This window comes from Macaca fascicularis, chromosome 1, assembly GCF_037993035.2.
Source record: "Macaca fascicularis isolate 582-1 chromosome 1, T2T-MFA8v1.1".
Lineage (NCBI taxonomy): Eukaryota > Metazoa > Chordata > Mammalia > Primates > Cercopithecidae > Macaca > Macaca fascicularis.
Genome location: NC_088375.1, coordinates 28,888,834 through 28,954,922, shown reverse-complemented (window position 1 = coordinate 28,954,922; position 66,089 = coordinate 28,888,834). Strand labels below are relative to the sequence as shown.

The window sequence follows — 66,089 nt, the reverse complement described above, 5'->3', positions numbered from 1 at the left end:
ATCAAGTTCTTTCATGCTTGGAGTTCTCCGACCCCAGAAATGTGATTTTAAAGTTCAGGAATTAACAAGGAATTTAAGCTGTTTTATCCTTCAGATTGGATCAGCAGAGGGAGCTGGTGAAATGTGTTTGAGAAAGCATAAAGCTAATTTTAGATATTAACCTAGGGCACAAGAAAGGTAGTAATTATAGAAGCTGTGGCAGTAATAGAAAACTTAATTTTTTTCCTTCCACTGTGTGCTTGGAAGATAACATAACAGACCATCTTTAGTACTTGTGCTTAGGGATATTTTCCAACATGGTTCACTGAACAATTTCTAAACCACATTTGCTTGTGACTACACATGCAAATGCCTACAGGAGTGAGGAGGGTAACATACTTGAGGAAAGTGGGTCAGATATGATCTGACTGGAAAGTACTTTCTCTATCTATTCAATTCAGCTAAATGTTGCTATTTAATAAAATGAGCCCAGTATGGCAAAGCCTTAGGCTCTTTTCAGTAAAAGCTGCAAATGCAGATTTTCATATAAAATCTTCTGTTGGAAGCAAATATTTTCTTTTGAAAAAATATCATGGACTATTATGCAGCCATAAAAAGAAATGAGATCATGTCCTTTGCAGGGACATGGATGAAGCTGGAAGTCATCATCCTCAGCAAACTAACACATGAACAGAAAACCAAACACTACATGTTCTCACTCATAAGTGGGAGCTGAACAATGAGAACACATGGACACAGAGAGGGGAATGACACACATTAGGGCCTGTTGTAGGGTGGGAGGTGAGGAGACGGAACTCAGAGAACAGGTCAATAAGTGCAGCAAATCACCATGGCACACGTGTACCTATGCAACAAACCTGCATGTTCTGCACATGTATCCCATTTTTTTTTAGAAGAAATAAAGAAAAAATTTTAAAATGAAAAATATTGTGTCTGGAGTTAGTTCCTTCTGACAGGTTCGTGGTCTCACTGACTTCAAGAATGGAGCTGTGGACCTTCGCTGTGAGTGTTACAGCTCTTAAAGATGGCACGGACCCAGAGAGTGAGCAGCAGCAAGATTTATTGTGAAGAGTGAAAGAACAAAGCTTCCACAGCATGGAAGGGGACCTGAGCTGGTTGCAGCTGCTGGCTGGGGTGGCCAGCTTTTATTCCCTTATTTGTCCCCTCCCATGTCCTGTTTCTGTCTTATCAGAATGCCCTTTTCTCAATTCTCCTTGCAGTTGGTTACTTTTAGAATCCTGCTGGTTGGTCCATTTTAGGGAGCACTGATTGGTCCATTTTACAGAGTGCTGATTGGTCCATTTTACAGAGCTCTGATTGATCCATTTTACAGAGCTCTGATTGGGCCATTTTACAAACCTCTTGCTAGCTACAGAGCACGGATTGGTGCATTTTACAACCCTCTTGTAAGACAGAAAAGTTCTCCAAGTCCCTGCTGGACCCAGAAAGTACAGCTGGCTTCACCTCTCAATATAACCTTTAAGCAGGGCACCCCAGCTGCTGTTGGGAATTGGGCATTGACTGCTCTAGCTACTTCCTGCTGGATAGGGGTGAAGAAGGGGCCCTGCAGTTGTAATATCTCCAGAGGGGAACTTTGGAGGCATCAAAGGGCCGGCGGGTTGATCCAGGGGTCCTCAGTAGAAGTTGTGAGTTGAGCTCATTTGGGGTTTCATTTGCAAAACTATCTGTGTAGCCTGATGTCCTCCATCCTGGAGGAAACAAATTTGACAAGGAGTTTAAAAACACAGGGCCCAAAGGCAAATAATAGCAAGATGCTCTCATGAGATCTAGAAAGGGTAGAAGCCATGTCGCCCAACTCCAGAGGATGGTATAAGAATTTGAAAGGCATTGTCTGATTTCAGAAGACATTTCCTGTAAACGCTGGGTGGTGTCTCATACTAACCCTGACTGGTTAGTGTAAAAGCAACACTCGTCCTCTAAGAAGGTGCAAAGTCCTCCTTTCTCAGCAGTGAGGAGGCCTCAGTGGTTTTGGAGAGTCACAGCTGCCAAAGGGTCTATTTGGGATTGTAGAGTAAGGATAGATTTTATTTCTTGCAAACTGTCTGAGAAATCCTTTGAGAGCATGTGGTATTAAGATAAAGGAAGTGGATAAACCTACTATTCTGGTTCCTGTAGCAGTGGCCATTCCTAACCCTGTAAGTAGGAGTATTAGTTGTATGGCCCTGTGCTGATTGACTTGAACTTTGAGGGGCACTGATAGGGTCTGGGCCATGTTAATGTTGGGACTTAGGAAGACTAAGGTACAGGTGCTTGTCCAGTTGGTGGGGAGGCAGATATAGATTGACGTTCCACATAAGAAGAATATGCCTTGGCTGGGTAGACAGAACTGGATGTGTATGTTAAAAAGGTGTGTGAGTTTGTTGGTTTCATTTTCCCATACTCCTACAGTACTTGCCAAGGTGGCTCCGGTGAGTGGCTGGAAAGGGGTACTGGGAGCAAACTGAGTGGCTCCCCATGTTCTATTTTCCCATTGGGGAAAAAACCATTTTGTAACTACTAGGAACCATTCAAGAGATTAATTGAAAGAGGGGATGAGGAGGCATTCACTAGTGGTGTGGGTGCTGCTGCAGAGGGTCCGGGGGTGAATGGTCATGCAGGGAGTATGTTTGCCATTACAAAACCTGGACTGTTTGTTAAGCAGGGAGGAGGTGATGATTTTTGGAAGCCCTGAGAGGTGGACAAGCCATCTGAATGGAGCTGTTGGGGTGACTCGGAAGTTACTACAATCAGCTGTGGCTTGAAGTTGTAGCATGTAATTACACTGATGGGATAGTAGGTTCCCTGGGGGCAGGCCTGATAACAGGTTGCGTTGGATGCATAGAGGGGCTTGGAAAGTTAAGATGGTATTCATGGTTACAGGGATTTGCCTTCTCGACTTTGCTAAGGATTGTGGACTTCAGGCACAGTGGAAGTAATACGGTATCCCTAGTACCCTGGAAATTCCCTGTTACCATGGCTTTAAAAGTCGGACCATTGTCACTTTGTAAACTTTGGGAAAGCCCAAATCTAGGAATTATTTCATGAATTAGGACTTTAACCACTTCCTGAGTCTTCTCTGTCTTGCAGGGGAAGACTTCTATCCAATTTACAAAGGTATCAACACAGACCAATAAGTATTGAAATCACTTAGACTTAGGCACATGGGTGAAGTCTAACTACCAGTCCTCTCCAGGATAGTGCCCTATTATTTGTTCCCTAAGAGGGGCCCTATGATGGACCAAGGGATTATTCCTTTGGCATACCTCACAGGCTTTGACTGCTTGTTGGATGGTCTGGAGGAGATTTGGCCCTGTAAATAGGGATTTAGCCATTTGATGAGTGTTTTCAATACCCATATGAAAAGTTTGGTGGAGGGTCTTAAGTATTTTCCACCAGTTGGCTTTGGGTATGAGTGCCTTTCCCTCTTCTGTTGTGAACCACCCTGAGGGGAGAAAACTATGACCCTGTGAAAGTCCCCATGTTTCGGTTGGGAAATATTGGGGCTTAATCTCTTGGAGAGGGTTGTTCCATACCAAGGGACATTCTATAGGTATTTTTAATGGGAGGTTCTGCCTGGCAGCAATTTTGGACTCAGAATCTACCCAACAGTTTCCTTCTGCCTTTTCACCTTTTCTCCTTCACCTTTTTGATGGCTTTGGCAGTGTAAGACTGCCATCTCCTTGGGTTTTTGCACTGCATGCAATAACTTCATGATTTCCTTGTGGTATTTAATGGAGGTTCCCCCAGAGATTAGGAACTCCCTTACTTTCCATATTGCAGCATGGGCATGTAGGATTAGATAAGCATACTTGCTATCTGTATACACATTTGTTCTTTTTCCCTTTCCCAGTTCTAAGGCTCTGGTAAGTGCCACTAGTTCTGCTAACTGAGTGCTGGTCCCTGGGGGAAGATGCTTGCTTTCAAGTACTGTTACATCACTAACTATGGCATAACTTGCCCTTCATATCCCATTCTCCACAAATGAACTTCCATCGGTATATAAGTTAAGGTCAGAATTAGCTAAGGGGACTTCTAAGACATCCTCTTGGGCGACATAAGTCTGGGCTACAATTTGTTGGCAGTCATTCAGTCATTCTTGATTGGTTCCTCATCCTCTGGGAGAAAAACAGCAGGGCCAAGGGCCACACACATGTGTATTTGAAGCATTGGTCCCTCAAGGAGTAGCACCTGGTATCTAAGCAGGCGGTTGTCTGATAGCCATAAATTTCCTTTGGCACCTAGTATACCATTTACATCATGAGTAGTCCAGACAGTGAGATCCTTTCCTTGTATTATTTTGATAGCCTCTAATACAAAGATGGCCTCTGCCACAACTACCCGTAAACAGTGAGGCCAGCCTTTTGCTACCACATCACTTTCCTTACTTAGATATGCCACTGATTGTGGGGTTGTCTTCTGAGGGTGAGGATAAGCCAGTATAGGCACTATTCGTTCCTTGCTGAGGGCCCTGGTTTTTCTGCCTAAGATTAGACATAGCTATCTGACTTGTTGTAGGCAGAACTGGGCCTTGTACCCTGGATTAGCTAGAAAGTTCAAGATATCTAGAGTAGCGCATGAGGCTTCTGAACCGGTAGCCAAAATAAATCATCCACATATTGAAGGACCAGAGTACCTGGACTTGACAAGTGGCCTAGATCTTGGGCCAGTGCCTGACCAAACAGATGAGGGTTATCCCTAAACCCTTGGGGCGAGACCGTCCACGTAAGTTGGGATGTGTGGTCTGTGGGATCCTCAAAGGGAAAGAGAAACTGGGAGTCAGAGTGCAGGGGTATGCAGAAGAGGGCATCCTTAAGGTCCAGAACAGTGAACCATTCTGCTTCCTCTGGTATTTGAGAGAGCAGGGTATAGGGGTTTGATATAGAGGAGTTACTGACTCATTGATGAGTTTAAGATTTTGCATGAATCTCCACTGACCATTCAGTTTTTGTACTCCTAGAATTGGGGTGTTGCAGGGACTGTTGCATTTTCTTACTAAGCCTTGAGCTTTTAAATGTCTAACAATATCCTGTAATCCTTTATGAGATTCAGACCTTAAGGGATATTGCCTTTGATAAGGAAAAGTGGTGGGGTCCTTTATCCTGATTTGGACTGCACAGACATTTTTTGCACTTCTGAATTGTCCTTCCAATGCCCAGACTTCAGAGTTGATTTCCTCCTCAAGTAGGGGACAACAAAGGGGTAACTTGTTCCCCATATTCATATAGATAATAGCTCCAGCTTTGGCCAATATGTCCCTCACTAATAAGGGTGTGGGACTTTCAGGCATAACAATAAAGGCATGTGAAAAAAACAAAGTCTCCCAGTTCCAACTGAGGAGGTGGGAGAAATACCTGGTTACAGGCTGTCTCAGGATTCCTCAGATGGTAACAGACATTGAGGACAGTCATCTGGGGCAGGAGATTAACACTGAGAAGGCCATGCCAGTGTCCACAAGGAAGTCAATTTCTTGGCCCTCAATGGTTAATCTTACCTGGGGCTCAGTAAGGGTGATGACATGAGCTGGCGCTTGCCCCGGGCACCCTCGGTCCTGTTGTTGGATCACCTGGTTGGGGGCTTCTGGCTCAGAGAACCTTTGTCCGCTGGGTCAGTCAGCCTTCCAGTGATTGCCATAGCATAGTGGACATGGGTGAGGGGGTGGCTTGTTTCTCGTTGGACAGTCTTTTTTAAAGTATCCTTGCAAACCACACTGATAATAAACCATACCAGGTGATTGACCTGCTTAATTTTCTGCCCTCTCTGAACCACCAAGGTTAGTTTGTCTGAGGGCCATGACTAAGGCTGCAGCCTTTCTCTGATCTCACTTTTCCTTTTTGGCCTGTTCCTCTTGGTCCCTATTATAGAACACCGAGGTTGCCAGGTTTAATAATGCATCCAGATTTTGTTCAGGGCCCAGGGCTCACTTTTGTAGCTTTCTCCTGATGTCTGCGGCTGATTGGGTAATAAACTTATCTTTTAGGATCAATTGATCCTCCAGGGAGTCAGGTGACAAGGGAGTATATTTTCTTAAGGCCTTCTGTAGTCACTCAAGGAAGGCGGAAGGATTTTCTTACTTTCCCTGAGTTATGGTGGACATCACTGAATAATTTCTGGGTTTTTTCCTATTCTCCTTAGTCCTTCTAGAACACAGGTCAATAGAAGTTTGCGACTCCAGTCCCCATGATCTGAGTTGAGGTCCCAGTGGGGATCCATACTGGGGATAGCTTGCTGACCGATAGGGAATTTGACCGTTTCTTCAGCTGTCATTCTATCATTTATTGAGTAAGATACCAGGTATCTCCAAACTCTCAGGCTGCAACTAAAGCCACATTCTTTTCATTAAAGGCTGGGGTTTGATCTAACAATAGTGTGACATCTCTCCAAGTGAGGTCAAATGTTTGCCCTAGACCCTGTAGGACATCAGGATCATCTGAAAACTTCCCCATGTCTACCTTGATCTGCTTTAAATCAGAGAGGGAGAAGGGGGCATGTACCTGGGTTGGGCCAAATTCCCCTCCCCCTACAGCTTGAAGGGAGCATAACTGATAGCCTGGGGGTTTTTGTGGTCCCTTGGAGATTTCTTTGCTTGTTTCCTTCTGGGTGGGGGAGATTAGAGGAGACTTATCATTAATAGAAAGGAGAGCTATAGGAAGGCTAGGATATGGAGGTAAGCTGAGAGGTCCTCCTGTGGAATATAAATTGCAAACTTTGCATAGTTGTAGATTATCCTTCAATGAAAAGAAAGCTTGGACATAAGGTATTTCACTCCATTTGCCTTCTGTCTTACAGAAAGGGTCAAGCTGCAGGATAGTATTGTAATTTATACTTCCCTCAGGTGGCCATTTTTCCCCACCAGAGAGAGAATACTGGGGCCAGGCCATAGTGCAGAAAAAAAATAAGCTGTTTCTTTTTCAGAGTTTGTGGATCAAATTGGTCTCACTGGCTTAGGATGCATTTCAAGGGTGAGCCTGTTGATACCTGAGTGTTTCTCATTTGAAAGAAAGAAACACCCATGATTTTGGTTTGTTTGTTCCCCCCACCCCTGCCCCGCTGCAAGAACCTGCAATGGTCCCTGGTCCCTGCTGATTGGAATAGTTGCACTCACCGAAGCAGCAGTGGAAACACTAGTTTTCCTCATAGACCACAAAGATGATCAAAGAAGGTCAGATTTAGTGGCCCTTGTTGATGCACTCTCGAAAACCTGCACCCTTGCCTTTCTTCTTAGACCACAGAGGACTGAGAAAAATTGGATTTAGTGGCCCTTACCGATGCATTCTTGAAAACCTGTTAGAGTCCTAAGCGTTTTTTCTTGTTAGTATTGAGACCTTACCCTTGTTCTATAAAGATAATATTCCTCAAAATGGAGGGGAGAGCCATATCTTGAGGGAGGGAAAAGATCTCTAGGGTTGGAAGAGTGATGCCTTTTGTCCTCACTTCCGAGGACATAGGAAGGATATAATTTCTGAAGCTCCCCATATCCTAGCTTTGGGAATAGCTTTTGTTAGGCCTGCTAGTCTGAGGAGGGATCCTAAAATTCCAGATAGTCCCCCAACTCTGATGGGGCTTTGGCAAAAATTATGTCTTTCTGATTGGTGATGATGGGTTCCTAAAGAAGGGAACAGAGTCCTGAAATTTATACTAGAAAGCATTCTTATAGGAGAACCTAGAAAAGCACCAGAGACAGGGAGTGGTTTTTAGAAGCAGGACTAGCCTCAGAGAAGAGAGGCGGGAGAAAGTTTGTCTGACAGCCGTTAGGACCCAGGAGGCAATCAGGATAGATAGGATAGTTGGGTGAGTCTTGCTTGGGCAATGTGACTTTGAGAGTTCTGCTCATGGCTGCAGGGTCGACCAACTTTCTGTCAGGACCCCAGAGCTGAATGGCTTTCCTCTCTATCGACCCTTGGCTCAGCCCAGAAGTACAGGAAAAGTGGAAGCTGGTTCCAGGCAAACCAACACTCCCAACTCCGAAGAGTTGGGGGTTGTTAGAGAGCCCTTTCCTAGAAAGCCTGACACCTGTGTCTTTAGTCTGGCAGCCACACTAGTAGCTTTTAACTGGCTGACAGGTGCCCAGTGTTTAGCCCCCAAATTCTAAGGAAAAATAGGACAGAATAGCAAAGTGGTCCAATGGTACTCATTGTGTGGTGAAATCCCGGACAAGCCCTCAGGTTGTGTCTGGAGTTAGTTTCTTCTGGTGGGTTCTTGGTCTTGCTGACTTCAAGAATGGAGTTACGGAACTTTGTGGTGAGTGTTACAGCTCTTAAAGATGGTACAGATGCAAAGAGTGAGCAGCAGCAAGATTTATTGTGAAGAGTGAAAGAACAAAGCTTCCACAGCGTGGAAGGGAACCCGAAATGGTCACTGCTGCTGACTGGGGTGGCTAGCTTTTATTCCCTTATTTGTCCCCTCCCATGTCTTGTTTCTGTCCTATCAGAATGCCATTTTCTCAATCCTCCACGTGATTGGTTACTTTTAGAATCTGGCTGATTGGTCCATTTTACAGAGTGCTGATTGGTGCATTTTACAAACCTCTTGCTACCTACAGAGCACTGATTGGTGTGTTTTTACAGAGCACTGATTGGTGTATTTTACAAACCTCTTGGTAGCTACAGAGTGCTGACTGGTGCGTTTTGCAATCCTCCTGTAAGACAGAAAAGTTCTCCAAGTCCCCACTCGACCCAGGAAGTCCAGCTGGCTTCACCTCTCAATATCAAGCCCACAGAAAGGACAAAAGAACAGTTTTCATTAATAAACACCAATATATCCTTCTCCTCCTCCTCATCCTCATCCTTCTTCTACTCCTCCTCCTCTTCTTCTTTCTTCTTCTTTTCTCTTTCTTCTTTCTCTTTCTTCTTTCTTCCTTCTTTCTTTCTTCTTTCCTCTCTTCTCTTCCTCCTCCTCCTTTTTCTTCTTCTTCTTCTCCTTCTCCTCCTCCTCCTCCTCCTCCTTCTTCTTCTTCTTCTTCTTCTTCTTCTTCTTCTTCTTCTTCTTCTTCTTCTTCTTCTTCTTCTTCTTCTTCTTCTTCTTCTTCTTCTTCTTCTTCTTCTTCTTCTCTTCTTCTTCCTCTTCTTCTTCTTCTTCCTCCTTCTTCTTCTTTTCTCTTTCTTCTTTCTTCCTTCTTTCCTCTCTTCTCTCTCCTTCTCTCCTCCTCCTCCTCCTCCTCCTCCTCCTCCTCCTCCTCCTCCTCCTCCTCCTCCTCCTCCTCCTCCTCCTCCTCCTCCTTCTTCTTCTTCTTCTTCTTCTTCTTCTTCTTCTTCTTCTTCTTCTTCTTCTTCTTCTTCTTCTTCTTCTTCTTCTTCTTCTTCTTCTTCTCTTCTTCTTCCTCTTCTTCTTCTTCTTCCTCCTTCTTCTTCTTTTCTCTTTCTTCTTTCTTCCTTCTTTCCTCTCTTCTCTCTCCTTCTCTCCTCCTTCTCCTCCTCCTCCTCCTCCTCCTCCTCCTCCTCCTCCTCCTCCTCCTCCTCCTCCTTCTTCTTCTTCTTCTTCTTCTTCTTCTTCTTCTTCTTCTTCTTCTTCTTCTTCTTCTTCTTCTTCTTCTTCTTCTTCTTCTTCTTCTTCTTCTTCTTCTTCCTCTTCTTCTTCCTCTTCTTCTTCTTCTTCTTCTTGACAGTGTCTCACTCTATTGCCCAGGCTGGAGTGCAGTGTCTAGGTCATGGCTTCACTGCAACTTTCACCACCTGGGCTGAAGTGATCCTTCCACCTCAACCTCCTAAGTGGCTGGAACCACAGGCACAAACCACCATGCATAGCTAATTTTCAAAATTTTTTGTAGAGATGAGGTCTCACTATGTTGCTCAGACTAGTCTTGAGCATCTGAGCTCAAGCAATCCTCCTGCTTGGCTTCCCAAAGTGTTGACATTACAGGCATGAGTCACTGTGCCTGGCCTGTGGTTTTTGTTGTTATGATTTTTGTTTATTGGATATTAGCATCTCATCAGATACATGGTTTGCAAATCTTTTCTCCCATCCAATAGGTTGTCTCTTCACTCTGTTGATTGTTTCCTTTGCTGTGCAGCTTTTTAGTTTAATATAGTCCCATTTGTCTATTTCTATTACAGTTGTCTGTGCTTTTGAGGTTTTAGCCATGAAATCTTTGCCTAGACTGATGTCCTGAAGTGTTTTACCTGTTTTATTTTCTAGTAGTTTTATAGTTTTGGGTTTTATGTTTAAGTCTTTCTTTCTTTCTTTCTTTCTTTCTTTCTTTCTTTCTTTCTTTCTTTCTTTCTTTCTTTCTTTCTTTCTTTCTTTCTTTCTTTCTCTTTCTTTCCTTCTTTCTTTCTCTCTCTCTTTCTCTTTCTTTCTTTGTCTTCTCTTTCTTTCTTTCTTTCTTTCTTTCTTTCTTTCTTTCTTTCTTTCTTTCTTTCTTTCTTTCTTTCTTTCTTTCTTTCTTTCCTTCCTTCCTTCCTTCCTTCCTTCCTTCCTTCTTTCTTTCTTTCTTTCTTTCTTTCTTTCTTTCTTTCTTTCTTTCTTTCTTTCTTTCTTTCTTTCTTTCTTTCTTTCTTTCTTTCTTTCTTTCTTTCTTTCTTTCTTTCTTTCTTTCTTTCTTTCCTTCCTTCCTTCCTTCCTTCCTTCTTTCCTTCCTTCCTTCCTTCCTTCCTTCCTTCCTTCTTTCCTTCCTTCCTTCTCTTTCTCTTTTTCTCTTTCTCTCTCTCTCTTCTTTCTTTCTTTCTTTCTTTCTTTCTTTCTTTCTTTCTTTCTTTCTTTCTTTCTTTCTTTCTTTCTTTCTTTCTTTTCTTTTCTTTTCTTTTCTTTTCATGGCATGATCTCAGCTCACTGCAACCTCAAGTTATTTTCCTGCCTCAGCCTCCCGAGTAGTTGGGATTACAGGCATGTGCCACAATGCCCAGCTAATTTTTGTATTTTTAGTAGAGACAGGGTTTCACCATGTTGGCCAGGATGGTCTCGATCTCGACTTCATGATCCACCTGCCTCGGCCTCCCAAAGTGCTGGAATTACAGGCATGAGCCACTGCGCCTAGTCTTATGTTTAAGTCTTTAATTCACTTTGTGCTAATTTTTGTATATGAGAAGAGATAGGGATCCAGTTTCATTCTTCTACATATGGATATCCAATTTTCCTAGCACCATTTATTGAAGATGGTGTCCTTTCTCCAGTGCATGTTCTTGGTGCCTTTATTGAAAATCATTTGGCTTAAGCACACGGATTTATTTCTGGACTTACCATTCTAGTCCGTTGATCATGTCTGTCTGTTTTTATATCAATATTATGCTGTTTTGGTTAATGTAGTCATATATATATATAAATTTTTTCATATATATATATACACATATATATATGTGTGTGTGTTTTTTTTTTTTTTTTTTGAGACAGTCTAACTCTGTCACCCAGGCTGAAGCACAGTGGCGTGATCTCGGCTCACTGCAAGCTCTGCCTCCTGCCATTCTCCTGCCTCAGCCTCTTGAGTAGTTGGGACTACAGGCGCCCACCACTATGCCTGGCTAATTTTTTATATTTTTAGTAGAAACGGGGTTTCACCTGCGTTAGCCAGGATGATCTCGATCTCCTGACCTCGTGATCCACTCATCTCAGCCTCCCAAAGTGCTGGGATTACAGGCGTGAGCTACTGTGCCCGGCCCTTGTGATATATTTTAAAGTCAGGTAGTCTGATGCCTCCAGTTTTGTTCTTTTTGCACAGGACTGCGTTGGCTCTTTTGACTCTTTTTTGATTCCATATAAATTTTAGGATTGTTTTTTGAAATCTGTGAAAAATGACATTGTCCTTTTGATAGTGTTTGCATTGAATCTGTAGATTTCTTTGGGCAGTATGATCATTTTAATGATATTAATTCTTCTGACCCAAGAGCGTGAGATATCTTTCCATTTATTTGTGTCCTCTTCAATTTCTTTCATTAGCATTTTGTAGTTTTTCTTGAGGATATCTTTTACTTTCTTGATTAAATTTACTCCTAAGTGTTTTATTTATTTATTTATTTATTTTTGGCTATTGTAAATGGGATTGCTTTCTTGATTTCTTTCTCAGCTGGTTCATTATTGACGAATGGAAATGTTACTGATTTTTGTATGTTGATTTTCTATCCTGCAATTTAACTTAATTTGTTTACCAGTTATAAGAGTTTTCTGATGGAATATTTAGGGTTTTCTCGATGTAAGATCGTGTCATCAGTAAGGAGGGACAATTTGACATTCTGTTTTACAGTTTGGATGTCTTCTTTTGCTTTCTCTTGTCTAGTTGCTCTGGCTAGGACTTCCAGTACTATGTTGAATAGGAGTGGTGAAAATGGGCATCCTTGTCTTGTTCCAGATCTTAGAGGAAAGGTTTTCAGCTTGTCCCCATTCAATATGATGTTAGCTGTGGGTTTTCATATAAGGCCTTTATTATATTGAGGGATGTTCCTTCTATTCCGAGTTTATTGCTAGTTTTTAATCATGAAAGGATGTTGACTTTTATCAAAAGCTTTTTATCTATCTATTGAGATGATCATGTGGTTTTGTCCTTCATTCCGCATTTTAGATTTATTTTCATTATAGTTAATTTTTTACCAAGTGGCTCTTACAGAGACAGCTTCATTTTGTGGATGTGATGTATCATGTTTATTGATTGGTGTATGTTGAACCATTCTTGCATCCCTGTATAAATCTCCCTTGGTCATGATGTGCTATCTTTTTGATGCACTTTTGGTTTCAATTTGCTAGTATTTTGCTGAGGACCAGGGCTGTTACTAGTAGTTTTATTTTTGTGTTTTGTCCTCTGATTTTGGCATCAGGATAAATGCTAGACTCATAGAATGAGTTACAGAGAGTTCTTTCCTCTTCATTTTTTTCAATAGTTTCAGGAGGATTCATATTAGTCCTTCTTTATATATTTGGTAGAATTCAGCTGTGAATTTATCCAGCCCTGGATTTTTCTTTGTTGGGAGACTTTTTATTACTGATTCAGTCTCACTACTCGTTATTAGTCTGTTCAGCTTTCAAATGTATTTTGTATTCATTCAATAAATTTTTACTTCTAAAATTTCTTTTTGTTCTTTAAAAAATATCTATCTCTTGGCAAATTTCTCTTTCATATCTTGAATTGTTTTCCTGATTTCTCTGTTTTTTTTTTTTCAGTACAGAGAAACCTGTATTTGCAGCATTCTCTTGTATCACACTGAGCTGCTTTAAATTCAGTATTTTGAATTCTTTATCCAGGATTTCATGAATTTCTTTTTGCTTGGGATCTGTTGCTGGAAAATTATTGTGTTCCTTTGGGGGAGTCATATTTCCTTGTTCTTGTTTCCTTGTTCACATTTTCTCTTCCCTTATATTGATATCTCTGCATCTGGTATAACAATAACTTCTCCCAATTTCTTGAAGTTGCTTTTGCTGGGGAGGATTTTCCCTGAAGATGTATATACATTTTTGGTTGCATGGGGTGCTTTTACTTTGATTTTGGGTGCATGCAGGAGTGTAGACACCAAATAATTTCTTCAGCTGTAAACAGTATCCATAGTATCTATGATTTCCTCAGTGGCTTAGGGTGTGGTTGTTAGTAGAGTCTAACTCTCCTCTTCCTAGGCAGCAGGTTTGATGTGAGCAATGGCAGTAGCAATGGTGGAGCAACCCTCTGGAGCCCACGCAGTCTGTGCTAGTTTTAGTGTTGGTTGTGACAGGTTGTGTAGGCCAGTCCCCTGGCCTACTGGTAGTGCATGTGAGTGGGTGCTTGCTGTGGTGGTATCAGTAGGTTGGGTCAGCCTGTTTAGGTGCCAGTGAAGGTAACTAGATTTGGCAATCTCCAGGCCTCTGGATACTGTGTTTGAGTTCTAGAGGGATGGGACTGGACTGGCTGTATTGACCTTGCCATGACTATGACTGCTTGCAGAAAAGAGAAAGTGAGAAGTTTAGAGTAAAAAATTTCCTTTTTTAAGTAAATGAGGGAGAAATTGCACACATTATCGCTATTCATATTCTATGTCAAGAACTTCGTCACATGGCCACACAAACTGCAAGGAAGACTGGGAAATGTACTTGCCAGAGAAGTGACAATGTGACCAGGATAAAGGGAGAAACAGACTTTTTGGGTACAAGCAGCTGCCTGTCAGATTCTCCTTCTGGAAGGCTCCTGGAATTACTTCCCCCTCTTTTTCTGCAGATTGTGGTCTGAAATTTTGGTCCTATCTACTTACTACCCTGAGAATGAAGCTGGCCCACGGAGAAGGGCAGATCCAAGGGAAACGTGGAGAATTCCCATTCTAAGGGAATGTCACAAAAGCTACTGGATTAAGTCAACCCAGAAGTCCTCCCTATTGCTGGACTCCCAATTATGTGAGCCACCAACTGTTTCTTGTCATGCTGGTTAACTTTGAAATTTCTGTTTCTTGACGTATGATGTTTCATAAATTAACCATACAAACACAGGAGTTATTAAGAAATTATTTTTAGACGACTAGAAAGGGTAAAAGAGTTCTCAGTGAAATTTTCCTTCAATAAAAAGCAGCCCCCAAACCATTTCTTCCCTAACAGAAAGCAGCCTGAAAAGTCAAGCTGCAAGCATAAATATGCAAGCTATAAGCTTTTATATGTAAATGCCAGCAGTTGTACCTGGAAGTCAGGTATGTTCAATATGGCGTTTTGTGCTCTCTTTTCCTTGTCACCACCTGTGCAGGTGTCATAGTGACCGCCAGGTAGAAGCCACATTTGCATAATAAAAAATTAGGGTGGAAGGGCCAGTCTTTTCATGGCTATTTAAATAGCACACCCGGTCAAACCAATTTTCTGGGTCCAAGGTAAATCAATCACTGTCTCCTCAAGCCTCTGTGCAAAATTGATTGTGTTCCACCCCAAACCTGGAGACCTTCTCTTGGGCAATCTGCTTTCTCAGCATGAGAAAGCTTTCTTTCTCTTCTTTGTCTATTGAACTTTCCACTTCTAAACTCAATCCTTGTGTGTCCATGTCCTGAATTCTTTCTTCGAGCAAGATAAAGAACCACGGGTATATCCTCAGACAACGGAGCCATTTCCATACCACTACTGAGAGACACTGTTATTTACACTGAGAAAGGAAATTAATTTGGGGACCCCAAACACATTTAGCCAAAGGGAAAAGTCAAGCTGGGAACTGGGTCATGAAAATCTGCCTTCCCCTTTTAGTTCCTAAATAAGATGGCTACAAGATGAAGAGCTACACACTTCCCCCATATTTTGCCCACAAGGAAATTACTAGTGAATTGTTAAAACTTCACCACGGCAGTGCAAATTGATAGCTTATCTTTATAAGGTGCAGTTACCTCAGCTCACCAGACCTAAATGCATATCTGCTTGTTCCCCTACCTCATGTTGTCTGTGTTATCTTATGTAAAATGCAGATTCCTGCATTTTTCCTCCGCTCCTTTTATGTTATCTTACATAAAAAAATTCACTTACCTGAAAACTGTGTGCTTCTCAATATCCTGCCCTTTCCACTTTAAATTTGGACCCCTCAAAACCACCTTTGGAGAAAGGCATAGATCTGTCTCCTGGGTTAGTCCTTAACTTTGGCAAATAAATCTCATAAAATGATTGAGACTTGTCTCATCATTTTTCTTGATTGACATCTGGTAACCACAAAGGGATCCTGAGTGAAAGATACCTGGCTTGCTGCAGTTTGCCTCTTGGTGCTTGGTACTAGCTTGGGCACCTCAGAGCCCAAACCAATAGGATGATTTGCCAAAGTCTGGGACTTCTTTCCTCCAGGGAATCTTCCAAAGTTTTTCAGTTGGGGATCTGAAGTTTGAATGCTGTTAAAAAAAAAGTCTTTATTGTGGGAGTTTTTCCACTCGCTTCCATCAAGGAAGGCAAGCTCATCTGCTTCTGTGTCAATGGAGAGTGGTCTTCAGCTCGGGCCCCCATCACTAGGTAAGAGACTGGTTTGGGGTTCTGTCTTGCAAGTTCTTTTAAATGACTAACAATAGCATTAACAACAAGCTGGTGTTAATTTCTTGCTTACACTTAGAACACTCAGAAATCATATAATTTGTGTGATCATTGTGAGTTTTGCTTAACTGTTTTGTTTATGTTTTTGTGTATGTGTATGTTTCGATCCTTTCCCCTGTTGGATTTGACCAATACCAAAACCCTCTAGCTCATTAGTGTGGAATCTTCCACTCTGAAGAAATAGAACACCTTGCTCCCCTTAGCCTTTCTAGGCATTCTCAGGTGACTGAGAATCACGTGAGGGTGTCTGGGAGAAATGCTTCCTAAGATGTGCAGTGGCTCTAAATAAGTTTCCCCCTTAGAAGAACATACTTAGGTTCTAATCTCAGTTGGCAGGTGCATATAAGGAACTGACCCCTCCTGCACCTTGAGCCCCAACACATTGCGCCTGGTAGCTGCAATATGTGTGGACCAAACAAGTTCAGCATGTAATGGCCCCGAAAAGCTAGGTTTCCAAGCAGCACATTTTGGATGTTCCACATGTCCTGACTTAGTCAAATCCAAAGAGGAACTCTAAATTATGGAGAATGAGGCCTCTAAGACCTCAGCAGCTGCGGAAGATAAACTTCCCCCTTTAGAAACTCTGGCTGGGTATATGCAAAATACTTAATGGTGAATCATCACGCAAATATTTAACCAAGTGGACCACTATAACTAAAGCAGTTTCTAAATTACAATGGCTTAAATGGGGATCTTTTGAGATGCCCAAATTAGTGTACCTGCAAACCAAGATGGAAAACGGAGGGACAAAAACTAAACAACCAGAATGGGAGAGCCATTTTTAGTCGTATCTGGAAAGTAGCAAAAGTGGGAAAGACCATCTCATCTCCCTGCAGGAGATGAACAAACAAGTTAGAAATGCTAGTCAAGAATTCTCTAATCTTTTAACTCCCTTAAAGATAATCCTTGGGGTCTCTTGCTTCCCCCGAGGCATCTCCCTCACCTCCACCTCCACTCCCACTCTACTCTGACCTCTCTGAAATTCCTGGACCAGATCTGTCCCCTACTTCTCCTGCATGTTTAACACTTGCTTAACACAAGGCAGGTGGGAATCTGACTTCAAAGACCCCACCCGCTGACGATTACCTGACAGCCCCAGTGCAGCATCTCATTTGGAAGATGTGGAAAAGGGGACTCCTCCGGGACTTCCCTCATGATAACCCCATTTTGGGACCAACCAATAACAGGTAGGGGAAGCCCATTGGTTGTCTGCCAACCCTGGTCAAAGGCCAGATTGCTAGGCATAAAGAATTTCCTGACCCTCATAAATATCCAATTGGGTTTGCCTGAGAATTTGAGCTCATTATCAGAAGCTATGACCCAGGTCATTCAGACCTTTATCAGCTAGTCCACATGTTGATCTCAGAAGTTGAAGCTAAGGAATGGCTGGAAAAAGCATAATGGTCAGATCCTATAGTAGATTTGACCCCTGAAGGCCCCATAGCATGGCAAGAACCAGCCCCACCGAATTCAGAAGACAGGCGTAATAACATGCAGGAACGAGTCACTGCTCTTTTAAATAGCATTCCTTCAGTGTTCCAAAGGGTTATGGATTGGAATAAAATCCAACAATGCTGCTAGAACCCAAATGAATCAGTTTTAGATTATTTCACACATTCTGATAAAACTTTAAGACAGCGTTGCAGTATGTCAGCTAATTGCTTTAAAAACAATAAAAATGATACATTATTATATGCAAATTTCTTTATTAATTTTTTTTTTTTGAGACGGAGTCTCGCTGTGTCAGCCAGGCTGGAGTGCAGTGGTGTGATCTCTGATCACTGTAACCTCTGACTCCCTGGTTCAGGCAATTCTCCTGCCTCAGCCTCCTAAGTAGCTGGGATTACAGTCACGTACCACCATGCCTAGCTAATTTTTGTACTTTTAGTAGAGACAAGATTTCACCGTGTTGGCCAGGATGGTCTCGATTTCCTTACCTCGTGATCCGCCTGCCTTGGCCTCCCAAAGTGCTGGAATTACAGGCACGAGCCACTGCGCCCAGACAAAAAATTTCTCAATTACATGAACTAGATGATGATTTAGCCACCCTTGTAAAACACCACATGACAAATTGGGCCATAGCCAGAACTAATGAACCAGTTAACCTAGCTGACCAATTAGCCCACACTATGATAAAAAAGGAAAAACAGAAGATTGCCTGAGTTATGCATTTACAGCTAAAACAATTAACTTCTCAAACCTCTTGGCCGCAGGAAGATTCTAAGCTTCCTCAGTCTGAGAACTCTTCACTCCCAGTCTGTTACTACTATAAAGACTGGGACACCTTAAGAGGAATTGCCTTAGGCTGAAAGAAAAGGCAGGAAAATGCAACTCTGGAAGACGAGGGATGCTCCAAGGAAATGCAGGGGTTTCATCTCTTCAAATATTCTACCCTGACAGACAAATTGGGAGAGACTAATAAAATAAACCATAAGCTTACAACTGCCTTAATTGACGCAGGTGTGACTATATTTCTGCTAACTCCCATCTTAATTAGAACCCCTTTGTTGGAGTAATGAAAGAATTTTCATGGCGGGTGTGTCTAATAAAACAATCTTTTGTTTGAAGTCCAAACCTGTACCTTACCGGTTCATCAGGTTCAGCTCCTCCACTGAAGGCTCTAAGTGTGACATGCTCAGTAGGTCCCATATGTTTCTTATATGCCCTGGGTCCCCTGTCAATCTTTTGGGCTGTGATCTCCTCAACATCCATAATGCCCATATCTCTTGTTATGCCCAGACCGTTTGTTCCCCCAAAGAAGACCACCAGAGTCCAGAGTCAAAGCCAAGCGGCAAGGATCTTTACTACAAGTTCGAACTTGGTCCCTCCATTCCACAGCATACAGGAGGGCCTGGAACAATGCGAATGCTTGCTTTTTATAGCCCGATGTAAACAGGATATGTAAAGTTATAGGGAACAAGGTAATCCTCTCGGTTACAGCATTACAATTGGTTAACATTCTACATTTAGCATTCCTTATCAGAGATCTCTCAGGTGATGTTTTTCTGAAGTTTGAAAGAAATATGGAGGAATGTGTTTGTGCTGGGCTCAGGAAGTTGGGAGATATATGGGGGATGTGCCTCATTCCTTTCACTCTTTTTCATAAAAAGGTGAACTTTTTTTTAGAATTGGAGCCAGGGTACCAAAAATACCAAATTAAAAAATGTCCTGACAATGTACCACAATTTACTACTAGTAATGTTAAAACATCAGCTTGTGACTGGGAAAATGAAATGGAGACAGAGGAGGAAATATTGGGGGGAAGAGAAAACATTGGAATAAAAAGCAGGAAACATTACAACTCTTTCTAGCTTCCCCAATCTTCCTTTTAACGCCAGAAGCAGAGCACTTACTCAAGGATGTCGCCTCCCATTTATGGTCTCAGTCAAATACAGATATAGGAAAAATATTCTCAGCCACTCCAATAAAGGTAGAGATGAACCCAAAGAGAACCCTGCCCAATCTTAAACAATATTTTCTATGACAGGAAGCCATAGATGGAACTGTCCCTATCATACAAGATTATCTGATAAAGGGGCCTCATTATTCCCTGCACGAGCCCCTGCAACAGCCCTGTGTTCCCTGTAAAGAAACCAAGCGGGAGAGAACAGAGAGTTGTGCAGGACTTGAGGGCAACAAACAATACTGTAATACCCAGGTATCCAGTAGTCCAAACCCACATACCCTTCTATCAGCTAAACCCACTACCAGCCAGTATTTCTTAGTTGCGGATCTCTGTAGTGCCTTCTTTAGTATTCCTGTAGATCCAGACAGTCAGTATTTGTTTGCTTTTGCTTGGAAAGAACAGCAATATATTGGACTGCAATGTCCCAAAGGATATACAGAAAGTCCCACTTACTTTTCCCAAATATTAAAAGGTGATTTAGATTTAATTTTTCCCCAGGGCTCAACACTTATTCAGTATGTGGATGACTTTCTCCTTTGTCCAGACACACTATCTATCCTTTCAGGAAGATAGTCTATATTTACTCAAACAGCCACCAAGGGACACAAAATGTCCAAAGACAAACTTCTGCTATGATTACTGCAAGCTAAGTGTTTGGGGCATATTATCTTGGTCAAAAGACTGAGTATTAACCATGACAGAGTGAGAGGAATTTTAGCTTTCCCAATGCCCATCGCTAAAAAAAAACTTAGAGGATTTTTAGGCCTGGGAGGCTATTGTAGAAACTGGATACCATATTTCTCCCTTATGTCTCAACCTCTGTATGCATACCTAAAAAATAAACAACCTGATCCCCTCGGGTGGACTCCAGAGGTACAATCAACTCTACAACAAATAAAGGAAATTCTAACTAATGCCCCAGCTTAAGGCATCCAAATTGCCTTTCTCCCTTTTCGTACATGAAACTGGAGGTACTGCACCCAGGGTACTGACCCAGAGACATGGTGATCATCAGAGACCTATAAGCTGTTATAGCCAACACCTGTACCCTGTGGTGCAAGGGCTGCTTCCTTGTGTGAATATCAGTCATGACCCTTCTGTACAAGTCTGTTGAAGATATAATTATGGGTTCCCCTCTTACCATTTTTGTGCCACATTCTTTTGAGGCCCTTCTAAACTCTCATCATACTCAACATCTGTCTGTCAACTAGTTAGCCTCTTATGAAATTTTGCTTTTATCATCTCCTACTGTTACAATTTCCTGCTGTAATAATCTTAATCCAGCCACTCTCTTGCCAGGCCCTTCCAACGAAACCCCCCATGACTGTGTTCTGATGACTGACCGACTTCTCTCCCCCAAGACAAACCTACAGGAGATGCCACTGGATAATGATGAATGGTATACAGATGGATCTTATTTAAGAGGAGAGGATGAAAATTTTAGAGCAGGATATGCTATGGTTTCCTTACTAGAGGCAATTAAAGTCAGTCCTCGTCCCCAGACCAGATCAGCTGAAGAGGACAAATTGATTGCCCTGACCCGAGCTTGTCAACTGGCAAAAAGACAAGGCTGCAAACATTTACACTGACAGCTGCTACACTTTTGGGGTTGCTCATGACTTTGTTATGTTATGGAAAGAGAGAGGATATTTAACCTCCTTGGGGCAACCCATTAAAAAATGGACAAAAAGTATCAGAGCTGTTAGAAGTTATTCTAAAACCAAAATGTGTGGCAACTGTAAAAATCCCAGGTTATTCAAAATTAGACACCAAAGAAAGTTAGGGTAACCTACTGGCTGATGCTACAGCTGAAAGGGCAGCATCTGAGCCACCAGTCCCAATTTGGGAAATGGCCATAAAACCCTAAATACTTAAAAACATGTTGAAAGAAACCCAGAGCATAGCTCCTACAGAGGAGAAATCTACTTGGAAATAGGCAGGGGGATACTTTTCCCTTGAAAGTGAAATATGATGTGGACCTAATAATAAACCCATTATTCCAAAGGGATGTCAGGTGTCCCTTATGGAATATGTTCATAATCTAACCCATTGGAATCTAGATAAAATAATACCCTGTTGTAAACTATATTACTGGAAACCATCCTTCACAGTGGCACAAAAAGGTTACTCTCGATGTGCTATTTGTCCCAAATATAACTTAGGAAAGGTCCTCCATGGGGCCCAGGGTCATTTTTTACTTCTGGCTGGACCTTTTGAGGTATGGCAGCTTGATTTTCTCTGGCTGCCATCATCTCAAGGTTGGAAATATGTTTTTGTAATGGTCTGCATGTTTGCCCATTGGGTTGAAGCTTTTCCCTGCAGGCAAACAGCAGCCATGGCAGTTGGAAAATTCTACTAGAAAAAATTATCCCACTGTGGGGAGTCCCCTGTGAACTTCACAGTGACGGGGAGCTCACTTTACTGGCCAGGTTATTCAAAATGTTTGTGAAATTTGACCCACATTTCAACATTTCCATTGTGCCTACCATCCCCAGTCCTCAGGCCTGGCAGACAGGACCAATGCAATAATTAAAACACAATTGGGTAAGTTCATAGAGGCATTTCACCCCCCTGGCCCAAAGCTGCTTACACTGTGATCCACCCCTTTTGGAAAACGTTAACTTTTCCCTTATGAAATTATAAGAGGAAGGCCCATGCGTATGGGAATGAACATAACCAATCCAACTCTTCTCAAGGGAGATATATAGCAATATTGTGAGGGACTCATTTATTATCTTAAAAAAAATTAAGATTTGGACCAGGTGCGGTGGCTCATGTCTGTAATCCCAGCACTTTTGGAGGCCGAGGCAGGTGGATCATGAGGTCAGGAATTCAAGACCAGCCTGGTCAATATGCTGAAAACTGTCCCTACTAAAAATACAAAAATTAGCTGGATGTGGTGGCATGCACCTGTAGTTCCAGCTACTTGGGAGGGTGAGGCAGAAGAATCCCTTGAACCTGGGAGGCAGAGGTTGCAGTGTGCTGAGATCCCTTGAACCCAGGAGGCGGAGGTTGCAGTGTGCTGAGATCATGTCACTGCACTCCAGCCTGGGTGACAGAGTGAGACTCCGTCTTAAAAAAAAAAAAAAAAAAAGAAATCAAGATTTGGTAAATAATGCTTTTCACACTGTGCTCCCTGAAGATAAGGTGCCTGGTCATGGTCTGCAACTCAGAAATTTTGTCTGCTGGAAAGGACATCTAATAAAGGATTTCCTTCAACCCCAGTGGAAGGGGTACCGTACCAGGTATTATTGACTAATCCATATGCCACAAAATTAGAGGGTATAGACTCATGGATTCACATCTCTCATGTTAAAAAGGCACAACCTCCTGAGTGGACTGTAACTCCCACCAAAGACCTTTGCCTCCAGTTCACTAAACACCAACCTTTAACACAGGATTAGAAGCAGATGATAGCTGTTGTGGACTGCTTAAACTCAAGACATAGAACCAGACCTGTATACAAAGGAATGCTGATATTTATTGTATAATAACCATTACCATTATTATCCTAGATATGCTGGCAACTGCCGTCTTATAAAGAACAGAGCATTTACCATGTCTGATTTAACACCCTTTAGTAACTAAATAAATTTCACAACCTTGAAATGAGACTTGTCTCATCATTTTCCTCCATTGACAACACTTTTTTGTTTTTACAAACAATATGACAATGAACATCGTTGTATAAATATCTTTGTATACATGACAATTTCTATAGAATAGACTCTGAGATACATAATTGTGTCAAAGGATACATGTATTTAAAATTATGGACAATATTGCCAAATCACCCCTAAATACATTTAGTATCATTTTGATTCCACAATGACCACTTTCCTCCCCTAATGGCCTGGAATATCTCCCTTTGAGTCCTTTTATGTCTTGATTTTATAGTATGGCTTTTGCAGAGGAGCATTTTGTTAACATGGATTCTCCTTTGCTGCCGGCATTTAAGATCAGCTCCTATTTCTAACCTCATATTGCACTCGCTCCTTCTCTGTTTACTAATCTGGCTATAACTCTAATAAGAAGCATACTCTTTATAAAGGCTGCTTATACTTCCACAAAAATGAATGTCTGAAATTAAAAATAATGCATAAATAGTATAAGTTTTACTCTGTAGGAAAATTTGCTCAATAATAGAGGCTGATCTCATATTTTTCCTTTTGGCTTAAAATATTTAGGTCCACTTTAAAATGTCTAACCAAGTTTTCTTTTTTCAGAGGAAGAATTAAATGCAGTCTTCATTCATTTTTAATCAAAGTGCTCTCAAGTTAGAGTATGTTAAAAAATGTATTCTGTCTCATGAGGGACAGGACAACCCTAAACGTTGTTGTTTTTCTCAGTTGTTTACAGCCCCCATGTGAAACTTCCTAAATTGGGAAGCAGTGATTGAGACAGGGACACTGAGGTCAGGAGAACCTAGGAAGCTCTTTATTTTTATCTCCTCTTACTATGACTGCTTCTGAGAATGGCATCACCCACAAATTATTCTGGGGGAAGCAGGGAGACAGGAGTAGATGGACTAAATGTTAGCAAGAGGACAGGGAAGCCAGGTAGCACTAACCTAGGCAAGAAATTAAATGGGCCTAAACTACCCAGTGAGGAAGGAGGGAGGGTAAGGGAGAGATAAGTCTGTGAGATATTAATAGTTAACCTTTAGGTGAGCACTGACCACATGCCAGGCACTGGGCTTAACGCTTTACATGTATTATCTTCATTAATTATCCGTTATAGCAATGCTAAAGTGTTACTTCAATATTTTACAGATAAAGGCGTTGAAGCTAGAAGACACTAAATAACTAGCCCAAGGTTGTGCAGCAAAGTAGGATTCAACCTGGGCCATCTGACTCTACAGCCCATGTATTTGCACTCGGTACCACAGTGGTCTTTGCTCTGTGTTAGAGACACACTTGATAAGGCTCATAGACTGTTGGATATGAGGCATGAGGGTCAGAGTCTCAAAGGTGATGTCTTTCAGTGGAAACATAACTATTAGTAAATGGTATTGCTATTCCTTGGAAGAGGTGTTAAAAGATAATTTTCAAAGAAAGTAGAATGGTGATTCATACAAATATAAGATAGACTCATGTTAGAGATTTTATTTCACTTACTATTAAAAAGGAAATTGGTAAGACATTACAATCAGTTCAAAAGAAAATTTAAAGATAAAATGCACATGTATAAATCAGGAATGTTGAAATGAATGTGCAAATGGAGGCAAAACTAGTTATCCGCACCGTGGGGAAGGGACGCCAATTAGACTTCTACTGGACATTATCTACATGTCTATAGACAAGAATTATTTTGCATTGCTATTAGTTATCTACAATTTACTGAGTTATAAAATAGTTACCATAGAATAAAAATCAGATAACCTCATTATTGTCCTTAGTCAATGTGTAATTATTCATGGAAATTATTCATTTCCCTACAGAGGATAAGGATGATGACATCAATAGTTAAGTAAGGACTGTTGGGGAAATAAGGACTGTTGGGAAATGAGGTTAATTTTGGGCATATTGCATTTGAGAGGCCTGTGACGTACTGTGGTGTCAATGCCCTATGAGAAACTAACTAGGTCTATGGCCTAGAAAAAATAAATCAGGTGATAAAACATACATCTTGCTTAGGTAACATAGTAATAATAGCTGTCATTTATTGAACACATACCTTGTACAGTATTTATGCTAAGTACTTTATGTGGATCATGCTATTTAATCCTCATAACACCCTTGTGAGGCAAAATAAGTGTTCAGAAGATAACTTCTATGTTATAGAAGGGAAAATTGTGGCTTAGGAAAAGTAAGTGACTTGCTCAAGGTCACACAGCTAGTAAGTGGCAGGGCCCTTGCTCCTAAGCACTGGGCTTATTCTCCAAGCATCTCCAAGTGACAGGATGTGGAAAGACCCAGAGCATTGGTACCTGAGAAGATAGGTAATTTTACTTAAGACTGATCTAGCAGGGGGTACTATTAATAGACATTAAAAATAATTTCAGAAAACGTAAAATTATTCTTGGTGATGAAATGCCTCAGAAGCTCTTCTGATTTAAATCGTGTGCAAGAAACAGAGTAATGTCAAAATGTTTTACATATTTCTTATTTTGCTAGGTTTATGAGAATTCACTCTTTTATTTTCTGAACAGAAAAAAATGATACTTTTTTCAGTAGTGTGCATGGAATAATTTCTAGACTAGAAATGAGAAACCTTTCTTTCTTTTGAGTCTGTTCTATAATATAGTCCTAGAGTAGTCCTAGCACAGCCATAGTCAGGAAAAAAAAAAAGGGAGGAATAAGCAGGGAAAAAGATGCATGTGGAGATTCAAACCCATGGATTCAGAAATGAAAGGTATATATAAAGGGAAAGATATGAAATTCTAGGCACGGCATGAACTATTGACAATTGACAGGCAGACAGGTCCACACACACTCATAGGGAGAGTGAGAAAGGGAGAGAGACCTACAGATACTTTTATGGAGTAACATTCTTGTAATACGGCTTTTGCGATATCACTACTAAGGCTTCTGGAGTCATTTGGACATTGGAGACTGTGGGCTTAAATGGTAAAGAGCCTATGATGTATGTTCTGGAGTCTCGTGTTCTGACTCAGCCATATTTTACCTGTTACCTGGGACAAATCAATTGACATCTCCTTGTCTGAGTTTTCTTACTTGTCAAATTGTGTATGTAGTACAGTCGTCTTCCCAATCACATAATTATTGTGAGGATTAAGTGAGATAACAGTTGGCATTTTATTAATTTTAAAGTAGTATAAAATGTGCAGCATTATAATTACTGCTGTAGTCTTTACATAATATGTGTTTTGTTTTTGCTGGCACCACCACTAATGTTTGGCATAGATTCAAAGGCAGCAGCGGAGGTTTGGCATGTGTGTGTGTTTGTGTTTATAGTGAAAGAAAGGGAAGGCTTCAGGTACTCTCATTGGTGGTTGTTGGCATGGGGAAGGTGGAGGTGGGTTAACTAGATGTAAGAGATCACATGGGACTGGTTTGGGAAGCTTATTTGGCTTTCTTTGGTCACTCCTGAGTTAGAAGCAGGGGCAACAAGTAGAGAAGCTGGCACTCATTAACCAAGTCCTGACTGTTCTGAGCTGATTGCTGCAGGGGTTGTGGGTTAGAAATCTATTGCTGTAAACGATCTGGTCATTGTCCATAAGTATATTCAGTTTCCCAGTGCACTAGATATGATCAGGTTCAGGTGGCCGCTTGTGTCATGATTTGCCACTGTGGCCTGGGGAGTTTATCCTTCTCTGTTTCACCTTGGGCGCTAAACTTCCCCCCCAGTCAGCTTCATGAGGAAAGTTAAAATATCAGCTTTGTTTCAATGGAGGGAAAAGCATTTCTAGGAGTAATCTAGATTGTATGCAGTGGGGGTAATTCTTCATCATGAGTTTCTGTGGTAAGAGTGAAATAGGTCACGAGGAAAAGTAAGAAATGGAACAATACTGAAGAGTTGGCAGAGCCAACCAAAGTTGGGGAGAAGTGATCTGTATCTATACAGGCCCCATAGAGCTCACTCTTTCCTGACTCCACAGTTTTTGAATCTTGTCCCTGCATCCAAACTGTGGACCTCTCTGTGAGGTGAGGTTTACCCACAGGGTTTTCCATATAAGCCACGAGGTGAAGTGAAGCAAAGCGTTTCCTGGTTATGAGTCATATCTTCATCAGATGTAACTGTGAGATAGGCTGGGTCTAGTTTGGTTGAAAACTGCTGCTTTTGACATGATGTTTGCTTTCGTTCCTCTTTTTCTTTCCCTTTTTTCCTCTCCCTGCTTTCTCTCTGTTAAAAGCTTCTTGGCTGTGCTCTTTATCTAATGAATTCCAGTTGAATTTGGTTGGTTCTCACTGACTCTTTCAAAGGAGGCAGCTCAATTTGCCTCTTACAGCAGGGTAGTCTAAGGAGGATCTAAGCAGGCGGAATTTTTCCTTCGGCTGCTGGAGGCTTGCTCTAAGAGCCCATGGAGGTGGTGGTTTTCTGTGGAATCTGACTGAGGTCTTTGGGAGGCCAGCTGGAGTACCAGATTTGTTATAAAGAGTGTTCTGGAGGAATGAACAGTCTCAGGCAGGTACAGTCCTTTGGGAAACTCTCAAGGTAACTCATTGAACCCCCTATCCTTTTACAGGCTTTATTCATAGAATTCTCATCTTTTTCTCTGTTTTCTGAACCTTTAATAAGAGAACAAAAGATCACTTGAAACAATCAATTTCTAGGTTTTTTTTTTACTTTTAATAAGCCAATACTCTAAGAAGAGCACCATTTCAGCACAACACAATCATTTGTGAAGTAAGGGGTTTTAGTTTAGATCTGTGAAAATAGTTTACATGGGAAAGAGGTATGATGGCTCAGAGTGCTGTCAAGAACAGCTTTCTTTCTAAAATGAACCTGTAACTTTCCAACAACCTTCAAATGAACAGAAATCTTAGTTATCATTCTCTAGCGTTAGACACAGTGGAGCTGGGAGAGTCTCAGGAATACCAGTGGTAGCCCTGGGGCCAGCCAGGGAAGCAAGAGGGTGCCCTTTATTAGTGAATATGGTTTATAACTGTGAAGGCAATATTGCTGTAAGAGAGGAATTGGAGCATTGTAAATCTACTCTGTGCATCTGCCATTTAGGAAATCTTCCACTTATAGCACAATCAGAAAAATAGCCACAAGCAAAGCCAGAAAGCTAAAGAGTTTAAGAAAACTTTCAAAGGGAGATGGAGACTCTTGTACAACTCGACCTTTGGTGACCTTGAATGTTCGGTCCCACTGGGTCATGATGGCATTTCTGGCTCCTTCCCATTTTCCTGGGCCAGACAAGCGGAACTGGTATGGTGAGCATGGGCCAAAGAAGACGGTCAGAGCCAGGTGTGGATCCGTTAGGAGCATAGAGAACAGCTTGGGTTTTGCATTGATATAGGTCAGGAGTTCATCTATGTATGTGATATAATCTGATTGTAAAGCCTTGCAGTAGCACAAGCCAAACCTTTATAAAAGGAAAATTGGGGGAAAAGGTGAAGACAAAAAAATTAATAATGATAATCTTAGAACCAGTACAAGTGCCCAAAGCAAACAAATACTGCTGCAGAATTTGGGGTGGTTTCTGCATTTTCCCCTTTGTTTCCCTAGCTATCTAATGGTCGCCTTCTGTTTCTTAAATCAAGATGAGTCCCTTCAAAAGATACTTTAGACATATGGCTTTTAATGGGTGCTCTGAATGCTCATAATACATCTTAGTTCTTTTGTGAAATAATTAGCAATTTCTAGAGGAAAATACATTTTAAAATTTCTAAATCTTTATAAAATTCCATTATTCAGTAATAACAAATCCAGTGATTTGTATAATGTGAAAAGCCACAAAAATCCATAGGGTAAAATTCCCTGAAATGCTCGTATCAGGCTTTAATTAATTAATTAATTCTTCTTTTTCTTTCTTTCTTTCTTTCTTTTTTTTTTTTTTTTTGAGACAAGGTCTTGCTCTGTCACCTAAGCTGGATTGCAGTGGCATGACCATAGCTCACTGCAACCTTGAACTCCTCAGCTCAAGCGATCCTCCTGGCTCAGCCTCCTGGGACTACAAGCATAAGCCACCATGCCTAACTAACTTTTATTTTGTTGGGATGGGGGCTTGCTCTGTTGTCCCGGCTGGTCTCAAAGTCCTGAGCTCAAATGATCCTCCTACATTAGCCTCCCAAAGTGCTGGGATTACAGGCATGAGCCACTGTACCTGGACCCTAAAATTGTTTGCTGACATGCGTGACAAGATTTTCATTGTATAGCAGTTCTAATTAGTTATCTATTACACTGGAGTTCCATAATGAAGATCAGATCATATCCCAGGTTGATAAAGAAGAGACATCTAAAATGCTATTATTGTTTTGGAATTTGGTACTTTGACAAGGATAGATCAACCCTTGAAGTTTGGGAATATATATGAATAAGAGAGTGATAGTAAGTTCCTTAGATGCAATGATTTTAAAACTTGTTTTTTTTTTTTTTTTTTTTTTTTTTTTTTTTTTTTTTGCCACAGAACCTTTATTTCAAGTGAAAATGTATACCAAATACAGAAACAGATGAACAGATAAAACAAAATGGGTACAATCAGAAATGTTTTGGTTGGATTGAGAGTGAGAGGGGAGGGCAAAGACTCTACTTTGCTGGCCATCAGCCTTTCATTTCACTCCAGCTTTGTGTGGTAGCCACAGAGCACAGCACAAGCGAAAACCTTTCCCACAGAGAAGTGGTCAATAAACTTTATTCTGAAAAAGGCCAGACAGTAAATGCTTCAGGCTTTGAGAACCACATTACAGTTTCTATCTCAACTGCTAAATAACTTTGGTACTGTAACACAAAAACAGCCATTGACAATATGTACGTTAATAAACATGGCTGTGTTCCAATAAAATCTTATTTACGGCCAACATGATTTCCATTTCATGTGATTTTCCACATATCACAAAATTTTATTTTTCTTTTTCCTTTTTTCCAGCCAATTAAAAATGGAAAGCAAAAGCAACAATAGAGCAGATAAAGACTTGTTCAATGAATGAATGAATGAGCAGACACTTCTAGTGTCAGAGTAAATAGGTACAACTGCTTGCCTGCTGATTATGGATAAGGCATGGAATAATGTACCTGGTAGATTAGGGTTAATTATGTAGTACTTGGCTTGGAATCCAAACTCTATGTGATGCTAGAAAACTATGGGCTGAAGTGATGACTTTGGGGACATTAAAAATTCTAAATTCCCCCTTCCCTTCTCTCTTCTTAAATAGGCTCTCCTAGTATTTTTCTTCTAAGTCTCAGATGCTTTTTTTTTTCTCCAATGTAACTTTCATCTCTCTTCTACTTTTTTTTTTCTTTTTTACCAATTTCAGTTATAGTTTAAAAAGGGTCCATAAGTAGCTAACTTACCAACTGGGCTTGTTTTCTCTCCTTGCATTAATTTCCTCTATCATGACACTCGGTGGTGGTAACTTATTTACACCTGTAGGATTAAAATGAAAACCCAAAATGCAACTTAAGTTTAGGTCTAGCTGTTGACTTATGGATAAAGATGCTTTACTATGGCTCTCCTTTCATGTCCAGTACCAGCTACTCATTGATCCTTCTGGCAAAAATGTTAGCAGCCTGAGCTGACTTGTTGGGACTCCTGGTAATAATGCCATCAGCTGAAAAGATAAGCATCTGGTCATCTCACTAGTTATTTGACATAGCAGAATCTCACAACTAGTTTGGCTGAATTTTGTCATTCAGTTGCTTGAGTTTAAAAATTTTAATTGAGCCAGTTGATTCAGTCAACTGACAAAACTGTTACCTGTCATTTTGTTTTATTCAAAATAACAGGTAGCTGGGCGCAGTGTGCATGTCGGTAGTCTCAGATACTCAGAAGGCTGAGGCAGGAGGATTGCTTGAGACTAGGACTTTGATGGTGCAGTAATCTATGATCATGCCTATGAATAGCCACTGCACACTAGTCTGGACAAGATAGTGAGGCTCTGTCTCTTAAAAATAAAAAAGAAAAAATATAACAGTAGACTTAGACACAGCCTATATTTTTGACCCTGATATACCATTTATGCTGGTAATGGAACACATCATTATGATGGTATAATTCAGCAAACAATAGAATGCATCCTGCTTTTAAAGATTCTGTTATTTTAAATAGAAGCCGGATAATAGTCTCAACATTTCCAGTATCCAGAATCACATGACAAACAAAAACACATGCCCTGCTATTTCTTCCACTTACCTTTCAGGACTCGAACAGCCCAACGAGCTTGTGTTTCTCCTGTAGGTATCATGGAACCCAAGGGTTTGATGAGGCCAATAATGGCCAGTGTTGGCTTTTGCAGATGTGCAGGGAAGATATACTTGTACAGTGAGGCCTGGCCATCTTCAACTTTCACTACAGACTCATCAAGAAAGGGGAAAGCAAATGTGTATCCAGTGGCAAAGACAATGATATCGATAGGCTCTTCCTTTGAAGTGTTGTTAAATATGACAGAGTTTTCCTTTACCTCTTTTATGCTTGGCCTGATGAACACTTTCCCAGTGATGATGCGGCCTGGGAGCTCATCATTTAGTACAAACTCTTTCAGCTGAGTCCTAAACAAAAACATGGACAGGGAGGAGACCTGTCAGTGAACAATGCAGCCAGCTCTCCCTTCTCTTTACCTTCCTCTCTCATTCTGGGGCTCTCTCCTTGGTTGGACGAGGATTGCTGCAAGTCTTGGGAGATGTTACTTCAGTGGAAGGGGATTCATGAATGTTCAAGAAGGATTATAAAATATGCTTGCCATTTACTAGAGTTTGCAAGCCTGAGGAGGAAGCCAGCACCTTTTCTAACTTCTGTTTCTCTTGTTGATTTTCAGCATTCATCTATCACTGTCATTCTAGAGAGGGTTAAGAGCTGAAGGGCTACAAGGGAAACCAGGGACTTCTAGATTAGATGAGAACTTCTGAAAGCTCTAGTGTCTTCCTAGGAAGCAGCTGTATAAGGGAAACATGCATGTATTTAAAGGAACAAGGGCAGAATTATCTTTCTCTGGCTATACCTTTGGAATCACAAGACAAACACTTTGTGAGTTGATCTTGTATAAGCTGAACCATTTTGGGGGCCAAGGTCAATCTTGACAAAGGGAAGAAGGCTCTACCATTAGAGAGATGGTGAGGGGCAACTGTGGGATTCGGTTTTTCCCACACAGTGAAACTAGGCAAGTGTGTTTCTTTTGTCAACAAAGTCATAGACAAATCATTCTCTTTTTGCTACAGCTGAGGCTCAAGTAACTTGCAAGGTCACAGAGTTCACTTACTACTCAGCGAGCTTGGGTAAATGGCTAAATTTTGCTGTTTCAGTTTCTCCATAATAAAAGGATTATTATAATAATACTTAAAGTGTTGCTGACAAGGTGAAATACATAATTTCACTTTCTGAGCACTTAAGAACAGTTAGCTGTTATTATCGAGCAACTTTGTATCAAGTGTTCCAACACATTCAGTCATGTTGCTATGGTACTGCCCGGCTTGTAAAGACTGCTGGAAAGGCCGAGGCTTTTACCTCTCTTCTGGTATTTACCTGTCTTCTGGTATTAAGCCGTAATTTGCATGATTGAGCCAGTTGTTTATCTTTCGCACCATCAACCAAGTCACAATTGGAGTTGGGAGAGAATTTCTCAACATGTTCTGAAATCGTGTCATGAACACCATGTCCCATGGGTAGCCTGAGTCAAAGATTCGGCTGATCACCCATCCCCCTCCGGTGGTGCTGAGGAACACCTGGAAGCAATCAAAGACATTCCTTCATTTGACACTGTGAAAAGGGCTGGCTGGTTCTGCCAGAGATTCAAGAAGTGCCATGAATGGAAAGGCGCTGAAAAGTCTGCCACTCTGAAAATACATCCCTGACAAGATAGTCTTGGTTCTTCTAACTTATATTTTAAAGTCAATCCTTTTGAGATTAGAATTCAGAGCATCTAGAGTGTTAAAATGCCTTAAGATATATTATTGAATACTTATTATCTGCCAGCCTTTAGCAAACCATAGGGACCTACAGTCTATCTAAGGAAACAATGAACAAGTGATTGCTACTTAGTGTGCTCACTATAATTGTAGGCAGTAAGAACAGGGCATGGCAGTATCAGAGTTGTCTACAGAGTTTCAGTGCAAACCATTGGCTTAACTGATAAATTCTGTACTACTATTACTTTTGGTATTTGTTCTTTATAACATTGGCCGTTTGAGTTTACCAGTTGACGGAGTTCATGAAGCTAATAGTTTTAGTACTTGCACAATAAGGAGTTTCCTGTACAATTGCTTACAAAGAAAATAGTTAAGCAAGCTGTTACTTTGCTGATACAAAACAGCTAATTTAACAGATTGTCCGCCGCCCCCCCCCCCCCCCCCCGCCGCCAAACTGGGGCATGATGGCCACAGCTCCAGCATCCGTGTTTGTGTTTGTGTTATGTATTTTCTTTGGCCTCATAATGGAGCTGGAAAGACAACACTGGAAATGAGGTGGCAAGAACTACAGATACATCAGTGGTTCTGACATGAGGCGTTTGCACTAAACCTGCCTCTCTGTGTCTTGATGCAGAATTGGATACAACATTTTGCTAAATGTGAATGATCTTCTAAGCTACAGGGAGTTTCTTTGTTAATAGATAAATGATAAGATGTATGTCAAAGCATGTTTTCTGATTGAAGACATTTCTGAACAATTAGAGAAACAGAAATAATGATATGCACGTGTGATGGTCACAGTGGATGGGCCTATGTTAATATTTGTTTCAGGGCCTCCTTTCTCTTCCTTTAGGATAATGCCAACCAAATTGCTAAGTTTCTACAAATCAATCAACCCATCAGTCAATGGGCCAGGCACAATGGCTCACATCTGTAATCCTAGCACTTTGGGAGGCTAAGGTGAGTGGATCACTTGAGGTCAGGAGTTCAAGACTAGCCTGGCCAATGTGGCGAAAACCCATCTCTATAACAAAACAAAACAAAACAAAACAAAACAAAAAAACAACAAAATACAATCTTTCAATGAATGAATCAATCATCGAGCCTTGTTTTGAAAGTCCGGATATCAATGTTACAGGCTCCCAACCTTTTTTCTTGACAGCTGTTTTCACTTCTGAAATTATTGGTCTAATTATTTACACTTGTTTATTTGGCATCTGTTTTTCCCACAACTATAAGCTCCATGACAGTGGGTGTCTTGATTTTGTTGGTTGTGTTTGCCAGTGTATCTCCAGAGCCTGGCACAATGTTTGGCACATGAGATGCCAGCATCTAGTACATATTAGTCAGCTGAATGGCCCTCAGTGAGTTTACAGCATAGTTGAAAAGAAGATATATATGATAAAAGGTAATTTGCAATATTAAGAATTTAAAAGTGAAAACTGAGGGGTGCAAATTACAATATTACATAAATTCTGAATAGGGAGAGATCACTTCATGTTGGAGTGAGATATCTGGGAATGTAAAGGTAGATTATAATAGAAAAGAAAGGGGCTCTGCAGAAAAGAGAGGGGTGGCGTGATCAAAGCGGAACTAAAGACAGGAACTGGAAAGCGCTACAGTTGATCATCATGCAGGAAACAGAAGTTAAAATTAAAATGGCAGATTTGGTCCAGATTATAGAAAACTCTCTGATGCAGAGCCACTACGTCTGTAATTTATTTTTTTCAGGTAAAGAGAATAATTAGAGGTTTTTCAGCATGAGAGTGCTATAATAAGATCAGGCTTTTCTGAGGATTTGTTTGTTGGTAGTTGGGGTCTAGATGGCTTGTGCTGGGTGGCAGTGACCTGTGAGTAGTGGTACAAGGCAAAAATGAAATGCAGGGCAAAACCCTTGAGATGCCTGAAGGTAGCAGGTAGAAGAGGATAGTTAGGAACGTAGGCTTTGAGTCAAAGAGACTTGGGTTTGAGAACTGGCTCTGCCACATGCTGGTGATAAGATTTTCGGCAGGTTCTTTAACTTCTTTAAGCGTTGGTTTCCTCATGTGCAGTCAAGGATACTAACAGTACCTACTTCAATGCCTTGTTTTGATGATTGGTTAAAGTAGTGCAGTGAAAACACATTTACTGCAGTGCCGGCCACAGAATAATCCTAACAAATATTAACTATTTCTACAATTATTATTGGGGGGACAATGCAATATCCTCAGTGTGAGGTGGTATGGACTCGATGAGGGTGTTGGTAATTAATAAGGAGAGGAAGGGGCAAATGGGAGATAGTAGCAGGAAAAAGTTGGTAGAATGTTCTGACCTATGGGACTGAGTAGGGAAAAAATATGTCCTGTAGCTCTTGTTGGATGGCTGGGAAAATGATGGGGAAAAAAAAAAAAAAAGTAAAAAGGAGTCAGAGAAGTTGGTTTTGGAGCAAAGATGACAACTGTGATTCGTAGAAAAATTTGTGAACATTCAGTAAAAATTAAATTCTTTAGTAATCTGTTGTGTGTGTGTGAGGCATTTTATTCCTTTAACATTTATCATGGTGTCAAACACCATTTGCTTGAGGCATGCATCTTAAGATAAAGCTCTTCACCCAGTAACATCAGGAATGGTACCTTTTCCGCCAGGTGGCTGGCCTCCACAGCAATGTCTGTGCCAGAATTTCCCATTCCAATTACAAGGACTCTCTTGTCCTTAAATATATCTGGATGCTTATATTGCCGGCTATGAAAGTACTGGCCTTTAAAGGCATTAATACCTATAGAAAATAAAAGAGAAGTCACATAGAGAATTTACAGGATCAGTGAATGAAACATAAATATTTTTCAGTTGATAATATTCTTTTGACAGATGATTTTGGTCATTTTTACTAGTTTTCTCAAGGCTGAGAAAATATGAAATATGAATACATGACTTTACAAGACATTGGCAGGTAATTATTTAATGGAGGTTATTACTCCATCTCACTAGATAGGCCTCCAGTTTTACTTACTAGATAATTAACTACTGAGTTGAAATATTGTGGCATAAAGACATATTAAGCAAAAGTATAAGGAGTTATTATCATTTTAAAGGTTGATAAAAGTCAACAGGACAATAATATTCTATTGATTAACACTTGATTTATATAAGATTTTCATAAGCAAGGAGCAAGGACAAGGAAGCTTAAGGGAATTGTGAGTCAGTGTCTCTTTTCAGAAAACTTTTTGACCTCTGCTATATGCCTGGTACTGTGCCAGATGGTATGGGGGGAATAAGATAAATAAAATGTTGTCCCTATTCACAAAGTTTCACATTAGTTGGGGAAGTTCACTTGGTGACTGACTGTAACTCAGGCTAAGTTTGCTGGGTGGGCCAGAGTTGGCTCAGAGAAAAAGGAAGTATGTCAGTTACACCAGGATTCAATCTACTGGGCTAACTTGATAGGATACCTTAGGCTGTGATGCTGAATCTTATTGAAACATCACACGAATGGAGAATGTTTGAAAATACTCCTTTTTTTAACAGCAATAATTTAAGCAGAAAATATTCTTAAGACAATATTACATAATCAGAAGTAATCTGTACTAAAGAAAGAACTTCTTTTTTCCTAAAAAAAGTAATAAGACCTCTAGATTATCAGGGGAAAAATGTATATACTTGTGGGGAGTGACCTTACAAGGCCTGCTGGCTCTTTAGCTCACCTTGAATTAGTAGAAATCTAACATGAATCCAAATTAAAACCTAACCACAACACAGAGCATTTGGAATTCAGCAAGGATGTAACAAAGTTCGAATATTTACTCAGCACAGGAACCCAATATGGATCAGAGAACTGTTGAGAAGAAAGAGCTGGAAAAGTCTAAACAGAAACATAGAATTATCCCTGAATCTCATGTTATTTTAGATTCTCTTTGGATGGGCTTTTTTGGGGGGGGTCACAAATGGACAAAAATGAGACTCTGTAGCTGTCTCTTAACAGACTAATATTTTCTCTTATCTCACAGGAAGACAGAGTAAGAACTTACACTAGGTAAATGTGGCTGTGTTAGTAAGTAGCAGAATATCCTATCTAAGAAAAAACAATTGTATATAAAAAAGAAAAAAGGTAAATAGCAGAATGTATATATGTGAATGATAAAAGTAGTCATCTTGGGAAATCATACGTTTATTCTAACTGTGATACCTATTATTTTTTCTAAGACTTTTTAGCACAACTTCTTTGGAATTGCTTCTAGAGCTTGTGATACATATTTTTAAACATCTTTAGTGAATTTGAATTTTTATGACAGTTAACAACCATCGCAAGGAGTATGTGCCATCTAAGCCAAGTCTGCTGTAAGTCAGGAGATAGAGAGGTTGGGAGAACTCCTCTTCAAGTCTAAAAATCACAGAATTTCAGAGCTCAAAGGCTCCTTAATCATTTAGCCAGGGATTTTAAATTGGTAGTGGTGGATAAGATGGGTTTTAAGAAAGACTGCAAGTCTTGTAGAGCTCTTCTTGCTTGATTTGTGATGTATACTGTTGGTTAAAGTAATCCAAGCTCTTCAATTTGTGGGTGAATTTGAGGCTTAGAAAGGTTAAGTGGGAGACTCAAGACTAACAGCTAGGTGGTTGTATACGCCAGAATTCATACCTGCTGGGTCCCTATCTCTTGTACTCAAACTGAGCACATTGGCTCAGTTGCTTTCAGGTGTTCTTTATTATTTTAATCTGATGTAAACTTGTGTGACTTTGGGGGAAAAATCCAGGACCATGAGAGGTGTATGTTTATGGTATTGGAATCACTACAGGTCATATGTAGACTGTGATTTCTTCACTGACTCCATAAAACTTAATTCTTTCCTCCAATACAGGTTACGTGTTGCTTTATTCATCTCTACATTCTTAGCACCTAGTGCAATATACTGTAAGTGCTGAATGAATGTAGTTTACTCCCTATGCCATGGAACTTTCTGGATTCTTGTGGTGACTAGGTACTCCTTTCTGGAATTTTGGAGTGGATGGCTGCTCAGAGCCTTGCCCTGCAGGCAAGAATGACAAAAAATTGGGTTGTCTTCTGTGATGATGAGAGTCCATTATTGAATGGGTTCAAGAAGAGGCTATGGAACCTCTCTCAAAACTACTGAAAAATAATTTCCTGCATTGGGAAGAAGACTTAACTTGCTTCTTTCCAAGTCAATGATTCTACTCTCTGGCAATTTTCAGGATATGCTTTATCCTAATCTAACGTGATCTGACTGACCTCTGGGGGCAGATCCAGAATCATAGCATGTTTATAAATTTATTGTGGTAAGATGAGTCTTGGGATCATTCTAGGCAATCATTAGATGATTTGGAGAAAAGTTTCTTGAAGTTTTAACTTTTTGAATGCTTGTTACAGATGAAATAAACCAGACCGTTACATTTTCTGTTCCATTGAGTTAAAATCCAGTTAAAATTTGGCATAGATTAACATGACCATGGTTGCAAAAGGCAGATAAGGAAACTGAGACCCAAAGATGTCTTAACTTGTCTCCCAAGACTAATCTCCCTGTTGACTATTGACCAGTGCCGTAAACCTCTAATCTAATTGCTATCACTCACATAAAAGAAACAAATAGAAAAAATCACTTTTTTCTTTATTCACAGATTGACTTTTGTGGTCTCTAAACTCAACTTTGGCAATGTGTACCTGCTGCTGAGGTTAACAACTTGTATAAGCATCCCACGTCTTAGGAGACTTTCTGAGTGCTACCAGTCACTTGAGGGACACTGAATCTTGGTAAAGCATAAAACTGCTTATAAAGTTATCCATTTTGCTCTTATGTATTCATAGATTGTTTGGAACAAATGAAAACCAAAAACTGGCCAGAAAATGCTGGCTAGAAAAAAAGAAAACAAAACAAAAAAACAAAAAAAAACCTCCTGTTACCTCCCAACTTTAACTATTTAATGGAACAGCCATAGGAATTCATTCCCAGACCAATCAAGCATCAGAATGGCTCCCATGAGAAAACTTAAAGTTAGTTACAGAAAATGCTGTACCTGGAAAGGAGTCCAGTGGCAAATAAGGGTTAGTAAGAAAGCCAGTGCAGACCATGACAGCATCAAAGATGGCTGACTCTTGCTTCTCTTCATGCATAGTGACCACCTCCCACTGGCCAGAGACAGTAAAATCTGAACATTTTGTTACACTGCAGACTTTGGTCTGAAAAAGGAATCACAGATATGATTAGCAGTTGTCAATTAAGCACTTGCCAGTTGATGTACCAATGACATTTTAAAAGTTCTAGAACACAGAATAAACATAGTTAATAAGTATAACCCTAGAAACCTAATCAGGTTACCAGACTAATCGTGATTCCCTAGATGGAAGTAGTCTAAGCTTGGAGAGATATCTAAGACAAGTGGTGGCATCCAAAAATTTTAAGTGATTTGCTCAAATTCTCACTGATAGAATCAGAATTAGAACCTAAGTTTCTGATGCCTTTTTCATTATTCTTTCTGTTATGCAACCTTATTTCTCATAGGGCTGTCTAACAGTAATTCCTTTGACAGATACATGGGTAAGATATAATTGAAAACACGAATTTGGTCCTGGTTATATTAGCTTATGAGGTTTTATAGAATATGTTGCTGAAATATAGAATATTTTCCAGAACTAGAAAGCAATTGAAAAGTGCTAACATTATGGCCTGAATTTTTTTGGGAGTAGTCCTCATTTCAAAGAATCTATTTTTTGCGCTTAGTGAGTACATACATGTACATGATTACTGGGCTTTAGTTCAGGAAATATATGTACAATAAATCTCAGACAAGTCAAATTTAAAAGGATAAATTATTCACTGACCAAAAGGCTTCGTATCTTTCTTTCTTTTTAAAGTTTTAAATAATATAGGCTTCTTAAGTCCCTCTTAATGGGTTCACTGTTTGGTTTATACTATTTGAAGTGCTTATTGTGTTTCTACATTTGTATTGCAACTGTTTTTTCTAAAACTAAATTTTCAGTTAGTTTAAAATCCTTCAAAATATATTTATTTTTAATCATAAAAATAATAAATGTGTAGCCTAGGCAACATGGCAGAACCACATCCTTACAAAAAAATACAAAAAAATTAGCCAGGTGTGGTGGCCCATGCCTGTAGTCTCAGCTACTCAGGAGGCTGATAAGGGAGAATCACCTGTGCTTGGGAAGTCAAGGCTTCAGTGAGCCATGATAGTGTCATTGCACTCCAGCCTGGGCAACAGAGTGAGACCCTGTCCCCCACCCCAAAAAAGTTTGTCATTAAAAATTTAGAATATATAGAAAGGAATGAGAAGCAAAACCAAACAAAATCAACTACAGATCACATTTGAGTAATAACTATTTGTGTTTACTTTTTTTATTTTTTGAGATGGAGTCTTGCTCTGTCACCCAGGTTGGAGTGCAGTGGTGCAATCTCGGCTCACTGCAACCTCCGCTTCCCTGTTCAAGTGATTCTCCTGCCTCCGTCTCCTGAGTAGCTGGGACTACAGGCACGTGCTACCATGCCTGGCTAATTCTTTGTATTTTTAGTAGAGATGGGGTTTCACCGTGTTAGCCAGGATGGTCTTGATCTCCTGACCTCGTGATCCACCCACCTTGACCCCCCAAAGTGCTGGGATTACAGGAGTGAGCCACCACACCTGGCCTTGTGTTTACTTGTTAAAACATTGGCGAACATCTAGCTTTTTAAAAATTGTTCTAAAATGGCTTAGTGCCTGGCACAGTGATTCATGCCTATAATCCCCACCCTTTGGGAGGCCAAGGCAGGAGAATAGGTTGAGCTCAGGAGTTCAAGACCGCCCTGGGCAGCATAGTGAGACCTTATCTCTACTAAAAGTTAAAAAAAAAATTAGCTGGGCATGGTAGTATGTGCCTGTAGTCCCAGCTATTAATACTTGGGAGGCTGAGGTGGGAGGATTTCTTGAGCCTAGGAGGCAGAGGCTGCAGTGAGACAAGATCCTGCCACTGTACTCCAGCCTGGGTGACAGAGTGAGACTTTGTTTCAAACAACAACAACAAAATAAAAAAGGTCTTGGGCAGCATGTAGTAAAGGAAGTGCTTCAAATTCAGAAATTCTGATGCATTAAAAAGAAGATTTTTATATGTTGCATATATTCATTATGATAATGCTTTATTTTTACTGTATCCATTGCAAAATAAGGAAGTGGAATAAAATACTCTTTGGAAATCTGTTTAGGAGGATGTACTAGTCCATTTTCACAATGCTGATAAAGACAGACTAGAGACCGGGCAATTTACAGAGGAAAAAGGTTTAATGGAGAACTCACAGTTTCATGTGGCTGGGGAAGCCTCACAATCACCGCAGGAGCAAAGAGGAGCAAATCACATCTTACATGGATTATGTCAGGCAAAGAGAGAGCTTGTGCAGGGAAACTCTGCCTTATAAAGCCATCAGATCTTGTGAGACTTATTCACTATCATGAGAACAGCATGGGAAAGACCTACCCTTATGATTCAGTTATCTCCCCCTGGGCCCCTCTCCCAACATGTGAGAATTCAAGATGACATTTGGGTGGGGACACAGCCCAGCCATATTACTTTGCCCCTGGCCCATCCCAAATCTCATGTCCTCACATTTCAAAAGCAATTATGCCTTCCCAACAGTCACAGTCCCCACCAAAGTCTTAACTCATTTCAGCATTAACTCAAAAATCCACAGTCCAAAGTCTCAACTGAGACATGGCAAGTCCCTTCCACCTATGAGCCTGTAAAATCAAAAGTTGGTTAGTTACTTCCTAGATACAGTGGGGGTACAGGCATTGGGTAAATATAGCCATTCCAAATGGGAGAAATTGGTCAAAACAAAGGGCCTACAGGCCCCATGCAGGTCTGAAATCCAGCAGGCCAGTCAAATCTTAAAGCTCCAAAATGATCTCCTTTGACTCCATGTCTCACATCCAGGTCACGCTGATGCAAGAGTTGGGTTCCCATGGTCTTGGGCAGCTCTGCTCCTGTGGCTTTGCAGGGTACAGCTTCCCTCCTGGCTGCTTTCACAGGCTGTCATTGCGTGTCTGCAGCTTTTCCAAGCACATGGATCTGACATTCTGGGGTCTGAAGGGCGGTTGCCCTCTTCTCACAGCTCCACTAGGTAGTGCCCCAGTAGAGACTCTGTGTGGGGGCTCTGACCCCACATTCCCTTCTGCACTGCCCTAGCAGAGGTTTTCCATGAGATCCCTGCCCCTGTAGCAAACTTCTGCCTGCACATCCAGGCATTTCCATACATCCTCTGAAATCTAGGTGGAGGTTCTCAAACCTCAGTTCTTGACTTCTGTGCACTTGCAGGCTCAACACAAGGTGGAAGCTGCCAGGTCTTCAGGCTTGCACCCTCTGAAGTCACTGCCTGAGCTCTATGTTGGCCCCTTTTAGCCACAGCTGGAGCAGCTGGGATTCAGGCACCAAGTCCCTTGGCTGCACACAGCATGGGGACTCTGGGCCTGGTCCATGAAACCACTTTTTCCTCCTAGGCCCGCAGGCCTGTGATGGGAGGGGCTGTGGTGAAGACCTCTGACATGCCCTGGAGACATTTTCCCCATTGCTTTGGGGATTAACATTGGGCTCCTGGTTATTTATGCAAATTTCTGCAGTTGGCTTGGATTTCTTCTCAGAAAATAAGATTTTTTTTTTCTATTGCGTTGTCAGGTTGCAGGTTTTCTGAACTTTTATGCTCTGATTCCCTTTTAAAACAGAATGCCTTCAACAGCACCCAAGTCACCTCTTGATTGTTTTGCTGCTTAGAAATGTCTTCTGCCAGATACCCTAAATCATCTCTCTCAAGTTCAAAGTTCCACAAATCTCTAGGGCAGGAGCAAAATGCCACCAGTCTCATTGCTAGAACATAAGAAGAGGCAGTACAATGAGCTCCACAGAGACAGTGCTGGGGCAAGTGAGAGCTGGATGGGCACTGGGCAACTCTGTACCTTGCTAAGGAAAAATAACTAAACATGGGCAAAGAAGATCCTAAGAAGCCCAGAGGCAAAATGTCATCATATGCATTTTTTGTGCAAACTTGTAGGGAGGAGCATAAGAAGAAGCATCCAGATGCTTCAGTCAATTTCTCAGAGCTTTCTAAGAAGTGCCCAGAGTGGTGGAAGACCATGTCTCCTAAAGAGAAAGGAAACTTTGAAGATATGGCAAAGGCGGACAAGGCCTGTTATGAAAGAGAAATGAAAACCTATCGACAGGAAAGGAGTTCAAAGATCTCAATGCACCCGAGAGGCCTCCTTCAGCCTTTTTCCTGTTCTGCTCTGAGTATCACCCAAATATGGAAGGAGAACATCCTGGCCTGCCCATTGGTGATGTTGTGAAGAAACTGGGAGAGATGTGGAATAACACTGCTGCAGATGACAAGCAGCCTTGTGAAAAGAAGGCTGTGAAGCTGAAGGAAAAATACAAAAAGGTTATTGCTGCATATTGAGCTAAAGGAAGGCCTGATGCAGCAAAAAAGGGATTTGTCAAGGCTGAAAAAAGCAAGAAAAAGAAGGATGAGGAGGAAGATAAGGAAGATGAAGAGGATGATGAGGAGGAGGAAGATGAAGAAGATGAAGATGAAGATGAAGAAGATGATGAATAAGTTAGTTCTAGCACAGCTTTTTTCTTGTCTATAAAGCATTTAACCCCCCTGTACACAACTCACTCCTTTAAAAATTGAAATGTAAGGCTGTGTAGGATTTGTTTTTAAACTGTACAGTGTCTTTTTTTGTATAGTTAACACACTACCGAATGTGTCTTTAGATAGCCCTGTCCTGGTGGTATTTTCAGTAGCCACTAACCTTGCCTGGTATAGTACGAGGGTTGCAAATTGGCATGGAAATTTAAAGGAGGTTCTTGTTGGTGCACAGCACAAATTAGTTATATATGGGGGTTGTACTTTTTTCATCTTCAGCTGTCTCTGATGCAGTTTATATGAAATAATTGTTGTTCTGTTAACTGAATACCACTCTGTAATTGCAAAAAAAAAAAAAAAAAAAAAGTTTCAGCTGTTTTGTTTACATTCTGAATGCTTCTAAGTAAATACAGTTTTTTTATTGGTATTATTGTCCTTTTCATAGGTCTGAAATTTTTCTTCTTGAGGGGAAGTTAGTCTTTGCTTTTGCCCATTTTGAATCACATGAATTATTACAGGGTTTATCCTTTCATATAGTTAGCTAATAAAAAGCTTTTGCCTACACACCCTGCATATCATATGGGGGTAAAGTTAAGTTGAGATCGTTTTCATCCATAACTGAACATCCAAAATCTTCATCAGTTAAGAAATTTAACATAGCCCGCTTATATTTACAAACTGAAGAGTAATCAATCTACTCAAAGCATGGGATTATTAGAATCAAACATTTTGAAAGTCTGTCCTTGAAGGAGTAATAGAAAAGTATGTTCTAACCTTTACATGAGGACTCTATTCTTTAACTCCCATTACCATGTAATGGCAGTTATATCTTGCAGTTCCTACATTAAAGAAGACCTGCGAATGTATCCCCAAAAGCATGAGCTTAAAATACAAGACTGCTGTATTAAACTTTTTGTTGACATTAGTCTCAGTGGAGACTACAAAAATGCTGGCTATAGATGTCTTTTCCCATTTATCTAAATATAGACTGCTCAGGAAATGAGACTTTCCATTAAAAGTATTTTTAATTAATTGGGCCAACTTTTAAAACAAAGATGTCACATTCAAAACAGCATATATTTTCCTATATTATGGTTTGCCCCATCAAAAATCCAAATAGGAGGGAAGAAGACACTTAAACTTTGCACCTCAGTATGAATTATTCAATTTATTTGAATGATTTTTCTTTACAAAACAAACTCATTCATTAGTCATGTTTATCTGCTTAGCAGTTTAGGGAACAATTTGGCAATTTTGAGGTTTTCAAGATTATGGTTTTCTTAAAGTGCCAGTATTTTAAAATGGCATTCTTGTAATTTTACACGCTTTTGTGATGGAGTGCTGTTTTGTTACAGAATTTTGACTTGGATTCTTTCCATTTGCATTTGTTTATGTAATTTCAGGAGGAATACTGAACATCTGAGTCCTGGATGATACTAATAAACTAATAATTGCAGATTTTTCTTTTAAACAAACAAGCAAACAAACAAAAAACTATAACAAGAGTCACCTTTACTCCAGTTCCCAACAAGTTCCTCCTCTCCATCTGAGACCATCTCAGCCCGGACCTTATTGTTCATATCACTATCAGCATTTTTGTCAAAGCCATTCAACAAGTCTCTAGGAAGTTCCAAAGTTTCCCACATTTTCCTTTCTTCTTCAGAGCCCTGCAAACTGCTCTAACCTCTGTCGGTTACACAGTTCCAAAGTCACTTCTACACTTTCCAGTATCTTTTCACCAACTCCCCACTCTACTGGTACGAATTTACTATATTTGTTTTCATGCTGCTGATAAAGACATAGCAGAGACTGGGCAATTTACAAAGGAAAGAGGTTTAATGGAGAACTCATAGTTCCTCATGGCTGGGGAAGCCTCACAATCATGGCAGAAGGTAAGGAGGAGCACGTCACGTCTTACGTGCATGGCGCCAGGCAAAGAGAGAGCTTGTGCAGGGAAGCTCTGCCTTCTAAAGCCATCAGATCTCATGAGACTTATTCACTATCAGGAGAACAGTATGGGAAAGACCTGCCCCCATGGTTAAATTACCTCCCACTGAGTCCCTCCCCCAACATGTGGAAGTTCAAGATGAGATTTGGATGGTGACACAGCCAAACCTTATCAGAGGGCTTTTAAGATCAGGAATGTGAATGTAAATTTTATTTTCCACTTGTTTTGGTTAATGTCTCCATTTCTGTTGCTTTCTATGTATAATTTTCTGTGAATTCCTCATCATCCTCATCTCTGATAGGGGAGGGAGAAAGGAGAAGGGAAACATAGATTTTCATATGTTTCTTGGAGAGGAAACAGAGAAAAAAAGGGGGAAAAAAAGAGGACAAAAAGGATATATTATTCATTTGTCCCTGCCCTACTACCTTCCTCCTGTCTCTAACCTCTGAAATGGGAGAGGAATGGGGCATTGTAGAATAACAATATTCAAAGATTTTTCTATTTTCAAGAATATCTAGAAAAGATTTCCTTCACATAGCAAGGTTCTCTTGTGTATGGGCCACTGCACATGTTTATTCCTATGAAAGGATAGTCAAGAAGAGAGTGGGAGCTGGGAGTGGTGGCTCATGCCTGTAATCCCAGCACTTTGGGAGGCCAAGGCAGGAGGATTGCTTGAGCTCAGGTGTTTGAGATTGCGTGGCCAACAGAGTGAGACCCCATCGCTACAAAATATAAAAAGTTAGCTGGGTGTGGTGGTGTGCATCTGTGTTCCCAGCTACTTGGGAGGCTGAGGTATGAGAATCACCTGAGCTTAGGAAGTCCAGGCTGCAGTGAGCCATGATCATGCCGCTGCATTCCAGCCTGGGCAACAAAGTGAGACCCTGTCTCAAAACAAACAAACAAACAAACAAACAAACAAACAAACCCAAACAGGAGACTGGGGAAAGGGGCTGGTAGTTCTCAGTGTCCATGTGGGTAGGCATTTGGCCCAAGCTGAAAATGTGGCTTGATATTTTTTAGGTTTCCTAAGATACTTGGATATAAGTATTGCAAACTAAAATTTTATACTTGTGAATCTTTACACAAAGTATCCACCCCCACCTCCAGATTTACTTGAAGTGGGGAGTGAGTATAGGGAGAAAATGAATCCAGTCAGGTGTCATTAATATTGCCAGTTTAGTATCTCATCTACAGAGCCCATGGCTAGGCTGGAGAGAGAAGAGAAAATATGTAGGAAATACTTTCTGACTACTAACTGATGTTCTGTGTCTTACCTTGAATTGAATGTGTTTCAGAAGGTTGAAGTGGTTTGCATACATTTTGAGATATTCCAGGAATTGAGAATTTGGCACATAGTTTGGATAATCTTCTGGGAATGGAAAGTCGGAGTAACAAGACATCTCCTTGCAGCTGTTGGAAACCACAGACTTGTAGAGACTGGCTCTGCCTTCTTCAACATGTTCCTGTACAAACAGTGCACACACATGAACATTCATTGCATGCTCACAAATAAGCCTGGGAAGAACTCACCTGTCCAGATGCACACAGTATCACTGCCAAGCACAGGATAATAGAGAAATACATGAGAATCAGGAAATGGTATTTATCTGAATGATGGACAATTGCTAGGTAATTTGGTTTTATGGGGTATTCTGGAAATGATTATGGAGAAGATGGTTCAGATTATGAAGGATCTTGTATCCAAAGTTAAGGAATTTGGATTTTACAGGAAGGTTATGCCAATTTACTGAACGTTCTAAATATAGAAGTGATTCATATCACTTCTAAATTTTGGAAAGATAACTCTGGTTCTACAAAAGGTGAATTAGACGGGACTGGGACAGAAGGAAGGGGGCGTTAGCCCGGAGCCTAAAACACAAATCCACTTAATTGCTAATGAGGGCATGAGCAGAGGCAATGACAACTGGAACCCAGAAAGGTGAGATTTGTGAGGTGGCAGTAAGGCAGAACATATAGGATTGCAAAATCAATTAGATTTAGGGGTTGAGAGAGGAAGCAGTCAAAGGTTTCCAGATTGGACAACTGTGTGTGTGGCATAGCACTAACCAATTTCCCACCCCCAGTTTTTACTCAAATAACTAGCAAATATCAATATCTCATAAGACTACAGCAAAGTTAAATAATAAGCAGTTTCAGTAATGTTTTTAATATACATTGCCTCTGTCTTTTGGGCAGTGGTAAGGAGGATTATTCTGATTTCAGTGGAAAGGTTCTTGTATTTTAACATTATTTACCATCTTGCATATGTAGAGTTCATTTTTCCTGTGAAATAAAAATTATTTAATTTATGCAAACAAGTAGAAACACGAGCATAAACCTCACATACAGAGGGCTTTCTCTGTTTCTGCAAAGGATATGAACTGATATCACATATAGATTCATGTATCTGCATGAAATATACAGCAATCACAGATAACAAAATTATAAATATACCTCTGTGGTTTAAATTAATGTTATTTATCTCATTGACTGATAAGAGTTGATTATAACCTGCTTATCTGAGGCCCACCCGTCACACCAACTCAGCTAAAATGGTTGAGAAAGATGGCTATTTAAATCTTGATATTTTATTCAGCTGGAATATCTAAAGCAGTGTTATTCAAATATAGTCTGCAGAGTAATACTGATATGAATTGTTTGTTACCAGTCTGTTACAGGGTAACTACAGAAATCAAGAGTAAGCATTTAGAAACTTTTATAGCAATAATTTGGCATTGCTCAATATGTAAGCATGTGGTCACCGTTTTGTTGAACAGGATATAAATCGGTCTTGTTTTTGTCTAACTTGTGTGATGAGTTTGAGTTGGGTAATAGTCATATGCCATAGGACTGCATTATCATGTGCGACGTTTTAAGGTTATTTTGAAAACTGTCATCCAAAAGTGCATTAAATCTGGAATCATTTGCTTTCACTGAAAGATAATTTATATTTAACCTTATAGTATAAGTTATTTGAACTGGTTACGGATAAAAGACTGAAGATACATTAAAAAAAATATAGCACTATCAGCTTCATTTTGGATAGCAGTTAAAAAATACCCTGAACTTGCTGAGACTGGTTTAAAAATCTCTTCCTCATTTCAATCAACATAGCTCCGTGAGCCTCCTTTCTCTACTTTGACTGCTGTTAAGCAATGTTTAGAAATAGTTTAGATACATATTATCCCCTGCAAAGAGCATTGCCATCCATTCAAACCAGATTAGGTAAATTGACAACCAGGAAGCAAGATTAATTGTCATATTAAAAACCTTAAATAGTAATATAAAAATGTGTATTTAAAATGTGTCTACCAGTGTCTAACATGCAGAACTGCAATTTCTTACAAAATATTTGTTTGGCAAAAAGTTACAAGCATAATGATGACTCTCTGTGTCAATTGCCTATGTTTCAAAGAACAATGTGTTCATTTTTTGTAATTGTTTTCTCTTATATCTATGTCGTTTAATGACACTTACTGAAATTCATTTTATAATTTCTGACTCTATAAATTTAAAATTTACGTTTTGTATTTTTTCTTTGTGTGATTTTAATTTTTCTAAGAATTCTTTTTATTATATTTGACAACAGTCTACAATTAATTGGAAAAAAACTTGATTGTTCTTCACTGTTTGAGAAGCATAGCTCTGTAGCTCAGTACCTTTTAATTTTGTTAGGATGTGCTTGGGTAGTCTTATTAACATGTGGATGCTGACTCTGTAAGTCAGGCTGAGCCTGAGATTGTGCATTTCTTTTTTTCTTTTCTTTTCTTTTTTTTCTTTTTTGAGATGGAGTCTCACTCTGTTGCCCAGGCTGGAGTGCAGTGGCCCGATCTCGGCTCACTGCAATCTCCACCTCCTGGGTTCACGCCATTCGGCTGCTTCAGCCTCCCGAGTAGCTGGGACTACAGGTGCCCACCATCATGCCTGGCTAATTTTTTTTTTTTTTTTAATTTTTACTAGAGACAGGGTTTCACCGTGTTAGCCAGGATGGTCTCGATCTCCTGATCTTGTGATCCGCCTGCCTCGGCCTCCCAAAGTGCTGTGATTACAGGTGAGAACCACTGTGCCTGGCCGAGATTGTGCATTTCTAACAAGCTCCTATGCAGATGCTGCTGGCCCATGGACCATATTTTCAGTGAGAGTGCTTTAGGGTGCCCAATAGGATGTATAGAAGCCACATAAACACTTTTGAATTTACCAGAGGCCACATTAAAAAAGTAAAAAGAAACAAGTGAAATTAATTTTAAGAGTATATTTTATTTAACTCAATATACCCAAAATATACTTTTTCTCTCTATATATATAAATTTAATATATATAAAAATGTGTGTGTGTATATATATAAATTAAAAATTTTAAAGCATTTTATAATGGCATGTTTAAATATCAGCGATTCATAGAAACTGAATAAGCCAGGGAACCATTTATTTTATGAAATCTTAAAGCCAATTAACTAACAAAAACAAAGGGAAAAAGAAACCTTCCGTTTCTCAAAACATAGGAAGATAATTGTCAAGGCAGAAAGATGAAGTGCTTCCAGGAAACACTGAAGCTTGTTGTGAAATAATGTATCACAGATGTTAATATATGAGAAACTGTAGCTTAGAGAAGAAACCTAGCCCTCAGGATAAAATCTAAGACCAGTACTTACTCTTGTCTCTCTTTCCTTCCACTGATTGTTTCTCCTGGAAATAGAAAAGGTCTGGAGTATTTAGCATATACACAGAGAGTATGAGTCTATGCCCCTTCTGAATGGTATTGGTAGGACCTGGGCCCTCACCTCCAGTGTTCACCTCACTGTGCAATCTGCCCCAGTGATTTCCAGGCCCTGCCAGACTTCAATAGCCAGCCCGCACCCTTCCACCCGCGCTGCAGATCCTCTGAGCATTGTACCTGGGGGGTCCAGCAGTTGCCTTGAACTCTGACGGTGGAAACACATGCCTCTAAAAATGGATGGGGCCACTTAGGAGAAGATTTTTGTTTTCATGAAGAGAAAAATGGGTGAGTGGAGAAAAAAGGAGAGGAGGGTTGAACTGTGGAAAGAGGGAAGAGACTAAGAGCACGAGCAGAGGGGTTTCTGTCCTTCTGGTCCATTTTGGTCCCGCAGTACAGTGGGGAGGTCACCATCACCACTGGCATTGACCATCACCACTGGCATACTTGCTTGGACTCCTTGAGACACAGCCCAGGGTTGGCCTGATTCTTGAGCTGTGAAACAGACTCCAGAAATGCATGCAATGTAGTTCTTAACAGAATAGGCCTCAACGCCAGACTGCCTGGGTTTATACTCAAGGTCTACATTTTTAGCTGGGTGATCTGGGAGTTTTCTTAACTTCTCTCAGTTTCTATATCTATATGCTGGAAAAATAATATTATATATCCCCTAGGATAAATTGGAGTGATAGCTATCATGCTATTGGAACAAGGAAGCAATGGTATCATGCTAATGGTACTAATGGAACAATGCGTCTAGGCTGTCAATAATATTAATCATTATTTGTATTATTCTTTCACAGCTACCATGGAAATTTATTTTCCTGAGCTTGTGTCCTTCAGGCAGGAGTGTAGGCAATGAGAAGAAAATTTTGTCAAGTCAGTTCTTTTCTTTCTCATTAAAAAAAAAAAAAAAAACCAGATATAAAGTGATAATAAAAGTCATCCCTAAATAGAGACCTTCTCTCTATATACACAACATTCACGTCTCCTGTTCTCCAAGAATGTTAATTTCTTCCTTCTTTTCATTTCCTTAAAACAGCTGGCACCCAGTTTACTTTGTTGCCCCTTCTCCCTGGTGAGAGTCAGACTCTCGCTGGAGGGCAGGGTCCAGTTCCTGGGTCTATATCGCAGGAGAGCTGTGGAAACCTCAGAGGAAATTTGAGGAACCTTCAAGAATGCAAGCTCCATGAGAATAGGGGCCTGTCAGGGGTACCCCACTAGGATGATCGTAATTAAAACATGTTTATTGAATATATGAAGACACGTTTTAGAAATAAGGATTTTAATGAAAGTTCACAGGAATCAGATTTGCCAAACCTAAAGAAGAAATAGTTGAGGAACTATTCCTCAGTGATTTATAAGTGTGAATTATTTTTACACTTCATCATTGCCCTCACTGAATGTAAAACTACGTCGTATGTAAGGCACATAGTAGGGTTTCAATCAATGTTTGTTGAATAAATGAAAGCGTGCATGTGCCGAGGAAAAGAACTGGATGTACATGAGGAAGACATCATTCTAGGGAGGGTTAATGGGCCCCAGCAAATGTTACAGGGAGGTGAAGGATGAAGTCCAGTGTGTTTCTACCCCACAGTACTGTTAGTCACCTCTAGATGATGTCTGTGTGCTTCTACCTGAAGACTGTTTTCAAAGTCTCTTCCTGCACTACAATGATCTGAAAGTAATATTTGATGGTAATTCCTCAAATTTTGTTTCAAGTATCACTTTGTAACGGTGATAGTCAACCTACAGTGTTACTTTCCTAAGCCTCCCCTCCCTCTGAAGAGTCTGAGAAGTGTTCCACACGCATGCCCGGACTCTACTTGGGTCAGAAGTGGTTCTTTATCCCTGTAGCATTTTTCTTTTTAGTGGTTTCTACCCTCTCTCCTTTCCCAGGGTATGATGTTCTTTCTTTTTCATTGTAACTCCTGCCTGATCTCTCTTTTCCTTAAAACTGTGGTAGCTGGGAGAGGCCAGAGTCACGACCTTGTGAGTATCCAATGAAATGCGGTAATTTATTTATTTATTTTTGTCTTTTCTTTTCTTTTTGTGGAGAACAGGGTCTTGCTATATTGCCCAGGAAGGTCTTGAACTCCTGAGCTCAAGCTATCCTCCTGCCTCTGCCTCCTTAAGAGCTGGGATTACAGGCATGAGCCACTGTGTCTGGCCAAAATGCAGTAATTTATAATGTCTCCATTCTCTGGGCCCTCTCCCTATCTGGAAATGGAAACTTTCTCCACATGTGTTTTATTGGATCTCTGCAATTTGCCTTTCTACTTTTGCATTAGGGTCCCTTTCACCCTAAGGCAATAAGAATTCCATTTTGAACACTTTCTGGCAAGCATAGCCATTGCCAGGGCAGGGTTTTTAATTCTAAAAGTTTTAAATGGGCCACCTACCTTGAGTGCAAAGACATCTCTAACCTTTGTGTGTGTGTGTGTGTGTGTGTGTGTGTGTGTGTGTGTCATGTGTGTGTGCCTGTGTGTGTTGGGGAAGGAGGAAAAGGAATGCCTCTACAAAGACTCAGGAGACTCATTGCATGTAAGAGCTGAATGCACCTTTAAGGCCGCCTAGTTTAGGAATTTCCAGTCAAGCTTTAGAGGAATCTCAAGGTATTACAGAGGTGCCTAAAAAGGCTGCAGTGTCAAGAGAAGGCTGCTGCATGCAGGTGAGGGTGGATTTTCCTAAGCCCCCTACTAATTCAGCTTTTGTATGTGTTTCATACTGGTCCCATGTTTTCATTTTATAAATGAGGTAATAGAGCTGGAATGACTTGCAAGTTGGGTGCCATTTTACCTTGGCTACTGCTTGATACTCCGCTTACTCATCTTTTTGATGTCCAATTGCATTCTCCAGAATATTTCTTCTTTTTTTTTTTTTTTGAGAGCTAGTCTTGCTCTGTCACCCAGGCTGGAGTGCAGTGGCACAATCTCAGCTCACTGCAGCCTTTGCCCCCCAGGTTCCAGCAATTCTCCTGGGTAGCTGGGATTACAGGTGCATGCCACCATGCCTGGATAATTTTCATATTTTTAGTAGAAACGGGGTTTTGCCATGTTGACCGGGCTAGTCTCGAACTCCTGACCTTAGGTGATTTGTCAACCTTGGCCTCCCAAAGTGCTGGGATTACAGGCATGAGCCACCATGCCTGGCTGACCTCTATTTTTCTAATTCTCCAACCCCATTTACCATCCCTACACCCTCTTCACCCTCTGCAGGTGCCATATTTTCTCAATAGAATTGAGGTCTCTGGTGTGCGTGCTCTTATACCTTCTTCCTCTACCTCCAAATTTCTCCTCCATGTTCACCTCCCATTCCCCTCCAATCTCTGGGGAGGGTGTATCTCTTGTCTTCCCACCTTGCCAGGGCTAACCCTTGCACCTGTGCCTACAATTCCACTCCTCCCTTTTCCTGCCAGGATCATGTCTCAATTTGGATTTATGTGCTCAGTTATTTCCAGTCATCCAGATAGTTTCTATTTGCCCACAAAAATCTTTGAGTCTTCCCATCATGCAAACAAAACAAACACAACAACCAGGAGATCTCCTTAATTTTGTTCCTCATTACCCATTGTTTTTAAACTGAGTGTAAACCGCTTGCCCAAACATGCAGCCACCCTTTTCCCTCCCATTCCTCCTCTTACGTGTACCTTATGCACCAAAAAGCTATTTTAATTTTCCAAATATGCCCGGTACTTTTTCTTTACTGTCCCTACCCTCCCTGGTGTCTTCTGCTTGATCTTGTCTACCTGTTGAAAGTTTTCAAAGTCCATCACACACTACCTCTTCAGTGAAGCCTTCTCTGGCTTCCTAAATGTGGCTATCATCCTGCTCTTAATGAAATGCCCACAGCACTGTTTCTGACTTGCAAAATCCTAGCTTTCTTCCATCTGCCTAACAGCTCCTGAGGGGAGGGTGAATCCTTGTCATTTTTGTGTCCCCCACAGTGTTTTGTGCTTTGTGCACTGGTGTTTGACCTACCTGATTTACACAACTGGAAATGGGCCCAGCTGGATCTAGACCCATTTCTCATGATTCTTAGATCAATGATTTTTAGTGTTAATGATTAGGTGCCTGTGACCTATATAAGAAGCATTTATGTCTGGTGTTGCAGGAGGCTAAGTACTGCTTTTGATCTTTAGGTTTAGTTTTTGTTTTGATTGAGATTACTTTAGTTAAATAACTCTGCTAATTTAGTTAGGCAGTTTCATCTTTCAAGCCAACTCCTGACCCTGACTGATTAGGTATGCTTCTTTGGAATCATGTTGTTAAGAAGGATTCTGAGGCTCCCTAGGGGAAAGGCATCATGTTTGATTAGTAATGTCTTCGATGGACGTGGGAGGGGGGAGATTTTTGGTCTAGGTGTCAGGTTTCTGCCATCCTGTTGGAACATGTGTGGTTTGATTCCTGAGAAGAGGCATGCTCTTTTACCTGGTCCTCTTTGGCAGTCTCCGGGCATTGATGATCACATTTGGTGGTGGGTACACTTTAAGATATGCAGTTCTTTATGTGATGCCAAGCAGCCTATGCTGGAGGACTGTGGCTAAACTAGTAACCTTGGCTTCTCTGGAGTTTTACTCACTGAGCTAGAAAAGAATTACTTTTATTTCAGTTCCGAATTCTACCCTTCTGTAATAGAGAAATGCTGTGTCTTTCTCTCAGCCCCTCAGGGGATCTGAGGCCTGGTTATCTGATACTTTGCTTCTTTTCACTCTTTCTGACAGCTTTCTCCTCAGCAAATTTAAAGCTCATGGGAAATGTTTTTGCTCAAAAGGAGGGAAAATAGAAACTCTGGAAAGATTTGATGCAAATGTTTCCCTGCCTGAGCCACGGAGTTCAGAGAACATTTTCCCTGCCCAGCTTCGGGGTTTCATTGGCTGTAAGAAGGGCCCTTGTGAGCTCATGGGACCCCAGGCCAGGCAAGGGTGGGCTTTATAGTCCCCTTTCCTCGGTCCTCACCCCTTCATTCCTTTCTCTGGTCCGGGCAGTAACCCTGCTGAGACTTGAGTGTATTACTTTTCTTCTGCTCAGGGAATTAAAAAAAAGACTCAAAACTCACATTCTTTTCTTCTGTTTGTTCTTGGCCTGCACTGGGATTGCCGGGGCAGCAGGCCCTTGATTATGGAGCTCATCCTACATGCAGCCCTGAGTCTTTAATGCAGATGGAGCCAGGCTGGGAGAAGAAGCAGGTAAAAGCTGCTCAGTCTTGCAGGCAGGGGCTGAAATTCTTGCTCTTGCCCCTAGCACTGCCGTCTCTGGCCTTGCTTCAGATGCCCTTGTCCTGCTCCTCTGCTACTGGAGCTTTCCTGGCCTGGCCCAGTTACCGCATTCTCTTCCACACTTCTTGGGCATCTTTGCAAACACTTCTTCCCCTTGGCTCTAGATAAAGTGTACAAGTCTGTTCTGACTTCCACCCAAGCTCACCCGTGTCCTGTTTCTTTTACAATATCAATGGCTCCTCGTGGCCACCTGTTTAGCAGACATTTCTAACCTTCCTCAAGGCCACCAACCCTTGTGAAAGAAGCACAGGTATAATTTCCCAGCTGCCAAGCCATTCTCCAATAGACAAAGTTGTTGAAACCTCACTTACGGTGAATCTCCACAGCCCTCCAAGGTCGTCGCTCCTCTCAAAGCAGGTGGGCTCCAGTCCTTCTTCCAGACAGCACTTGATGGAGGCCAGGCCGCTGACCCCAGCTCCCACAATGGCGACTCGCTTGGCCATGTTCTCCTGCATGGGAAAAATGAAGCAGGCTTTTTATTCATAAGCTCCACCCCATCCTTGGCTGCTCTAACAAGCCAGGAAAAAGAATTTGGAGGATTAGACGATTTGCTCAGTTTGAATCTTCTGTAGCGGGTCTCTGGTGTGTGAATGTGAGAAGAGAAATGTTCAGGTCACAGGTAAACCCTGTGCTTGGTATGTTCCCACCCCTCATGCAGCACTGGTGCCAAATGTTAGTACAGTTGTCAAGGCTGTAGCTTCTGGCAGAGCTGCTGGAATTGGACCTTTTACTGGACAGAGTCTTGCATTTCAGACTGTGCTGCTGTCTCTAGTCTCCATTCTGCAGCCCTAGAACTGCACAGATCAGCAGACTAGGAAAAGGTCACCTTGTCAGACACATTCTCTTTATCACATACAAAACTGAAGCTCAGACTGGTGTGGTGACCTGACCCAACACCACACAGCGGCTGGTGGGATGGAGTTGGGACCAGGAGCCACCACACCTGTGGTACCACAGGTATTACTGCAGCGCTGCCCTGTGTGATCCTGCCCCTGGCACAATGCCACAGTCCCAGCTGTGCTGTTGGCATGTCCCTTTCACAGGTCACCAGTGATGGTCACCAGTGGGAGAGAGAGAGGGTGGCTGCCAGGGAGGGTTTGTGGTAGAAGGGTAGGCATGCAAAGCCATCCCTCCCATCTCAGTTGAATACTGATTCACCTCCAGGGCACATGGCACAGTCACTACTGGGATGGGCCAGAGAATCTTCTGGCACCAGGCCATGTGTTAATAACACATGTGTAAGAACACTGAGAGGCAATAGAGTGCATTGATTAAGCAACCAGGCTCTGGATCCAGGCTGCCTCAGATAAAGCCCAGCTCTGTCAGTTACTACGGTGTAATCTCGGACAGATTAACCCTTCTGTGTTTCACAAATATAAAGAAAACAATAGTAGCTTCCTTGAAGTGTTTTGTGAGAATCAAGTGGGTTAATAATGTAAAGTGTCTCAAAATAGCTCCTGGCACATAGTAAGTGCTCAGTAGCTGTAAGTTATTGAAACTTTAAAAGCATTTCCAAGAACTGGTTTCATCTGCCTTTCACATCAATGATCCTCTGTTCTTTTAATTCCTATAGCATTTCTGGTCAGTAGCACACACATTTAACACTAAATTATATGATGTTAGCTTTCCCCCCCAATATATTTTTGTGACAGTTTTATCTCCCTAAGTTTCTTAAGTGCAGTGCCCCCAAAGACATAATTTTTCTAAAAATTTGCTATTTTTTATTTCACAGGTGAAATCTCTTCTCAAATCTGGATATGCACCTTTTGTTTTTTTGCATTAGGAACCTGAGAGAAGCAGCTCAACTATGGAGACTAAAATATCCAATATTTTAGTCAATATTGGATATTTTAGTCCTAACTATAGAGACTAAAATACTCAATAATTTTTAAAATGAAATAAAAAGGTCCTCTTTTTTCAAACAACATGTAAAAGTGTTGTAGGGCTGCTTGCTTCCCGTAGCAACCAGATATAATTTATTGGGGAAGAAATAGTAGATTCCTTTGAGGGGAAGTCATGTTTTAGGCCCTGATGGACACTATAAAATCAAAAACCTTGTATAATTTCTCCCTCTTTGGGCCCAAAAGGAGTAAGGTGACCTCACATTTAGAGAGGCAGTTGAAGTATGGGTATTGGGGGTAGACACATGTGTTTCAGAATCCTGCTCTATCATGAGTCAACTTGGTGACATAGGAAAATGACTTACCCCCTTTGAGCCTCAGTTTACTCATTCGCAAGATAGGATAGAATGCTACTCTTTTTTTTTTTTGAGATGGAGTCTTGCACTGTTGCCGAGGCTGGAGTGCAGTGGCGCTATCTCGGCTCACTGCAAGCTCCGCCTCCTGGGTTCACACCATTCTCCTGCCTCAGCCTCCCGAGTAGCTGGGATTATAGGCGCCCACCACCATGCCAGGCTAATTTTTTGTATTTTTAGTAGAGACGGGGTTTCACCATGTTAACCAGGATGGTCTCAATCTCCTGACCACATGATCCGCCCGCCTCAGCCTCCCAAACTGCTGGGATTACAGGATTGAGCCACTGCGCCCGGCTGAATGCTACTCATTTTTGTACGACATAGTAGCCATTCGATAAAAAATATCCACTTTAATGAGAAAAACAATTCCAGGAAAAAGGAAAGGGTATTGCATATATACATATGATATTGGCAGTTATGCACAGAAGCATGCTGGCTCTATAAAGACAGCAGGTCTGACCATAGCATGACATTAGTGCCCACAGCAGGACAGCAGGAAACAAAGCAGGTTCTTTGTGTTAGGGGAGGGTGAGGAGCCATTTCTATGAGCCAGGTTGAGAAAAAGGGTGAGGCAATTTTCCTATCTCCCCTGAAACTAGAGAGGAGGCCGGTAGAGGGGGCCGTTTTTCTCTGGAGAAAGGCTAGTAGTGTTTATCCTGCAAGGATGTCCAGAAGGTTGTCCCAGACAGAAGGAATAGGCTCCTGGTGTGGGAAGGACCAGTGTTATATATTTCCTTGCCTAGGATGTAGCTTCAGGTACACACTGATGACTGAAAGCACCTGGCTCGTTTAGTAAGAAGGGACTATCTACTCCAAGTGCCTGGAGAAGAGGGAAATACAGCTGGAGACCTGGATCTGCTGTGAACTAACTGTGGACACCTTGAGCAGAGGACTGAACTGCCTTGGGCTCACTTTGCAAAAGTGGATCTAAGTAGTCTCTTAATCTAAGCACCTGACTCAGTAATGTAAACATTTGCCTTTAAACGTTTGAAGGATCAACGTGGAGAGAAAGGTTAGAATTATGGCCAGTGGTGGAACTGAAAAGGCACATTTTTGCGTATAGCCCCTTCCAGTGTTTCAAGCTCTAAAATTGGCTTTATTCAAACAGCGTCTAGATGACACATATTTGGAAGTATTATAAGCAGATTAACAGATCCTATAGAGGGTGGAATCAAATGCCCTATAAGATTCTATCAACTCAGATCTGTGATTCATTCTCTGATGAGTTCAGGCATCAAACACTCAGTGGCTTCCATATTGCTAAGCCCAGGGCTGCATATTGGGATTGCAAATGAAGAAAAAGGCATGATGCTTTCTCTAGAGCAGCAATCAGTCTGATCAGGAAGTCAGACATGAAAATAAATAATTACAAGATTCTGTGTAAGACGCTAAGACAGAAATATGTCTTACGTACAAATTGCAATAAGAGCACGAAGAAAGAGGTGCCAATTCTGACAATGGGTTAGTAGGGAAACAACACAGAGGAGTACTATTTGCTCCAGATTTTGAAGGATGAATAGACCTCAGTGGGCAGAGGAGGGAAGAAAGTGGACTTTAGAGTTAGGGAGCACTGTCACTAGGGCTGGAGGTGGTCACAGAGGCGTGTGAGGCTGTTTGACCCCACAGTGAGCTTGCCTTACTCTTGACTCCTAGACCAACCGCAGTGTATCATTCACAAGACGTTGTTGATGAACCGATCATGTCTATTAGTTTTCTGTATGTATAAGGCATATGTTTCCCCAAAGTAGGCATTTTCTTTGGCTCATGTCTTATTTTCTTGTAGTTCCTAGCAACACACTTGGTCTATAATAGCTGTTAGTAGGCATTTTCTTTGTCTCGTCTCTTATTTTCTTATAGCTCCTAGCAACACACTTGGTCTATAATAGCTGTTGTGTAACTATTTGGCAGTGGGTTGATTTTGTGATGGGTAAAATGAATTCATTCATCATCTTATATCCATTTCAATTTAAAAATTAACTCAGGCCAGAGGTGGTGGCTTATGCCTGTAATCCTAGCACTTTGGGAGGCCGAGGTGGACAGATCACTTGAAGTGTTCAAAACCAGCTGGTCAACATGGTGAAACACCGTCTCTACTAAAAATACAAAACAATTAGCTGGGCATGGTGGCATGCACCTGTATTCCCAGCTACTTGGGAGGTTGAGGCAGGGGAATTGCTTGAACCTGGGAAGCAGAGGTTGCAGTGAGCTGAGATTGTGCCACTGCACTCCAGCCTGGGTGACAGAGCAAGACTCCATTTAAAAAAAAAAGTTAACTCAGTAAAAATTTGCTATAAGCTAATATCCTAGGTCAAACATTCCTTCCTCAAAATTATCTTTTATTGGCTAGTCCAAAGGTAGTGAGCTATCTCAACTGATTGTTCCCAGTCAGTGACAGGGTTACAGATTTAATTCCTTGTTCTACTTTTTCCCCCCTTCTCGCTACTGTATTTGACTAGTCTTAAAAATCACACAACTTTTTGTTAAACATCCAATAAACAGAAGCCTTCTCCCTAGGCCACCACCATACCTTAGCTGGACCAGATGTAGTCAGACTTCTCTGAGCAGTAAATCTCCCTGGGGCTTTTCCTTATTATTATTATTATTATTTTTGGGATGGAGTTTCGCTCTTGTTGCCTAGGCCGGAGTGCAATGGCATGAACTCGGCTCACTGCAACCTCCATCTCCCAGGTTCAAACGATTCTCTTGCCTCAGCCTCCCGAGTAGCTGGGATTACAGGTGTACACCACTACGCCTGACTACTTTTGTATTTTTAGTAGAGACGGGGCTTCTCCATGTTGGTCAGGTTGGTCTGGAACTCCTGACCTCAGGTGATCCACCCACCTCAGCCTCCCTTATTAATTTTTAAGGAGATGAGATCTCACTATGTTGCCCAGGCTAGTTTTGAATGTCTGGGCGTACGTGATCCTCCTGCCTCTGCATCCTAAAGTATCTGACACAACAGCCATGAGCCACCATGCCTGGCAGTCTTTTGAATTTTTCATGGGACAGGTAGAGGGTTTAATTTGATATTTTTGTGGTAATCTACCTTGAAAATTTCGGGTTTATTTTTGAAGACAAAGTCACAGTATATCTGGAATCAGAGCCATGGGGTAAACTAGAAATGTGTATTTAATGATTGTATTTTAGAAAGTGAAGGAAATAAGTAGGGAAATATAAGAATGACGATAAGAGAAAGAAAGAGAGGAAAAGAAAAAAGGACACAAAGTCTGTTTCAAAGTCACCCTGAAAGGTATTTTGTTTTTTCTTTACGTTTTCAGTTCAGATCTGCTTGGTGTATCACCATGTTCCCATTTGAGTTGTCAAACGTGAGAAAAGCCAATATGAGAGCACATGAATGTGGAGGCACACAATATCAATATCAGCTTCACTCTCAGATCAAAATTCATGCTTCCAACCACTCCTTCAAGTATTGACAATTATATGAAACCAAACCGATTTTTTATTTTTTATTTGAAAGACTGAGATTCATTTAAATCAACAAACTCATATTCCTGAAGCCCCAGACTGTGGTAGGCAGACCTCTCTCTTCCGTCCCCTCACCCCCGCCCCTTAACCACAGTGAGAGGAATGCAAGATGAGAAAACACGAGGGCCTCTGCCAGAAAAGGCTGCCCCAGATGCATGGTAAGCACAGTGCAGCTGTGGCTGTGGTGGCAGCTGCCATGGGCCCCTCCCTGTAAGTTAAGTCCCTGCAGCCACAGCTGTGGGAGAAGCGTACTTGTAGAAGCAAGGCCAGTTCAGCATCAGAAGGCAGAGGCAGCATCACTGACTCCCAGCCATGGAATGGATGGAGGGCACAGGGCTCAGGGACAGAACAGGCCAGGGGGAAAGGGGAGAGGCATGGCGGGAGGCTGAGGCCCCTAAATTTTGGCCCCAGGGAAAGAGACGAGGCCAGTTGGTCCAGTTTTGATGGGTATGGGGAAGGGACTGTATTAGTAAGCATAGGGGGAGGGGCTGCCAATAGGCACCCCAGACATGACAGGACAGGCTGAATCCCCACCCTGGCAGAAGGGAGCTTGACAGCTCTGGGGCTCTCTGGGAATGTCACTGCTAAAATGGATATATATATATATATATATATATATATATATATATATATATAGCATTCATGGGAGGGCAGGGGTCCTGGGGTGGGATCAGAGGATCTGGCATCGCATCCTGTAGCTGGTCATGCCTACCTGAGAGGCCTGGAGGAAACCAAAGTGGTTTAAAATATTTAAGTGTGCTTCTTCAGAAAAAATTTTGTCTCCTCACACCCCTTTTTATTTAAACTAAAAATAATTTCTTGTTAGTGACTGCTTTGCATTTAGACAGAGTGATTGATAACACTTTATAGGGGATTTTGTTAGGGTGAAAAGTACACTGACATGCCACTGCTGTTTATTGGAGTGTGATTTCACGTGCAAATGCAAAAACAACATTTAAAATGTTATTGCTCCTTATGTGGATATGCGGCAGCACTCCTCTGGAGGGGGCACCAGCTGTAGGGAGTCTGTCCCTTGCAGACCCCGACCCCGGGACGGATGAATAAAGTACACTGACACACAGATATTCTGCTCTGTCAGTCCAGCTGGGGGTCTGAGCCACTTACAGTCTGTCTCCCTGCTGAGCCTTGTAAACAGTCGCGACTCGGCAGGGAGCCTGTAAGGACCTGGGACACTCAGAATATCTGTGTCAGTGTACTTTATTCATCCGTCACTGGGTCAGGGGTCTGCAAGGGACAGACACCCCACAGCCGGTGCCCCTCGAGAGGAGTGCTGCCCCAGCTGGTGACGCATGTGAGGCCTGTGTGAGGAACTGTGCGAGGAATGCTGTGAAGGAAACGCGAGGAACCGCCCGAAAACGAAGGTGAAGAAAGGAACCCCGCGGTCAAGTGAGTGAGTAATCAGTAAGTCATTACTGCGGCAGCGCCCCTCACACGGGGCTCCAACTGCGGCAGCACTCCTCTCCAGGGGGCACCAGCTGCGGGGAGTCTGTCCCTTGCAGACCCCTGACCCCGCGACGTATGAACAAAGTACACTGACACACATGTATTCTGCTCTGTCAGTTCTCCTGAGGGTCGGAGCCACTTACAGGCTCCCTGCTGAGTCCTGTAAACAGTTGCGACTTGACCCTGATCAGCTAGTCAGACTCACATTTATTCAGTAAGATTAATTAACAGAAGCTTGAGTCAACACTATGAGAGGGTAGTTGACATTATGGACTTCCCGAGTAAAAAGCACTTAAGCACCTGCGGTACATCAAAGGTTAGTTTTAAGATCATATGAGTAAACAAGCTAGCTAGGTAAACTACTCTGCCTTCCTTTGCTACTACTTTAATTTGTTTAACTAAAGGTAAAGATCAGGTTGCCTTCAACCATATCTATTATTGAAGTTATGCAAATTTATCGGCCTTCCAAGAAGATTTGTGTCTATCTCTATAATAATTACCTTTAATATTTTTCCCATCCCAGCATGGATATTTAATAAATATTTGGTCATTCCTTTGTTGGAAGGTTTAAAATAAATTTATTATTATTTTAATGAGAAAAGCCTCAGTAAAGCTGACTAAATATAAAAGAAATAAGTAATAAAAATAAGAAAATAGGACTAAATTAGGAAGGTAGATGTTAATGGGTGAGAATTGAATAAGAGAAGAAGTAAAATAACTTAAGCAACATAAAATTACTAAATGAGTTGGGAAATCACTATTGGTTGTATAAAAGTGATTTTTAACTACAGGGTTAGAAACTAATATGCCTTTTTTTGGTGAATTTTATACTGCTTCTTCTACTTTAAAGTTGTAAAATACAAATATATAATTTCCTGAAGTCAGATTGAGTGTCCGCTTTGGTTTAGCAGGACAATAGATCATGAGGGGTCTGAACATGAGGTGAGGCCTGCCATTCCCAAACTGCAGAGGTACCGTGAGTTATTTCAAAATTTTGAAGAAGCACAGTGATTCTTGATGTCAGTCGAACACTGTGCTAAATATTAGCTGAAAGTAGTTAACAGTTTTAATATTTTATAAGACTGTGTTCCATTTGGTGACATCATATCTTTGCAAAGCTGGGTGTTTGGCAATTGCTATGACAAAAAGCAAGTATTGCATGAAAACCGAGGTGGAACACAAGTGAAGGGATCATGTCTGATCTGATTCCAAGGTTTCAGAGGTTGTGCAGAACTCAGCAGGTACATAAACCCTATTATTAAGTAATTGTGATTAAGAATGAAATAAAAATATTATTTTTCTTTTAGTTTGTATATTACTTGTTCAAACAACTATAAAGTTGTTAGAACATAAATAATTATTAAGTTTTTGTCTACTTAATAAGAGGAACTATAGTCTGGGGGCACCGTGAAGAACTCACATACCAATGGTTCCTTGAATCTAGCCAGTTGAAAACTCTTGGGCAAGAGTCTTACTTTCTGAGTTTATTTTATTGCCCTGGAGATCTTATTTGCTGGTGCCAAGAAAATGCATATGATGCTATATTTGAACCTTGCACTGTATCAATTAGCCAATGTTTAACTGTCTCCAGTGTGACTCACCTATGCATTTACTAGGAAGCCATTGGCACTGTCAGATTTGTATCCAGTCCTCTATGCATTCCCCATCTTCTCCTCCTTCCTTTCTCTCTCTCTCTCTCTCTCTCTCTCTCTCTCTCTCTCTCTCTCTCTCTCACACACACACACACACACACACACACACACACACACACCCCTACACCTTAGGGCATGAAAATACTTCAGAATACTGGTTGGCGCAGACTGCACAATGATACCCTGTCCTCAAGTGGGTTGTGACATTTCAGGAGTAATCAGAGAGAGATTCAGCTGGATGGCAGCTGGGGTGGGTGAAGGTACCTACTTAGTCCCTGGGAACAAAGGAGCACAGCTAGTAAGAAACTTGGGTCCGAGGAGGGCCATACTCTGGGATATCTGTCCTCTAGCAGCAGCTCCTCATTTACTCAAATGTTCCTAACCACAACAAGCAAATAACAAAAGTTCTCCCAGGCTTTACATCCTCTGTGCCAGTAACAAGGCCAGAGCAGGTTCCCTAGGATGCAGGGGAAACTCTAAGAAAAAGCCAGGGACTCAGTTTCTCCATCTGCAAAACATATGGCATAGACCTGGATATCTAGAAATGATTTTCAAATCCTTGATGTTTATACTCTTGTGAATTTAGCTGGAGCGGGATTAGTAAAAAAGATCTGCCAATCACATGGAAATCAATAAATTTTGACATAATGCACAAAATGAAGCATGAAACACTTTTAACAACAGAAAAAAGATGACATGACAGAACAGATTAGTCAAATTCTAAAGGGGCTTGCCTTTTGCTTCCCACTTGTGCCAAATGCCAACATTTGGTAGTCACCCTTCAAAAGTTATGATCTCAGACAATATTAGAAGCTGCTGATGGAAGCACTAAAAAAAAAAGTGACTTTTCCTCTTGCATTAGAAATCCAAGTTTTTCCCATTTGATTCAACCACTTAATAATCTACCCAGCAGTATACTTACCTGTGTACATGGAAGACATAAGTAAATATACTGCTGGATAGATTATTAATCAGTTGGATCAATGATATTGTTCCATTGTAAGTATCCAAACATTTACTACTCCTTACTACTCCTATACTTTGGGCCAAGGAGTAGCCAGGGTTGGCCAGAGAAAGCTTCTTTGTGATAAGGTGGTTCTTCCCTGGAGCACAATAACAAAACAGGAAAAATCCAGGCCCCACCTCCCTCATCCAAAGAAATCCAAGATTATATCTGTTTACTTACTTTATGTACTTGTAATTTCTGGTGCCAATGGCTCTGCCACACAGGACTCCGGTATTAGCAGAAATCAAAATGAATCAGCATGAGCGGTGCTGGCTTGGGAGTCCGCAGCACAGTGGATGAACCTGGTCTAAGAGATAAGTAATGTTAAATTTGAAACCCAAAGTTAGCTGTTGTTTATATTTTAACTTGTTGATTAACGCAACAGTGAAATGCTAGGAGAAACACTGTCTGGTGATACGCACTTTAGACTCACTCTTTTGCCTGCAGACTGTAAACTAAGTTAGGGAGTTACACCAGCATCCTCACTTGTTCATCAGTTTTTTTCTTTAAGGGGATGAGAATAAAATAAGACAACTAGGTTAACAGTTGCTACACCACAGATTCACTTTTAAAGGCTTTGATCCATTTCACCTTTAGAGACAATTATTATTTTTTAAAAAATCATATATTACTCACATTAGTAAACTCAATTTGTAAAGGCTTTTTAAGTGCAGATGATTGCTCAAGCACTTGGCAAATAAAAGACAGGTATGTGGGAGGAGTATGACCTTGGGAGTCACAAGTCCTAGGTTCAAGTATTCTGTTCACCAGCTATTATTATCAGAGTCATGTTGGAAAAATTGTATAACTTTTCTCAGCTTTAGTTTCCTCAGTTTAAAATAGGCATAATCAAGTGACTGCCAGGGGCTGGGGAAAGAAGGGAA

General features: G+C 41.1%; 1 protein-coding gene and 1 pseudogene across 4 annotated transcripts; one reads left to right on the top strand and one right to left on the bottom strand.

Moving 5' to 3' along the window:
• Positions 1-27,544: 27,544 nt before the first annotated feature.
• On the bottom strand, positions 27,545-65,489 carry FMO1 (flavin containing dimethylaniline monoxygenase 1). Of its 4 annotated transcripts, XM_005539975.5 has the most exons (10): positions 65,386-65,489; positions 55,655-55,792; positions 46,627-46,815; positions 38,801-38,963; positions 35,410-35,552; positions 32,415-32,614; positions 31,357-31,444; positions 31,089-31,251; positions 30,251-30,323; positions 27,545-28,322 (listed from the first exon to the last, which is right to left on the bottom strand). In XM_005539975.5, the coding sequence occupies exons 2-10, from the start codon at positions 55,784-55,786 to the stop codon at positions 27,980-27,982; spliced, it is 1,494 nt and encodes a 497-aa protein (XP_005540032.3). In that variant the 5' UTR covers positions 55,787-55,792; positions 65,386-65,489; the 3' UTR covers positions 27,545-27,979. The 4 variants fall into 4 exon arrangements, with proteins under 4 accessions (XP_005540032.3, XP_045248612.2, XP_015300900.3 ...); XM_045392677.3 differs by having other exon boundaries at positions 31,089-31,444; XM_045392687.3 differs by lacking the exon at positions 27,545-28,322 and adding an exon at positions 29,318-29,595 and having other exon boundaries at positions 31,089-31,444.
• On the top strand, positions 39,628-43,792 carry LOC135966299 (high mobility group protein B1 pseudogene; annotated as a pseudogene).
• Positions 65,490-66,089: the final 600 nt, after the last annotated feature.

Bases quoted from the DNA above. Each gene is read 5' to 3' on its own strand.
- FMO1 (XM_015445414.4), bottom strand. From the start codon at position 55,798: ATGCAGGAGAACATGGCCAAGCGAGTCGCCATTGTGGGAGCTGGGGTC. The intron at 46,816-55,654 runs GTAAGTGAGGTT...CTGTTTGTACAG, and splicing joins GAGGGCTGTGGAGATTCACC to GAACATGTTGAAGAAGGCAG. The intron at 32,615-35,409 runs GTACCATTCCTG...GATTGCTTCCAG, and splicing joins CCAGCCACCTGGCGGAAAAG to GTGTTCCTCAGCACCACCGG.